The sequence below is a fragment of the Spea bombifrons genome, chromosome 13 (assembly GCF_027358695.1).
Source record: "Spea bombifrons isolate aSpeBom1 chromosome 13, aSpeBom1.2.pri, whole genome shotgun sequence".
NCBI lineage: Eukaryota > Metazoa > Chordata > Amphibia > Anura > Pelobatidae > Spea > Spea bombifrons.
The window spans coordinates 18,604,078-18,661,577 of record NC_071099.1 but is presented as its reverse complement, the minus strand read 5'-3'; the positions used below and the strand labels follow the sequence as shown (position 1 = coordinate 18,661,577).

Below are 57,500 nucleotides of genomic sequence, written 5' to 3'. Positions count from 1 at the left end.
TGTCTAACATCCAGAAACATAATATGCCAGCGGTGCGATTAATAACAGGATAGTACCCCTTGGTGGGGAAAAACCATTGATGGCTACGTCTGGCCCGTGGACCTCTAGATGCCCAACAATGGGCTCTGATAACGGTTTTCATTTACTTGGAAAGCATAGCTATATACAGGCTATATAAACTGCAAACAGACTATTGTGCAACATCAGCCTTGACTTTCTGCTGTATTCCTCCGGGGATGCTCTGTCTACTGAGCTGGACTATCATCTAAAAACACGTACAAAAGAGAAAGCGAACAAGCTGGTTCGGAGGATTCATTCCTCTACTGTGTGCAAGGACGGGACGGATTTCACATAAACTATGCTGATAGCTCTAAAATCACTCCTTATTAATAAAGGCAGCAGGAGCTGGCCTCTCGTTACCTTTTATTTCAGGTAACGTTGACTACAGGCCACCTTGTACAAACCTCGACAGTGCTTCGCTACCTTATTCTACTTCACAATAATACGTAGTGTTGTTACAATAAAAAGACTGGGCGTCTAATTGGGATCTGATCTAAGATAGAATAATAACCCCACTACCTGTGAATTATTAAACAGCTGGAAATACCTGGTGCAAACATATGCATATCCCGTAGAACAACGGTTCTTACATGTTCAATGTCTGGGCACCACGTCAGAAAGGTGTGGGACCCAAAAGGGCCACCTCGGTTCTTTATGCGCTCTGCAATAAGAACAAGTATTCTATTAGCGGCCCCTGAGTCAACGTGCCGAATATTGTACGTAAGAAACCATTGCACTCTGCGAACTCACACTGTCCACGGACCGCTGTCTGTCTGCAATATGAAATCATTATCTAAAGAAGTATTATCTAATATATCATTTTAAATCAGTGTCACTATGCACTTCTATAAGTCCAAGATAAAATCAAGTCTCTGCTTGAAGCCAATAACTGTTATTGGGTCAACACGTAAAGTTACATGAGCTTCTGAGACCTCAGGTGGATTCACACCTGAAGAAGCAATCTCTGGAAAGCCTATGTGACTTTACATACAGTATATTGGACCTTCCACTAAAGATGATATACTTGGTAACAGATTGCTTGTTAAATAAATGGATATTTATTTATTTTAATTGATATGTTTGTTATTTATACTTTTCAGAAGTAACAGTAACAAAATAGTTCAGCTTGGCTTCGGGGAAAACATTCACAGCCAACAGGTTTAAAATGCATACACATGGACTAACTCGTCTGCCCTAAGCCTGGCTGCGTGTAAGCGGGTGGGACGGGGCACCAGGGGGTAAACGCCGTGTCCTTAGAGAAGATAGGTGAAAATGAATATATTCATTAAAGGATAAAGAACACCATTACCCACTGTGGCAACGTTCCTTAATGTCAACGTTTTATTTTAAGTGCTGAATGGTTTTAAAGGGACGGAAGAACGTCCCCGACTTTAACGTTCAGAACAATAAACCACTTGCAATATCACATGCAAGATGTGTTCGGCCAGATACACCTACTGTATGGAAGAGGCAAATGGACCACACAAACACTTAAAGGGACCACACAGCTGTTATATACATTAAACGACATATGGTGGCTGGAATGTCCCTTTAAGGGGTTAACTCCGTTGTAAGAAAAGATCTAGACTTTAAAATATCCTTTGAACCAACAAAAATTAAATTCTCATATTTAACAAAACTATTCATAATTTCCTTATTTATCGGGGACAGATAAATATCTTGATAAAAATATCCAAGGAGAGGATACCCAGTTTAACCCTTTGAATGCTACGAGGAGCAATGAGAACGCAGTAAGAGAATTTAAACATGCATTGGATACGCTTATGGTTAAGCACTGGTTAAGGTTTAAGCCTTTAAAGCAGGTGAAAATGCGCAGAGTAGATGAGCCAACTCTTACGGTATGTCCTATGTACCGTATGTCCTATGTACCGTATGTCCTATCAAATGGTATGCTTCTAGCTTTCTATGCCTCTCTAATGCCAAGGCATGACCATCATGTCTATATGAAGTGATGCAATGGTGTTTTAACCCTATACACACCACCTGGCTACTCCCTCTGTATTATATTCTCTCGGAACTTAATGTGTCGGGTAAAGGCTGTGAAATACTCACCAGACACAATGGCGAGTGGATCAAGATGGGAGAACTGTTACCTGCAGGTATGAGATGTTTGTTCCCAAACCTTGTCACTATAGCGAGACAGGAAGAAAACAATAAAATAAGTGGTTGGGGTGGATAAGCAAACCTGAAACCCTAGAAGAAAAGGAGGGGGAGACCGGCTCACTTTCTGCGCACAGATAGAACCCAGGGTACGGATCAGGTAACCGACGAGAGAAGCGTATGCTGCATGCAAATGAGAATACAATTAATTTATTGCTTGCGTGTAAAGAGCCAAGGATGGGAAAAAAGGAGAACAATCAACCCTCACAATAAATTCTCTCGGAATATTAATTTTTAGTTCATTAATTGCGAATAACGCAGTTTGCCTCTTTCTCAGAGATACCAGAATAATCATTGTAACCGTAAGCCGTGATCCTGTTAATATGTAGCGGTTTTGGTTATATTTCTTTGAGTGTTTTTTTTCTGTTTTGTTACAATTGCTGGCATGTTTATGTATAACTTGCTGTGTAATGATAGAGTTAATATAATGTTACCCATACCCAGTGACCGATCCATTATTCCCATGAGCCCCTGGTGTCTACGTGACAAACTGCACATCAATGGACACCCAAACCATTTTCCAATGTTACCCCCATCCGGGTTAGAATCGATTGGTCAGCTTGTGGGGACAAACCGGTCACCATCATAGAAAGTGATAGCCAAACAAATTTGTCCAAGCCTGAAACTTGAAAACAAAAACTTTTTTCTAAGTTGTTCCACGTACGCAGCTCTAGTTTAGCTCAATGATGTTTGCAGATCAAAGATTTTTTCAGGTTATCATGGAAGTTCGGCTGGAGACCTGGCGTGAGACCTGGGTCATTTCATAACTCAAGCCACTACACATGATAGCGGAGATGTCCCTTTAAATTTCTGTGTTCTGCCCCTAACAAGCGTATTGGGGGGAATCTGCAGAATGCCCCTGCATGACTTTACCCACCCCAGCTATTTTCCATACAGGAGATCCGTTCTGCCGATATACTCACTGCCAGTCAGCACCAGTGTTGGCTTGGCGGACGCTGTGGGCAGGGGTCTGCTCCCAGTGCTTTAATGGTGAATCAGTGGCAAGAATCGTCGGACTATAGAGGAGGAGGACAGCGACCAGGAGATATTTTTTTCAGTTGTTTGAAGACTGAATATTAAAATACTCATAAAGTACTTGAATATGCATTCTTCGTTAATGGGGCTGCCAGGGACGTTAAACTGTCCCTTTAAACAGACAGAGAGATAGCCAAGAACCTAGCATGACACGGGTGTTTTTAAATTAAAAAAGGCCAATATTTATTTCAGGAAATACAAAATTCTTCAAGCATCAAAGCAAAAAAGCTTAAAAGGAAGAGTGGCCGTCCCTTCGGCAGAGACCTTTCAACCCCATTCCTCCCTACAGAAAGCATGGAGGGCTTTGAGGCTGATGGCAGGGAGCAGCTGGCGAGGCTCGATCCTTACCCCATCAGCAGAGGAAAATGCGGTTAGAGAGAGTGACCATCAACCCACGGTGCCGGCTCATGCATGCAAGCGTCGCCTGTGCATGCGCAGTACATCCAATGCACTTCAAATGAGCAATCTTGGCTGTGAATTTTTTTTTTGCACACAAAATCCTTCTCGAATATACGTTTGCAGCGATGTGGCTCCTTTTACTGATGCCCCAGAGAGCCCAGCGGTGTCTTAACGCTTTAGTGTGGAGTTCCACACACACAAGTCAAATGCATAGGTTGGTTGTCAGGACCTCATTCATTTGTTAAGGAAGCAATAAGTGAATGCCACAGACAGCGTAGAAGATACATAAAGAAATCCAATACACCAATTGGTGATAGTGTGTTTTAAATAACTCAAACTGATTATTCAGCCCCGCAAAATAAAAAAAAACACTCAATCATAATTAGAATTATCATACATGACATATTACCCTGTGGAAGAAATGTATGGACATTTCCTGGCTTTTGAAAGGCTTGGGCCAAGCCAGTGAGCATTAAAGAAGATCCACTTAAAACATATATCATAATTCGATACATTGTATGAAAATACGGTGATTGTCATCACTTGTCAATCTGAATTTGTTAAATCTTACATTGGAAGCACTATATATGCTATACGTACACACACATACATCCGCGTGTGTATGGTATTTGCATGTCGCATCAAGAAGTGCATTTTGTTTATGTATATGTACCGGGAAATATTTCCTTCTGAACGATGGAGCCAGATTTACAGCCACTTACAGCTCAGCAGAGAGCCAGGGAGAGGCTGCAGAATATTGATTTGCGTCCAGGCAGAGAAAGGCAGTGAAGTGTGCGGAATGGAGATGCTATTTACACTCCTCGGAGTTTCATTCTTCCAGCTGAAGCGCATGCATTATATCCTCAGGAGGGAGGGAGCTGTATGAGTTTGGGACTCTATTTACATGCTTCGAGCACAGAACTATTTCATCATGCAAGGAGATGGGAGCCATTTCTCACCATAGCATGCCAAAGTTATAGTTTTACATTATATGATAAAGATTGTGGGTTCCTTTGTTTACAAAAGTATAACACGCAATCCTTATCTAAAAGTGAATTCATTCAGAGGTAGAGCCAGAACTTAGCAGCAGGGGCTGTTTGTCTTCTGGGATTTGTCCATCCATGCGTATACCACTCAATAAACGCGTGAATCATTGAATTTGTCATGAAATGGCCAGACTGCTCCTTTTAGCCTTTTATCACACATGCTAATATATTATTTACCCTCCATTTTCTACCAGCAACATATTGTAGAAAACACAATTCGTCCGCCTGAGACATCACACATCATAACCAACAATGTCTGCCCAGTTCTCCAAGGGGGACCTCCAGGTAGCCAGAGCAATAAAGTTCCCAGGTATGCACTTTCCCTATCCCCTATCCAAAACCTATCCCCTATACACCGTCCATAATCTCTAAATAAACCACTGCACCAAGAGTTGGGGGCTTATGGGGTTACGACATATTGGTTGCCCAGGCGATCCAATTTTCTTCTGGCTGAAAGGTTAATTAGGGTAGGTACATAATGGTCTGTAGTGCTTATTAGCTCCTGTCCACCAGGGGGCAGTGCAACGTTCCTGGAACCCCAGTCCCACGGTAGCTCGTATGTCGTGTGATTGCTCAGTAACAGTCCTGTCGCCTGCTGTTTGTTTTCCACTGCAGATCCCCTGATCCTCAGACGCTATTCCAAAGCATGTCGTTGTACGGTTAACATTAATATATTATTTTTTTATCCATCTCATGGACCCTGCAGCAGCAATTTAGACATGGGCACTGCCAACGACAGTGAGAAATCTTATCTCTGCTCCAGCTATATCTGTGTGAGATGCCAGGAGGGGACCGGCCTTGCCAAGACTCAGCAGGTGGTGAAACGAACTGTGGCCGATACCAGCAGCTGAACAGCATTACACAGCCTTGTGACTGTCACACGCGCCGTGAGCCTGGACGCCGCTCTTTAAAGGGTCGCACACTTGTTTTGGGATCAGTCCCTCCGAGGAGCGATGCTTAATCTGTTATGTAAAACCGAGATTGTCTATGTGTCAGGAAACAGCTTACGACGACTCATGACTAATTCTCTTTCAACGTTTTTCATCTTCATTCTCCACGGCCCACACTGCTCATTCTCACAACGAAGTGGGCTAACCGAACGGTCTCTTTAACTGGACCCGCGTATAGTAAATGTATATCGCAGGGGTGCATTTAAATCCTATTGCCTCGCTTCAAGTAACCCTAGCTGAAGATGCTATCTGGTGCAAAGATGGATTCATGTTATTCATTCATAAAGATGGAAAATGGTGGGGGTGTCGCGTTAGGGAAATTCTGATTGGACCAAAATAAAAATGGTAAAAAGACGACAAAAAAATGAATGAAAAGGCACACAATGATATTATACCTAAAGAACAGTATCCACTGCCACATCGCATCTGATGGCATTGTATCCATAAATGATATATAAATATACAGGTTACAAAGGTTAGCGGTTCCATTATCATGGCACTCATAATACACCGTGCACTCGTAGTCTCTTTAGACTGCCACTGTTCCCTCTCATTGAGTCTGAGTAGCACTATGCACTGAGTAGTTTGTCTAACCACAGAAAATAAGATATTAAGGGACCCGGTCAGCATAAACTCCATATTTAAATACCCAACGAGGAGAAACAGCATTATGGGCTTCGAAACAAACTCACCCAGTGGAAATTGCATAAAACAGCTCCAGGCTAAACAAGCAGCTTACATTCAAACACAGCATTTTAGCTGAGAGGTTTCATTATTTACTTAAATAGCTCAGGTGTATTTATTTAATATCATCTAAAAACAAGCAGTCATGCAATACAATTACTGTTTTAACCCAAACCAGCTCTGCTGGGAGACCGTTCCTTGGATCCATGATCATATATATATATATATATATTATTATTTATTGATTAAGCTTCATCATATTCTGCAGCACCGCACAATGGATAAACAGGACATGAGGACATAATAGGTAGTGCATAAAAACAAATTAGAGAAACAAAAGTTAAGATCACAAGGCGGTGCATGGTTTAACAATCAACAAAATAATCACGGTTGGTTAATTAGTCATTTCATAATTTTTTAACTAATACAGTAATTGCTGATATGGAAAAGCTATGCAGAAACCTTCGCAAATAATACATTAGACTAAAATCCGGCGTTTCCTAATAGAATATCCAATGTTATTTAAATGAATCGGATTTCCCCAATTAACAGAACAATGCATTCATCATGACTGGAATTATTTGTCTGGCCCGACATGTCCGTGTGTTCTTCCATATTCAGTCTGTGGCATCTTGATCTGGTATTCATCTAGCTGTATAAAATTCTCCGCTCTTGGAACGCACTCCGTTATCTTAAAGCTGCCATCATATTCCAATTCTGCCTTCTCTCATCCAACCTATTTATATTACACTTCTGAGGGATCGCCGGTAAATCACGCTATTCACATAATTTCCCTTGTAGCTGTCCCTTCAGCTTCCAAGATAAATCTCACTGGTGCAACGACCACTATAGGCTTCCATAGCTAGTGCGGCGTATTGGATCATAAAACTACCCCTGCTGCCTCTGCTGCTCCTCAAATTCTCCCAGAATTCCACTTATACTTAAACTCTTCTTCTCCTAGACGAGGAGGCCGAGATATATGGCGGCGCTGGATCTCTGTGCTGTGCTTTGAGTCCATTCTCTGTCACCGCAGCACATGATATAGAATTCTTTCTTTGTCGCATATACATATATATGTAGAAATACGAGCCTAGTGGGTAATGTTAAACTGGGGCAGGTTGCCAGCCGATAACCTTGACGGATGACTTTTTTTTTTTGTTGAGAACCATTCAAAAACATTGGTTTCTGAAAATAATATGATCTAACTGTACAATAACGTCACTGAAGACCGCGGGAATTAGTCATTTCAAGATTTAATATTTAATATCCAAGTGACATTAAAAATGTAGCACAGAACGTGTCATTAAAAACAATAAAACGTGCCATTAACTTTCTAAAATAGACAAGGAAGCGGAATACCATTTATAATGACTAAATGAAGCAATTCGGAGCTTTCGGTGCCGGAGCGTTGAGTGACAAATTGTCTAACGCTGGCATTTAAAGACATTTACAAATATAAGTTATCGTTTGTAAAGTACTCCGCTGTTTTAAAATAGCCACTTCAAGCTAAAGAACGCCGCTGTGTAAATAGAGTTCAAATCTTTCCTGTAAGCCTAGGCGCCGTCTTTTGGAGACTTAGTAGACTATAAAAGGTTTATTATATCAGACTAAAACTTTCTTTGTCTATCAGACAGTAGATTTAATCAGTAAATGTATTCATGAAAGCCGCCATAACACCCAGTTATCACCTGGGCTCCTCTGACTCCCTGTAACTCACAGATTCTGGCCCCTATGTGCTGCCATGCAACCTCAAGGAGCAATAAAGAGAGCGCTCTGAGGGACTGCCCTTGGGATACTCCAAGTTATGTTTAATAGTAAATGTGGGGTTAATACTCTGGTACCTCCTGGGAGTCTCTCCCAACCAGGGCAGGAGTAACGTAGGGGCTGATGGAGGAGTAACGCAGGGGCTGATGGAGCTGCAGCGTCCCTACCTGAAAATAGGCCCAGTCAAGGCCGGCTTGGCCCTTTAGGAAATTTCCCGGTGGGCTGGCCGCGAACTGAAGTGGCCGATGCGGCCGCACAACCACCAGGCCGGTTCATGTCTGACCTGGCCCATTCCTCCACCCATAAGCCCTGCGTTGCATAGTTTATTGGGTGCATCCACATAAAATCCTAGACACCACGGACACAGAGCAAATAAGAGCATTTGCGCTGATGAAAATTAACCTAATTTGTGGAAGTGAGATGAGCAAACACAACCTATTAAAACTGAGCGTTCATTTCAACCCTTTCCGCCCCAAAACACAGCCTTTTCTTTTCATTTACGTTGTGGAAAGCCACAAATCTGGCACGTGGCACAATGCCAACCCTCAAAAAGCAGGTTTATGTTGCTTAGTACAGAAAATCCAAATGAATACAAGGCGGACAAAAAGCTGATTTAAATTTCCATTCAGTGCTATATTAAGGTATTACACTAGAGGATGCCCACACTAAACAACATAACACGCATAGGATTAATGAATTATACATAACGGGGGGATATAATTAACTGCAGCAGGAAAAAATGCAAAACTGCAATGTGAATACCTTACTAGATCCAATATAGGCATTCCCTTCACATTTTAAAGCATTTAGGGGACAAACATTTTTGTAAAATTCTGATTATAGACTACACAGTCAGATGTATCTGGGAATGATTGTGTCTTATAATCAGGCCGTTATAATTATCTATACAGGGTGTCATTTTATTTATTCACTGTACCAGAAGAAAGTTGCAGCTTCACATTCTCCAATAAGGTTCGTTATAACATTCGTTACGTGCAGTATACCCCTTTTGCTTGTCAGCATTTGGCTAAGATGACATATAGTACCTGCGAGAGAGGGAATACTTGGTCTGGCACACCCACCGATAGCCAAAGATGCCCCCATGTTCTTCACATCGGACATCTTGGGCTTTGACGGAAAAACCCACAACTTTTCACAGAGAAACCCTTTGTCTTCCAGCACAAATACACTTGAACAACGCCACCATGCAAAAGATACACAACGCGACATGAAAAGGACGGGCATTTTCTTGTGAAATTCATATTGCAGACCAGTGCCGTAGTTTCCTTCCTCGCCAGGCTTCCTTTAAAATAATAATACCCCAGCGCTGGGTTAGGTCTCGGGCAGTGCGGAATGTAAATACATCAGTTCTGCAGGATAGTGTCTGAAAATTGGGACTATCTTACCCAAAATAGGGTGGTTGGGGGGTATGCAGATAGATGGATTCACATTTCGCAGTTTCTAACTTATTTGCATGATGCAATTGGGACCATGGACAAAGCACCGCGGTTTAGGGTGAATTTCCCATTTTTATCCGATTGCTTTGGAATTACGGGGTCCGGCTTGAGCAATAATAACATCGCCTGCCCTTACCGAGCTGTGAGCAGAGCTGCGGGTTTAGATGAGATCAGCAGCAGTGCCATTTTTGAACAGGTTTCTCCGACTCGAGAAAATTACCCTCAATTTAATGGCAAGAAAGACTGCGGGAAGAAAAAAAGCATTAACTCCTTTACTGCTGGAGCAGACATGAACCGCACAGCCTTTTCCCCACTTACAATATGCGCTTGAATGAAAGGGATACGCTTTAACCATTAAATGCCTTCTGTGCAACAATATTACCAAAAAGGCAGTTATGTATAAAAAGTGATTATGGTGCAAACGTCTTACATTTTTAATTGCATTATTGTATGCAGTCAGATCATTTGTAACATGGTTTTGAATGCAGGGGTTTCTTGGGAACTTAGTACATGATCAGCTCAAAGCTCGATGTTAATCTCCATTAATGGCAACGGGAATTCACCTATAATTTATGAGACTATATTATAAAATTGATGGCTTGAATCTCATCTAACAGAAGCCCTTATTAATGGAGATAATGGAAAAAAAATGTACATTACAAAAGTATATTGGGAACCATGCATATGTGGAAATGCAAGAAAAAAAAATGCAAGAAAAAAACGCAAGAAAAAAGCTATAGTGTGGCTTTTTTAAAAATAGAACCGGAATGCCTTTTTAAATCTAGGTTAATAAAATCGCAGAGGCCAAGCTTCCAGCGTCCATCAGCCATGCTCACAAACACATTGGCACGCTGCGATGGACCTACCACATTGGTCTCTTGGGGAGATGGTACCACGAACAGAGAGAGAGAGCGTGGAACTATTTACAGAACAGCAGTGCATTGTGGGAGAAAAGAGAGAATAATGTAGTAGGTTGCTATAGATACATGGATGAGGAAGGTAGCAGAGAGACCTTGTGTGTATCTGTGTTTATGTGAGAACGCAAGCAGCTGCTTGATTCTGACAGGCGGCAACAAGGGATTTTCACACGCCACATCAACATTCAGAAAAGAAAGTCCGAACGCTGCGGTCAAGGCATCTCGTATAATTTATTGATGACTTTTTCCAGTCTGAGTATCTGGAATTGTAGATCACCGAGTGCGTGACCATGAATGTTGTGTCTTAAAGCCACAGTCATGCCCATTTTTTCATGGTTCATTCATTGACCTACTCTGTGTGTGATTAAGCTGCTTGCACGTTCAGATTTGTTATATAGCTTTTTGGCCAAGCTCCTGCACAAGGTGACATCGGTAACGTCAGAATTTTAACAGCGTTTGATAGGAAACATTTGTGTCCTTATTGCAAAAGGCAGAGCCAGACATAGCACCACACTTCCCAGGCAGGTGCCTGAAACAGGGGCACCAGGCAGTGGTATATTCTTCCTACGGAGGCAGGTCCAATGTGGTGGCAGCCCCTGGGCCATCTCACTAAATCAGGCTCTCAACAGGATGGCTAAGGACATCTGAGATCTCCCCTGTGACCAGCTATTTCCTCTTGCTGTATGACCTATGTTGGAAGACCAGGATGATGTCATATTCCAACATTCTGCATAGAAAAGATGAACGAGAAGCAAGCATGTGGCACATTTGATACTCTGATTCATTGGGGGAATGCCATAACCATAGTTTCCAAGTGTGCCTGTCTAGAAGGGGCAGTACGTCTCTGGGCCTCAAATGCCTGTGTCCCTGTTTCACCCGATGTCTCTCTTTTCTATGAGTTCATAATCTTTGCTGGATATGAGTGATCACAGAGTTCCACAGCACTAACGTCACAACAATGCGACTATAAAGTAGCAAGACCAAGCAGATAATGTGTTCATAAATTAAATACGCATTCATTCTGTAAAACCATATTACTATTTAAAATGTGTCATCCCTTAGAAAAGTACGTTTTAGATCTCAAAATTGGACAGTGCTCTGAGAAATGGACGAGCTGAATCATAATTCACTGAGATCAATGAGTCAGAACAAACAGTTTTTATTAGTTTGATTGGGTATGAGCAGTTAAGAGGCCAACATTTGTCTTGTAAAGGAATGCGTCTTTTTTTTTAACTGCGACAGTAATTGTAGACACTGATAACCTGCAATCCACAGTACAAAATGAAAACATACATTAAACTGATTTGCTGTATAAAATCCAAAATTAAAGCATAAACATTCATTTTAGTCGGCAGGCACATCCCTACCAGTAAAATATATAATGTCCCTAGTGGCCCTTTAAATAATGAAATATATACTTAAGCGAGAACATGACCAGCAAGGGAATAATTCAAGAATGTATCTGCCATCAGAGAGAAAAGATCACTGCTTTATGGCAGTGACTGACTCCAATGATACAAGACATTGTGGTGCTATTGGCAATACCGGTATATCTGCCAAGGAAACGGCCGTATGCTACAGTGAAGTGACAGCCCATGCGCCGATGCCTAGAGAACCACAACATAAAAGCTATACGCTCTTGCAGACATACGCTAGATATGATGTACCCCTTCAGTTCACTTCTCGAGCGAGCCCAGAATTCTGTCTACGAGTCACCTGCTTCTCATTTGGCTGCTTGAACCACGGCAAGTAATTGTGAGCCGGTTGCCTGGGAAACCAGCAATCCGTACAAAGCTTTAATCATCGCACATCTGAATGCTGCCTGGTATCCAGCACACTTTGTGTTCCTGCCGCAGATGCTTTAATGTCACAGTGCCCAAAAAACAATGGCTTGCTCTGATACCATTTAACTCACCACACTAAATTCTAAGGCATGAAAGGGTTAACGCAATCCACAGAAAGGTGATGTGGTGATATGGTACACTTATCAAGCAACCAAACGGACACTTTTTGCAGTATATGGAAATAAAATAATATTTTGTCAGCTGGTTATTAATGCAAAAGGGAAATCATATAAATGTGAGCACATGCATTAAACCGGGTGATTACAGGTATGTTAAACATATGAACTCATCAACTGTGTTATAAAGGCCAACCACGGTGAGCCACAGGTAGGGCCATGTTTCCCCTGCATAATGTATGTGGGGAGATTTATTAATATTCTTCTTGCTCATCCAATGATACATTTTGCTGGGCCAAACAGCCCTTCTTCCAAGAGGAGCTCACTGGAATTGGCGGTCTATAATGTATATTTAAACTGGTGGGATGAAATGTTCAGCTCACCTACAAACCCCTGGATTAGTGATTTCATCTCTCTGAACCCAACGCTGATTGGGATTCACCCGTTACCTCGCTACGTTGTGAATAAGATGTACGTTGTACTCCCTTGGTGCTGAATTCATGACCCAGTCAGTTTCTGCCATCTATTGGTAGTTACTGGAAAAGACCAGCATTACGGGTGAATGTCAAGGAAGCAATAGTTAACGGGGGGGAATGAACATATCCTCCAGGAATCACATTCAGGAAGGCTATGCAGGGTCCACAGAAAAAAATTGGAGGGCCATCTATAAAATTCTGAATGTTGTTTGTTCTCTATAACCTACGTCAAAGCTCCTGCTGCTCGTTGCTGCTCCATTCATAACCTTGACAACATTCATTTACTTTCTACACATAATTCCATTATGTAAATTAGATTCATACATATCGCATTTAAGCATGAAATTGCTCGACATAGGATTTTTATATTGTGGTGGCCAAAAGTGTGTCTATAGTTTCCTACTAAGACAAAAACATTACTCATCAGGACAGGAGAAGGAGAGATAATCAAATATAAATATTTTTCAGTCATCTGCACACATCTTCTAACACCTTTTCAGGTTTTCCACCACGTATAAAGTTCAATTTCTTCAACTCCTCCTCACCTACCCTTACAAAGAATGTCTAAATCAGACATGCTAAACAATAGAGGAGAGATAACTTAAAGGGGAGGAAAAATCATACCGTTCATAGGAAAAGGAAGGTGAGATGGTTGCGTCTGTGTAATTGTAAAATTTAGAAGCTGGGAAAAGCGACAGACCCATTTAGAGATATACCCAAGGTCTTGCCTAGACTATTTAAGTGACTTTATGACCCATTGATAGCTATTAGTTTAAATCAATAGGCAATTTAGACCAAGAATAAAGCATTTTAGTTGCTCAACACTTTTACTGCCGTTTAAACACACACTAGTTTGAGTTTTATTGCTTTAGAGCTCAAAACAAGGACACCAGGGTACGGAAGATAGGCAAGGATTAGAGATTCAAAGGCAGATTGTGCCTCCAAAAAATGTAATAGATTTAATATTTTACTGTATTGATGCCTTAATTTTAATATAACAAACAAAAGGCCATCTCAGACCACATAAATAAAAAGCAGCTATTTGATAAAGCACTTGAGGTGCGAAACGCGTCAAGCGCTCTCTCTTTTTCTGCGGCTGGTATGATATTCATTGTATATTTTTTTGTTTATTTCTTTTCTTGCATAATTTTGGACACATTATGTTTTTTATACATATGGGATCAAGCAGTCGAAATACAAGACATTGTTTAATACTTCTATCTTTATGGAGTGCCGGTGCTCCTTTAATTGATTTACCCCGGCTATAAAATGTCTTTTCCAGTCCATCCCCTCACATATACATACATACACACAACACTGTTCTACTCACCCTCTTAGTGAACGTGACCATTACTCACCTAGCAACTACCACGTTAGTGCATAAACTCTTTTTACGTTTTTAAATCTTTCTATTATATTCCCTCTCTTATGGCTTTCCTCTAAAATACACATTTTTTTATATGTTCCATGCATTATACATTGTCCGGTCATCTAGCCTTCCATCAACGGGGCCTTAACAGCCTTACATCATGTGTAAAGCATATGTGACTATGCATTGGGAAATTACTAAATAAAGGCATCTTTTAATAGTACAATTATGATAAAAACCCTATTATTTTATGTATACCCCACCCCATTCTAAGCTGTAAGGCTGAAGTGTATATCAGAAGGGAGAGCCAAAGAACACCAGTGTCTCTCTGAAAACCCACTCGAGATTCATGAGTTCCCAGCAGTTATGTGCATAAGGGAGCAAGAAGGGAACCTAATCCCAGTCAATGCTGAATAACAATATGCGCAGCTCCAAATTCTAAAGACTATTCATGCAGAAACAAGTTGTTCAAATGGCACTGTAGCTGATGCAAAGCTGATCACAACTCCATGCTTCACTGTAGCTGCAATATTCAAATAACCAATAGCAGTTTATCAGACTGCAGTGTTAGGATGCATCCAGCAGAGGGCGCTACACTACACTTTTATTGTGTAATTATTGTGCAGCCACCATATGACTGGCAGAGAGGAATGCAGTTCTCTGGCTTGGACTATGGGTTTGATTAATGTTAGTTTTTCTACACTCTAAAATTTGTCCTCAGAAGTGAGATCCAAGGGCCCCCCATCTGTGACTTATTAGCATTTTAATGATGGTGGGATAGGAGGAATTCCAGCAGTCTGGCATAGCACAGACGTGAAATGCTAAAGTCTGAGTGAAATTTATACTGCTTGTGCAGGGAGCAGAGGTCAATAATTACCAGAATCCTAATTATACCAAAAGGAAGAAGGAGGGTGGAGGGCAAAGAACAGCATTCTGGTGAACTTGCAGTTTTATGCGATAGGTAGGGGGTTAATCACTGTGCTTCTAATTTACAATAGAGAGTTTCATAAAATGATCAGTGTTATCAAATCCAAATAGAGGTGAGAAAAGCACGAGCCTAATCAGAATCTGTCCCGGCTTACTAAGCCTGCACACTAACATAGTAAACTCTCACTTACGCTACACAGGCCCTTGGGCATTCATGACAGCTCCTTCCTCGTGACGTCACAATCTGAGCCAGACTCAGTACTTAAGCCATCGCAGACTGGCACCTGGTTAGTTTGCTACTCTATACACACCTAATGAACCTCTGTCTGGAGAATAGGCAATGTTAATGGGTATTAAAGTACACAGCAGTTGGAACACCTATGGTTACCAGTCCATGGAAGATCATTCCTATTTATCAGTTCCTATTTCACTTATGTTCATGCAAGATTATGTGGCAATTTAGAAAAGACTGATGAGAATTATTATCGGGGTACCTATGAGTTCAAAATATTTGCATAGATAATCTCGCTCTTTCACTTTGATATTTTATTTCTGAAACTAAACATTTCACGAACAATTACACAGTTAATATCTCAGTATATCATCTGAATGGAACACTTTTTTCATAGATATGATGATCGGTAAGGTCAATACTGATATTGTATTTGCAATTTGAATAATAGTCTCCAGGTGAAACGCAGATGGTTCCCAGGTATGCTAATGTCTCGCTATACAACCCAGCACTCTGCTTGCTTCTTCCGACACTTTACTGCATTGTCGGCTTACCTTTAATTAAGGTAAAGAATGACTCCTAAATCCCTCTGTTCCCCAGTGCTGGATTCTGCCTTGAGATTAAATTGTCAGGGCCCATTTTCAGTCCATTCCTGACTTCAGGAGTCACGGTAAGTATTGGCGTATGGGTTCAATGGATGTTATGCAGGCCTCAGACAGGGTAAGCATCGTTCTAAAGGTCTGTGTTTAGAATGGATTAACTGCTGATCCACTGGCCTGTGTCAGGCAAGAGGTTAATCACTTTTCTGCAGGTGTCTGGCCTTGAAAGCATAGGGTTCACTGACAATTGATTAATATTTATTCTGCATGCTTCTTTGACCAAGCAGGGCTTAAGTCTCCACCTTGTGTCCCAGCAAACCTCTTAATTTACAATTTACAGTGAAGAAAAACAAAATGAAATGTAAATGTTGTGTGCTATGGTCTAAATGTCATAAAGCCGTATGGTGAGATGAAAAAAATATATCTGTTTGTCCACTTCAATGTTTTATTGATTTATATATTCCTGTTGGCCAGTGCTAGGCGACAACTGTTTTCTAGCTGTTTCCTCCCATAACGCTCAGCCAACCAGTTCCTCTCCAAACACCGTGTGAAAGCACAGAATCCACTATTCTATTTTCAAGCTATAAACCAGGGTTCATCAGCCACCCCATATCCAGCAAAACATCGGCTGAGAATGTTGGGAGCAGGATCAGATTAAGGCAACGTGTTCCAAGCTAACGCTTTTGTGATGGCTATGGTCTAAATATGTTTTTTTTTTTTTGCAAATATTTGAGGGGTTTAACAATAACGTGTTTGACTGCAGCCGTTGAATGTGGAAGAAAAGGGGTTAAGAACCCAAAAGGTTTCTTTTTAGCAGGCGACTGTTTCAATGTCCTGAAGTCTCCTTTCTGACAAGAAACAGAGTGATCTATTATTTGCATGTCTTCAGAGAGAGAAATAGGGTAAATTTAAGAATGATGTATCGTTACTTTTTGTGTGAATTAAATGGTTGAACACAAGAAAGAAGACAAAGATGTGAAAGAAGTCGACCAATCTCTGTAGCTGTTGAACTGAAGGCAATAATACAAAGGAGTCGCGGATCGCAACCAGGAGGTAAACTTTGTCTTAAGATGTATAAATGAGTTTATGCGTATTATGTAGATTACAATTCGGACTGAATACATTGAAATCATAATTTTTTTATTATACAAGCTTTCTGTCCTCTAAAATTGTATGAAATAAAAATATACTGTTTATGAGATACACACATTAAGTGGTTAATTGAAACGGGAATTATAAAAAAAGGTGCTTCTGGTACAGTTTGAAAAGCAACAGAAGGATCCAATAAGCAGAAACATATTAGTTGCTATGGCGATAAGACCACTTTTGAAACTTTGCATCACAATCACATTTTAAAAGTAGCTCCCAATAACAAGAGGGAATAAAAAGGGTGAAACATGGAGACGCCGAGTGATTGAACTGCGTGTCTAGAACTAGGAGAGATTGCTGCGGGGTAAAGGAGAGGATAGGGATACCGTTAATCTTTTTCTACCCCTTGGACTTGTGCTGCAAAATAGTTGGCGCTCTAGGCATCAGCTTAGTCTGGGGCAATAGGAAGCCACTGAGGGACTTCAAAGGGCAGCAGTAGATGGAAAATCAAACCCGGTATTTATGATATAGAGCAGGAGAATTACATGATAGAAATGCCAAGAGTCGGAGTACAGAGGGAAGGAGCAAAGATTATTTCTTCGTTTTTTTTTAAATGGAGCCATCAGTGAGGAGTGAACAGGCGTTACAAACGGGAGATCCAATGCTGCAACTGGATAAAGCAAAACGTATCTTAATATGTAAATTGCTTAATAAGGAAATTGCCAAAAATATAACTGATGGCTATACACAAGAGAGACTTAAAAGCAGAGCTGCCTGAGCCACAAAACATACAAACCATTTACACGGAATAGCTAAGCAGTGACCATCTGTACTCAACCCAGAACTGCGTTGCACCAGGTAATATGATCCAGGCCGAAGGAAACATCGTTTCACTGAGCCAGGCTTCTTGTTCCTTGTTTTGTCTGATAGGGGTGGGCAGCCTTACAACATTTCTTGGGTGCGGAGCTGACAACACATTCAGAGAAATGATATCACATCCTTATAGACTATACAAGGTCCTCCTCCTTTCTGAAGCAGCTGGCAACAGTTTTAAGTCATTACCATCTTTCTGTGCAAACGTGTACTAGATGCTTGGCAATGGTGGTGTCTGCCTGCCAGCATCTGTTTGTGCGTTTTCCTGTCCTGAACTAATGAGCTTTTGCCAAAGGTGAGTGCTGGCAACACTTAGCCCGTGGGCAAGTGTATTTGCCCCAGTAAGTAGTGGATGTATCTGGGTTTGTCCGAAATTGGGCAATGAAAGCTGCCCAGAGGGCTTACAAGACAATAAAGAAAAGATAAGATTTTATTGACTTTTTTTTGCTCTTGAACCGGTCTTTTACTGATGAACCAGTTTCTCTAAGGATAAAATCTACCTTTCTCCACATGGTCCTATATCCCTGCCAACAGAGGGATGATCCTGCCTGGGAAATGTGTTTTCCTTTGCAGTTCCAAAATCAAGCCAGATGTGCTTTTCATCCGATGTGTTGATAAACAAACCCAAGCAACTTCAGTTAATAAATCACGTGTTCTTGTGTCTGATGCAGGATCTCCACAGAAAGGTCAGCCTTCCAGTCTCCAGCTGGCTTCTTCTGATGATCCTGCATTGGTTTTAAGATTTAATCAATGTGTTCAGAGGAGATATGTGACCAAATAATTGAAGCTGGAACGCTTCTTATAACCCGTCTTATCTATCTAAAATCTATTATAGAAAAAAGAACCAAGATACGTCTCATAAAATATTACGTCTGCATTAATGCACAGATTTCAACTGTCACCTCCTATTTCATCCAATGTTACAGTATCGCCAGGGGAGAGATGCAACTTCTGCCCTGGGCCAAATGGCCCGATAATCCGGCAATAATACAGTGTCTCAAAGCCCATTTGGATCCAATCATTGCTCAGTACCTAGTCCTGTCCAACAGACATTTACCAAAAGCAACTGCATAAAAATCCCATAAAAAAACCATTCCGTTATGGTGTAAATGCTTCCTAAATCCATCATTACAGTAGGCTCGGGCTGTTAAACTCCAGTCCTCGAGGGCCGCAACAGGCCACAAATTTTGGGTATTCCAGACTGAGCACATGCCTCTCAATTAAAAATGTGTTGCTCCACTTTCCTTCCCTTATGCGCCTCATTTCAAGGAGCGTAGAATGCTTGTCAGATATGATTTTATCTTCTTGTCTATTGAGGTCATGGATTATGGTTATAAATGAAGTTGCATAAATTATTCTGCATCTAAATGCCTTATCTCTCATCAGAAAGAATCTGCATTGCATCAAGTCAATTGAATTGCACTATACACTAATTTATCAGTCCAAGTAAAGATAGCAAAAATCACAAATATAGCTTCAGATAAATGTTGGTGATCCTCAACTAAATTGGGTCACTTCTTACACATCTGGATAATTATGTAATGTATTGCCAAATATACTTGAAATGACACCACAAGTGCTTGTGTTTAATACAGACTTATCCAACTGTTATAAAAACAAAAAGCACTAATTTTACAAATAATAATAGCAGCAAAAATGAACATAGCAAGGACCTGGCAAAAGTCTGATCCAGAAAATTGTTTATGAATCTAAAATGGAAAAGGGGCTTTAGTTCTATGGAAATATCAATTAAATAAAGGCATATGGGCTCAGGAAAAAAATACATCAATCCAATTGTGACAATAAACATCCCTTATTGAATAGTAGCAAAAACATGTCCACCATCAATAATATTCCAAAATTTGAACCCAGTGAGAGTGCAGCATATGGCTTTCGAGATAGAATGGCATACAAAGTGTTAAGCGCCCACTGATAATGCTAATTCTGCCTTTGATAAGATAAAGCCATTGTATCCAAAATATAACCCTTTGTTACCTGCCCTTTCGTTAGTCCCTCACAAACATTTCTCTCTATCAGTTAATCAAAGGTGACTCTTTTCACACCAAATCATTGATCGTTCGAAAATGTTCATTACGGAATAGTAGAAAGTTAAAAAAAAATAATAATTCAAATCGTTTTTAGAAACAACTGATCTCCGAGCCAAAAAAAAAAGAATATGGAAACTCTCTGCTTTTGCTAATGTTTCAAGTCCCCAAACTCTTTAGCAGCCCGACGTGTTCTTTTGCAGTCTTTTGTTAGCACATAATTAAGAAGCTATAATTAGTCAGAGGCTCGTTATTAGCTGATCTGCCGAATTCATTCAGTAATCCCAGAGGGGACAGAAGATCCCAGCAGTATCATTTTGCTTTTATAACAGCATTTAGTGATAAATAAGCTAGTGCGCTGCTAATAGCTGTATTTTGTTGTAATTGGCTTGTGGTGGGATGCGCCTGTTCCCTGCTGTTGTGTACAGTATGGAGGTGACTGGATCATTTTTGGGACTATAAAAGCCATTTCAAATGGGAGAGCGTGTAGGAGGAGGGGGCAGAAGAGAGCCCCTGTTCTCACAATAAACCTTTGTCCTCTTTGCTCCTTTGGTCACATGTAAACAAAGCATCAGGACAATTCGGTGACACCGGACCCCCAAGCACACCTCTTACCGTGCATTTCTACTACCCCCTCTTACGCACAGCTTGATTCTCTCTCACCGCTCCCTAATAGCCAATTAACAGTCAAACACTAAATAATAAATCCATTAACTAGATCCAATTAAACTCACAACGTCCAGTGACTTCAGACACATAGCAGATCTTCCTTCTGATTATGGTTTTTTTTCGGCAAGGGGTTCAATATAAGATACTGAGAGTCTTGCAGTGAATGGAAATACTGTCATCATTGTGTTTAATGACCTAGTCCTACATCTGCTTAAACTAGCTGGGTGGGTCAGCCTCCAGAATTAGATTGTCAGCTCTTAGGTGTGCAACATATAATGCGATCTTAAATTAACATTTAACATGTGGTGCCACATTCTGCGTGACAAGTAAAGGGTTAAAAAATGCACAGTACGTTTTAGAAATTAAATGTAAATATCTTAGACGTATCTAATTTGTCCCAAAATTATAACAGGGACAGATAATATCAAAACTATATTTTGTAACGTCTTTCGATTGTATTTGTTAATTTTAGACTTGGCTATAATATATCTTTTCTCATTTTCTATTTAATAACAACTCCGTGAGGTTAAACTTATTGACTAACAATATATACCAGGCGCCTGGGAAGGAGCCAGGGAATGGGAGGAAGGCATGGTTTTAGAGGCAGAGGAAATTCACAGAAAAATAAAAACACGTGTAATTTGCAAAAAGAGGATTTGCCTGTGGGCAAGTAAATAAGAGAACACTTGCTATTGATCCATGATTAAAAGCGTGTGGGGGAGGGGATGTCTGGAAAAGAGAAAAGATTGGAAACACACTGATACGCATAGAAACATTTAAATACATAAAGGGATTTAACAAAGTAAAGGAGGGAGGTTTATTTCAAAGGAGTAGAAATGTTAGAACAAGAGGCCACAATCTAAGACTACAGGGTCAGAGGTTTGGGTGTAATGTAAGGAAGTTTTACTTTATTGAGAGGGTGGTGGATACCTGGAACAGCCTCCCATTGTGGCAGAGGCTAATGCAGTGAGGGAAGTTAAACATACATGGGATATGCATAAAAAAATGAATATGAGATAAAGGACTGATTAATGTCCGAGTCTTTTGCATGAGTCAAAAATGGGTATACTAGGCGGACCAAATGCTTCTGATTTAATGTGAAATTCTCTGAATGTATGCATATTTCTATGTGTAACTGACCCCCCTCTATGAGTTTATACTGTGGGGCTGCGTAAGGTGAAATGTGTGTGTTTGTTCTGGATAAAATGACCAATGTGGTCACCCTGATCCCTCTTCACCTATATTCACGAAGAATATATGTGCATTATTGCATCTGGCATTTTAAAGATGACTGTTTTTCTACCTTAAGGGTGAGGTCTAGTAAACTAAACATGTAACGTCATAGATTGCATTTATATTTGTATTATATTAAAACACGGCAATACAGTTTTATTATCCATGAGAGAGAGAGAGAGACTGCAGCAAAATTATCTTGAAACAATTTCAGGTTTTTCGTTCCCATGTATAAAACGCACCTTAATTTTGGGGGCCGAAATTTAAAAAAAATATATATTACATAAAGTTATTGTACTGGCTGCCTGGGCATGATATAAGTGTTAGCTGCTAGCAATTGTTAGCAATCGCACTCCTATTATGCTCAGGCAGCCAGTACATGCACATCACTTTCAGCCTCCCTGTGCCCCCTACACACACATCCATGCTACCACACAGACTCATTCATTCATTCATTCACTCCTTCACCCTTACCTGAACTGCAGATCTTCTGGTGCGGCTTACGCACTTCTGTGGGGACCGCTGTTTCCCTCTGCGTTGCTCGAACAGGAAGAGGAACTGAGCGTAGTCATGTGATGCCACTGGGTTCCTGTGTTGCCGTGAGACGCTGCTGAACAACACAGGTAAGCAGCAGGTCCCCTTTCCGGTAAAACATATTTTTTTTAATCTACCACCACTGTATAAAACGCACCCAATTTTTAGACCCCCCAATTTTTCTAAAATATACATGGGGAAATACAGTACTTTTGCAACAGGAAAATGTTTTGTACGACATAAGATTTCTGCGCGCACCAACTACTAGATATTAGAGGAATCATTGCCTAGGAGCTTTGTGAATGTGCTGACACCTTCAATTATCCTTTAATAGCACATCATGAAGATTCTATGTAGTTACTTGTCCGATTTGTTCCCCAAATGCCTCTAATACTGGTCCTCATGGAAACCTTGACTTGTCTTTATTTAAACTAATAAAAGTTCATTGCGTCACCTATATTTATATCAACCATGGCAAAAGCACCAATGGGGAATCTTAGATATGACCACAGCAGGGAAGAATAAGAAGCAGTCAGCTCCAGACCTGAACAACTGCCCCTCCACCCTGAGATCAGGGCAAAAATCCTGAGATCACAAGGATTGGAGATTGGCACACATGGGAACTCTCCAAGGGAAAAGGGCCGCTTCTCCGGGTGAAATCACCCAATCCTCCAGGTTGTTGGAGCGGGATCCTGACATGGCCACACTCCCCACTCATTTCCCCTTTACATGGGGTTTGTTCCACAACGTCAGCGGGAACGCTTGCAATGTCATCAGGAATGCCCACCGACCTCAGCGGGACCACTCACAGAGCTTAAAAGCTCCTAGGTATGGACATTAGGTTTATTGTGACTGTTTAGGCCTATAGTTCACAATTAACGCATTTAAAATGTATTATTTTTACTTGTCCTGAACTGATGAGATCTAAGAAGATGAACCTTTGAACGAATGCAATGCCAACCCAGTGTGATGCTCAAAGCCTGTGTCTAAAACAGCAGCCATACATGAACGACGGAGCTCATGCAACCATGAGTAAGGAATCGAAAATAGTCGTTCAGTGTGAGGGAATCTGCATGTCTCAACCTAGAATTCTTGCTTGAGAAACCTTGCACATGCGTTTGTATTTTATTTGGCTTGGGGAAAAAAACCATATTACCTCTCAGGAGCAGCAGGGGGTCTTTAAATGAATGAAGCCTTTTCTGACTGAAAGGTGCTGTGAGACTGTATCCTATCCCTGGGATCTCCGCATGCTCTTTCCACCAGTAGGGGATGTAGCTCAGTGGTAGAGCGCATGCTTTGCATGTATGAGGCCCCGGGTTCAATCCCCGGCATCTCCACTTGGTTTTTTTTTTATATACACTTTACTGAGTGGGAGGTAGATAAAAGGAATAATCAGTCAGTAGAAGTTAATACAGTAAAGGAGTTTAAACATGCATTGGATAGGCAGCTTGAAAGCAGAGCCCTATTTACTCAAATTAAAGGTTTTTCTTAGTCTGTCAGTTCTAGTTTTTTCATAGCCTTTGAATATATGTATTTTAGGAAGCCCTGCATAAATGATTGTTGTACATTAATGCAAATTAATACTAATAATAATGGACATATGGCTATCCTGAATCTAAGATGAGACAAATGACTGATTAAGATATGCATCTTAAAAGCAGGACCAAAACAGATCAAAGGGTTCTTATGTAACATGTTATTCTTTTGAATTAATATGTTCGGTTAGTATCGCTGTTGTATTAACACCTTCTTGTCTTGCAGGAGATGCGTTCAGCCTCCCGGGCATTTGCTGTACACTCACCGCTAGCTCCAGCACACACTAGCTTGAGATTTCCAGGGAGACCCCTACGCACAGGGCAGAAAGAATGCCCACCCATTCCAACGGCAATCCCAACATTGATCAACTGCCTCAAGCACCCGAAACCTTAACAGCTTTCAGCAAACTAAACTTTGTTATAGAATGCATAGAAAGCATATTAAAGTAGGGGGACTGGGAAACAGTAACTCCTGCGAGTCACACTGAGAGATCCGAATATTCGGATCATGAATCCGATCATTTCACCGAATGATTCGAAATGATCCGATTCACTTTACTGATCCAAACTTCCGAGCTGAAATACAACTCTCCTCTGAACTCCTCGTTAGTAAAAAGACCCCTTGAGTGAACTATAACGGGTTTTTAAGCCTTTCCCAACAAGCTAAACAAATGTTACAGTCTATCAAGCACGTACCCCCAGTTGTGACATTTTGCCCATAAGGTACCCCTATCATCAGCTGTTTGCTGTCAAATACCATTAACTTCTTAATTTGAATAAGTACCTGCTGACTCTTCCCCATTATACATTAATAAACTCTTCTAACTAGATTGAGACTGAAATAACCAGTTTTCATCTCCATTTTTGTGTAACTCTGTATTAGCAAAAATGTTAGATATTATTATTATTATAAATGTATGTAAATTGTATTTTTTTTTTATATTTTCACAAATAAATTCATGACCCTGGACGAACAGATAAAAAAAAAGCAAAGAGGCATGTCTCACGCCATTATAAAAACCTAATGAAAAAAAATGTATATAAAACCAAGTTAAATGCTGCAGAAACAATAACTTAAAAAAAATACAATATGAGAATACTAGACGTGGGGTGGTTGAGGTAGGAGGTTGTACAAATAAATCTTCTTCAGGGGGAGCTATGACCCCACACCCCCTGCCTCCATTCTGTTTAATAAGATCTCATTTAGATGTAAATAACCACTTACAGGAGGCTTCCAGATACTATTTAGTAACGGCCGGAGCAAGATATCAAGGGAAATGCCCATTTGATTCATCTCCGCAGGCCTCCTGTCTTGGAAAAAGGAGGTGTGGGCAAAGGGGGAGGTGGAAAGGGGCACAGAGGGAGGTGGGAGAGGGGTCTGTCTCCTGCATTGGTTTGGTTTTGTCCCTGACACCCACAGGTCAAGTCTGCATTAACCTCCATCCTGCTAATTTGCATGAAAATCAAACAGACGCTGCTGAATTTAGACATTTAAAAAACAGCCTAAATAAGTATATTTAACAAAAATAAATAATTTAAACCACCTATTCCCTGACATTTTCCAACAGCCTCCCACGAAACATGCATTAGAGTCTGTATCCCTTAATGGTGGCAGCTTTGTATATGTATCCTGGAGATTGAAAGATAATACCCCCCACACTCCTGCTTCACTCGATGTAAATAAATTGGCATTTCTCTTCATTTCACTTTGTCCCCTCTGAATTCTTGTTTTTCTCCTCCTTGGAATAATCAGATTACCAGAGTTGACCCCAAACACACTGAAAAGAAGTATACACTGTAATAAGAGCCACAATTATTAACCCCATGGGCTCCAAAGGGACTTCCAATTCACTGGTGTCCATGCGAGTCTAAAGGGTTTAATTCTATGTGGGGTCTGCTGCTAAAGTAATTACCTAATCCCTATTCTCCATGAATGTTTTCCACCATCTTTCAGAGGACAATAAGGAAAAAGTCCTTTGGTCAAACAAAAACCTTGTCTTCCCTCTTAGATTGCTTTTTAAAAATGTAAACATTCCATACCCACATACTATATATTCTCACACATATACATCCTTAATTCCCCGACATATAAAGAGCTTTTGACCAACTCACTGTAATATTCTCAGGCATAGTATGAACTACCTGCTGCTAACCAAGATATGCTGTATTACCTTCCAATGCAATATTATATTGAAAAATTGGAATAGAAAAAAAAAATCTGAAAATAAACCTAAAAACCACTTTTTTTACTTTTCCAATTCAATGAAACCCTAAAGCAACACCATTTCTTTTATTTCACATTCTGTCTTTTTTTATATTTTTGTGCTAAAGTTGTATTTTGTTATGCCATTTTTTGCCCAAGGTCATTTAGGAGTGAGAGACTAAATAGTATGTGTATATATAAAAAAAATACACACATAGGTATAGGATACATAATGCATGCGTGTGTGCACAACACATATAGACTATATATAACACATACACATATTGTGTGTATAATACACATGCATGCTTTTTTCTTTTTGTTTTTTTTTTTTTAATACCCCAAGGTCTTGAGGTTCCTCCCCCCATTCTCTCTTTCCTCACTCTGCTCCTACTTACTTTCTTCCCACACATCTTGCTGGTTCTCATTCAGTATCTCTCTCTATGTAGCAGGCTGTCCCTGTCCTCTCATAGACATCTCCCTGACTCTCAGCTACATCAACAAAGCATTGTTTGGGTTTCCAGGAGCATTTTACCTAATTGTTAGGAAATTGCAATAAACTCCCAAAGAACAACGAACCCTACACTGGTTTCTTGCCTAAAACCACAAAGCACCAGCAATATTAACCTTGTTAGTGACCCTACCTCAACATTATCCAATGTGTAAAAACAAATGATAAGAAAGATACAATGTTTTCCAAAATATTTGTAACTCACACACACAAAAAAAAGCACAAGCAGCTGGGATACAACAAATGCTTTTAATGTCATCCTCTCATTAAATCAAAGTTCTCATAAAAAAATAAATACATATTTCGACTCTGCCCACAAAATGAGGTTTAACAAATATAATAAATTCAGTGTCTGGGGCACGCCTGAAGTAGTCTATTGATATGCACCGTGCCTGACCTGTGACTGTGAGAACAAGCAGCGCAATTTATGAAGCACCTTGAGGACTGGGTGAGGTGCAAGTCATACTCAGTAGGGCAGCACGGTTGGGTGGAGGATCCATTGTCTTTACTCACAGTTTTCCAATGGGAAAGATCTGAATTTTAGGCTGGGGGGTAGAGGTATGGCACTTCCTCCAGCATGCCAGCCCCACACTGGGTGAGCTCTGGAGACACTTTTGGGGTCCTTGGCCCTCAGAGAATAGGCCGGACAAAGGTCTCCATCATCTCCAAGAACCAAGGATGGAGGAGCAGGGAAATTGGTTAAGAAGCTAAATGGGGGCCGAGCTGGATCATGTGAGGAGCCGTTGACTCGCCCGGGCTGAGAACCAGCTCGCCTCCGTCCCTGCATTTTCTTGCCCCGTGACCCTGGCCTCCTGCCAGGTCTGCCTACTTTTCTCCGCCCTCCCTTTGGTTTGCGGGTAACCTTTGGGTGCAAATCCCTGAGATCTGTCCTGAATCCCCTGGCGTAACACCAGAGCTTGGACTTCCTGACCAGTCTGTCAAACTGCTGAGTCCTGGTCTCTGTCTCGGGTGGAGTTAAAGTCCTCTCTTCATCTTCTGGAGGGGGGTCTTCTGCCAGATCCTCAGGTTCTTCCTCTCTTGTGGCTTCGCAGGTCCGGTCCTCCTCGGGGGAGCCCAGATCACCGCTTTGCTGGCTCGGGGGCCACTCTGGCTGACTTAGCGTAAAAGAGACATATTTCTCCTCCCGGTTCCGCGTCACCAAGTGCCGGCTCCGTGGGTTAATGGCCGCAGGCCGGTACTTTTCACTGCTCTCCGAAGCCACGCTGCTATCAGACTCCGCGTCCGAACAGCTAGTGTGCTCTAGATTTGAGTCAGAGGCACTAGAATAACCCACTGATGTAACCGGGCTGTGCGGGGCACCGGGGAAAAGGTTGGACAGGTCATGTGGGAAGGAAGCTCTCCTTCTAGGGGACATGCAGGTCTTTTCGGGGGTCTTCTCGGAGTGTCCTTCATGCAGAACGTTGTCTCCAGCAGTCAGGATCTGGGGTCCCCAGGATGAGCAGAGGACGTGAAGATCCTCCCGGGATATGAGGCAGCATTGCACGGCTCGGCTGGGTACCGATCTTATCGCTTTGAGAGCCCGGAGCTCCCGCAGGTCACAGCGTCGGCTCTGGATCTGCAGTCTCTCCATGCGCCGGCACACTCGCCCCCGCGGAACTCCTCGTAAGGGACCGCTAAGTACCTGGGCCAGAGCGAACAGCTGCCTGCCACCCACTCGCAGGTACCCCAGTCTCATTCCTGCTATCTCCTGGTATCCGACTGGGGGCTCCATAACGTCCCATGTGGAGTACGACTCTAGGGGGTTGTGATCGGTGACCAGGTGGCCATTTAATCCCAAAATCAAAACCAGGTGAGTTGTTGCGTTTAGTAACGGGTGTTATGCAGCCCACGTGTAGGGCTGCCTAGCGGCGAATAGCCTGCTTAAAGGTGCAGCATCTCTGCGGAAAGTCGTGCAGCCGGTCCCGGTTTGGGTCAAGGGCGAGTCAATCGAGGAGTTAGTAAAAGCAACCGATCTGGGGGCAAAAGATGAAAAACGTATGCTGTATAACAGTGGGGTTAGTAGATAAACACGGAGTCCACAGGTTGGGTGGGTTAACAGTTAGTCCTTTATATCCGTGGATGAGCAGCTTGTGCGTGGATCCTCAGGATAAGTAGCCAGTGCGTGGGTTCAGTGGATCAGCAGCTAGTCCATAGGCTAGTGGATGAGTTACTAGTCCTTGGGTTCAGTCGGAGAAGTTACTGCCTGTGCTCTGTGGATGAGCGGTTAGTCCACGGGCTCCCTGCATGAGCGGCTACTCCTTGTGTTCCATGGATCACTCAAGAATCAGCGGGTAAAGTTGGAAGCCCACGCCAGCTAAAGTCACCCCTTTACTCGCCGGCTACAAGTTGGCACAAGCCCGGGTCTGGGTACCGTGTGCGAACCGTAAATAGCGCAAACTCTACACCCGTTCCGGTCTGCCCACTTTACACTATAAGAAAACCCTGCCAATCACTTCCAAACGCTCTCTCCTTATTGGCTACCTTTGTTAATGACATCACAACCCCCTCCCCAACAATGAAAAAAAATAAAATCCCCCCTCCCCCTGCACGAAAATTGTCACAAAGAAACTAAGCGCAGGGGGTGCGCTGGATAAATACATTCGTTAATAGGGGGTATTAGGTGATATGTCATTAAATATTAGGTGCTGGGGTCATGTATTACATATATTAGTTTTTAAAGACCCCCCCTCCCCAAATTGTCCCCTCCGCTTTCTGCGCTCAGATTTGTGCATTTGTCGGCTGGGCTGCTGCTGGTGTCCCCATTGTGTTCTCAAATGTCAGGATTTTATGAAGATTCGTTCATTTACTTTACATTTCTTTTGATTAAACAACAATTTACGTGTTAGTGTTCAATAAGTTTAGAGTGATGTTTTTAGCATTGCTTTTTCCATGATTTTGTTTATTTTGACAATTTATATAACGTCAATCGAAGCGTGTTTGTTGAAACTATGTTGCTATGTGTATATATATACATATATATATGTATACACACACATATCGATATAAATATATATAAATAGGAGTATGTGCCTATATGTACTAACAATCTTTGCAATAAATACACAAAATGTCTGATTAGGCTTTTAACACCAACTTGTGTAATTAAGAAGTTATATTTGATCTCTGACAGCTATCTTAATTTAAAGATTATTATTAACTCAACCTATATGTCTGTGAAAAAAAATAAACTCACACAAAAATAAACACAATATTGTGCAAAAAAACTGTAATTTAACATATCACTTGGCAATGTGTTGCACATCACAGAGGTGCTGATAGGGTTAATGCCTTCACTATGGGTAGGTCTGATGTTTGCATAAGCAGCAGTTGGGGTAGCAGGGCTAATCGTTATTTAAAGGCTCGCCTTCCTGTTTTGGTCACCAAGAATAAGGGAATTTAATTCTATCTATCTATCTATCGTATGTTATTATTATTATTATTATTATTATTATATCATACTAATAATATTTACCATTTTACTATTTATCCCATGCATTGTATTCAAATAATAATATCTTTGTTACAAAATTCCATGGATTTATACAAAGTTGAATATTTTCCATGTCTACTGGTCAGTATTGTGCAGTTAAATAATAAATCCTGGATTAAGTGGTTTAGCCCATATTTACTAACTTTCCAGGATATGATTGCCCAGGATGCAAACACAGCCTTTATTTGTCTGCAGATGAGTATAACTATATAAAAATCATAAAAAACAACAAAAACCTTTTCTCTAGCATAGTTACTAAAGATGCCCGTCCTGCTCTCCCATGCCATTCTATTTAAACCGATTTAAATAAGTGGAAGAGGGAAGTTTATTTAAAAGGAGGAGAAATATTAGAACAAGACATCATCATTTAAAGCTAGAGGGTCAGAGAGCATTAGGAGTACTGCAAGGAAGTTTTACTTTATAGAGAAGATAGTAGTAGCCTCCCATCAGAAGTGGTAGAAGCTAATACAGCAAGGGGCTTTATCCATGCATGGGATAGGCATAAAGCTATGATTAAGGTCTGATTAAAATCCACATTGCGGTGAAATGTTTTCACGGTTGCTGTAGTATTTTGGGTTATTAACTATGTTTCTATGACTGTCCCCTAAAGAATCAGCGTAAACTCACATTTAGACAGCTGGAATTGATGTTTTTTCCAAGATTTGAAGGACCCTGACATCTCACCTGTAGTTGGGTAAAATGATAGCACCTTTAGCTATGTGGGGGGGGCACTTATTAAATATAACACAGGGACACTGTAAGTTGTATGCAGTCCATCCCCATTTTCCATATTTCCACCGATTAAAGGGGGCTTAATTACTTACTTCCCCCAAGTAGTAACATCTGCCCCTGTACTGGCGTAACAGGTTAGCTGTGCTACTCTTGGTTAAAGGACTCCTACAGGATGCAGAAATATACAAACAGCTACTACCAGCAAAAATAGCATGCAGCCACATCCCTTAATAATATTCAAATATTTGTTTTATTTCACTTGGAAAATATGTCCCAAAATATATGCCGGCCGGTGCATGAACACAAGGAGGCAGCAGTATCCTACCGCCAATAAGCAGAACAACGCTAGAATAGTTTATACTTCATGCCAAATGAATGCTAAACATAACATTGTGTTTTAGGTTACATGCAATATGTAACCTAAAAATATAACCGCAAATATGTGCCTCCTCCAGATCCACCCAACAACCCATCTAAGGGTTTCCACTTTCATTTGGTTGATGTGCTATTTTTTTTCTTCTGTTTGTGGTTAAAATGAACACATACAAACACACATACACACACACATTATATATATATATACCATTCAGAAGTTTGAGGTCAGTTTTCATGCAATACGAGGACATTTCTATCTGTAACATAAAACATTGCAAAAGGGTTTTCTAACAATCAATTAGCCCCTTATAAACTTGGAATAACACAACGTACCATCGAAACACAATAATGATGGTTGCTGATAAAATACCTCTGTACTGTAGTCATTTACAACTTTAACAACGTCTGCGCTGTCTCTGATCCATTTAATGTTATTTTAATAGACACAATTTGCGTTTCCTTCAAAAACAAGTGACCCCAAGCTTTTGAATGGTAGTGTGTATTTATTTATTTTATATATATATATATATATATATATATATATATATATATTCCAATTATTCAGTACATTCTGTTTTGAAATCCATAGGAAAGATTTGTAAAGAACACAGAAAGAAAAGCCAGATTAACCCCTTGAGGGCGATATGCATTTTCCCACTCTAGCTTTGTGAATGTAATGTGTATGCTTATTCTTTTTTTGTGTTTTATTTCATTTCTCCTGCGGGAATGTGGTCACCTGAATAGGTACACAGCATTTGCATAGGTGAGGGCACTTGAGAACCACTCACATTTGGTGCCACAGTGGTTAAAAGAGTTGCCTGTCCTCCCACCAAATGCCATAATCTGCATATCATGTCGGTAATAGTGCTACTGGTTCTTCCTTTGGTGTAATTTATGCAGAATTACCCCCCCCCATACATTCTGGACCAAACACCTATGCTAATTGTTTGTGGTGTTAAAACTACCAACCTATAGAAGGGTTTGGCCTACCAGCCAGGTTGACACCTCTTAAATAATGAAGGGGTTAATAATCTCTTTTCAGAGCAGCAGTCACAAAGATCTGTCCCCGCTATAGGCTCACAAAGGATACCCAGCCTGCAGCTGCACGACTCTCTATACAATGTGTCTCTGGATCACTACCTCTCAGTCACCAGCTGTTTGCTAAAATCTGTAAGCAGGTTGTGCCTCCTCTGCGCTCTCTCATCTCTGCGCTCACAATGGAATGTCTCTGAATAAGCCTTAACCTATTGCCCCTCATGCACTTCTGGTTTTCTTCCACGTGACTCTTTAAATCTCTACCATCTTCAAGAGGTTATTCTTCCATTGCTTCTTTGCACAGCCTGTGCCCACTATTTTCCATAAGACCCTGAGGGGGGGGGGGGGATAATGTGAATGTCAGAGCTGCCTAGCAACCACGTTGCACACAATGCCCTTCGGTAGGGTTGGTTCCATGAAGTCAAAAATATAAATTGCACTCTTTAGTATGTTGAGCAAATAAACTCCTAGTAGATCTGTTATTCTATTCTATCATCAGAAGGTTTAATCATATAGAAAAAGTGCATAATCATGTAAGAAGCCTTTTTGGTTTCTATTGCAAAAAAACAATCACATGACAAATTAGTGTTCCCGTTAAAAGTTACCAAGGAGGCAAAGTTTTACTTGATTAAAGAATTAGTCTTGTGAACGGTTTGTATAGTCTAGGAATTATGTATCTGATACAGCCTTTAGTTACAAAATGAATAAGTTAGTCGAACGGAACCATTTATTATTGTTACTCCTGATTTGCCTCTAAAGTAACTACAAACAGTGCGTTAAAGATTGAAAGAAGCAATTTCTGCATCTTAAGAATCAGACGTTTTGTTACATTTGCTTAAATGTGTATAAATGTATTATTTTGTCCATTTGGAGTTGATACAATAACTTAAAATGTAGGGTACACTATGGATACTGCACCATAGTGTTAAGAAGCCAATTGGGGAGATCAGTAATCTGCCTTGTAAATGGCCCATTAGCAGCGTCACCTGCTGTTATGCGGCAGACCTGGACCTGGCACCCTAAGCCTAGTCAGTTTAGGTCGGAATACACCACTGCCTTAAGCCTGTTGTGACTAAACATCCAGAACTTTGTTCTAGACTGTTCTAGACTGTTGAATGCCCAAACCCTTCCCAGAAAGAATTCCTTAATCAAGTAAATTGTTGTCAATCTCTGTTCTTTGTGTGGTCAGAGGGAAGAATAACGATGGATTTACTAAGGTTTATTTGTGTAACATGCTAGAGAGTGCAATTCATATTTCAGCTAAACCTTTAACACTGCAAATACAAAAACACGCTCCTGCCATTAACCCTCATACACTCCTGCTTTCATTTAATCCACCAAACTGCCCGCATGCCCCATCAACCTACCCAGCACTCCCAAAGGTGCTTTTAAAAAATACTTTTTGGTCTTAGCCGATGAAATTTCAAACTGTACTGCATCTAAATCTGATGAGGACTTAAAAGCTCAGGTTATGCTTTCACAAGGATATCGATATTACCAGCAAGGCCAAGTAAACCTAAGCGTTTATGTCTTAGGGGGGATTACATTAACGTTATGCATGGGGATAAAACTGTGTTTAACTTTATAGTTCATCAAATAAAAATAATAGGTTGTTACAAGTGGATTTTAAACATGAATTTGAGACATTATAAAAGTTTGTGGCTTAGAGAAGTGTCCAATTTCTAGGAAATATGATCATTTTGGGTCAGTATTATAATGTTGGGGTTTTTCCCCTAAAGGTCATGTTTTTTTTATGATGGAGAGATTTGGGTCAAGAAAATACAAGAGACTAGGAAATCCAAATAATCAACTTTCTAAATTAAACGTAACAGCTTAATATAAACTATGAGTTAGATCTTTGGTAATCAATTATGACTATTATTTATTATGTCTTGTTCTTTAGTACTGGAGCTTATCCCATAATGATACATTTTAAATATTGGCTGACAAGGTACTGTTATTACAGCCTCCACTAGACTTTATAGAATATAACAGCTCGACCTGAGGTTAATAAAATATTTTTAGAACTTGGACACAGAATACAATTTTGCATATTATAAAATGTATATTTTTTCCCCTTTGCAGCATTAGAGCGATTAGATGTTTGAACACTTTACTATCATTACATGCAAGCTCTGTAGTTACAAAGCTATCAAAAAAAGATAAATAAAACTTTAAGCTATGAAAATATTTTTAAATACTTATTGTTTTTACTGTTTTAAAGGTAAACTCCAGCCAGTATATGATTGTACAACACTTACAGAAGGACAATGACCCAAAACATTCTGTGAAAGCAACCCTAGAGTGTTTTTTTTTTTAAATTGTAGCATAATCTGCATTGGCCGAGTCAATCACCTGATCTCAACCCGATGCAGCATGCATTTCACTTGCTGACAAAGGCAAAACTTAAGGCAGAAAGACCGATAAACAAACAACTAAAGACAGCTGCAGTAAAGGCCTGGCAGAGCATCACAAAGGAGGGGAACGCAGTGTTTGGTGATGTCCATGTGTTTCAGACTTCAAGCAGTCATTGCCTGCAAAGGATCCTCGTCAAATAATTAAAAATGAACATTTTATTTATGATCGTGTTCATTTCTCCAATTACATTTGAGCCCCTGAAATAAGGGAACTGTGTGTGAAAATGGTTACGATTCCTAAACGTTTCATACAATATTTCACGGCATTGTGGAAACCATTGTTCCAAAAACAGCAGGAGCATTGCCTGTTGATTGCTGTAGGTTCACCTTGTGAGCCTTATCGATATACTTAGTTTCTGTTAGGGCATAAGATGTCCGGATGCTGAAGTCCTTCCAGACATGCAGGAACACCAGAAAATGTAAGGGGGGGGGCATTTAGCCAGCTTGGTTCCGATTTAGACTACCTTAACTTGGTGGGCGAAGTCAAATACAAGACTCAAACTGCTACGCCTCCCCATAGGCTACAAAATACAAGTTGTGTTCTCAATATAACAATGTGACAAAAAATAACTTTCAATATTTGTTTACTTTTGTAAGTAACATTCCAGTTAACATCTACTGCAAACTGGAAATTCCTTTTGGTCATTATGATGTCACCTCAGCCTGGAGACGGCAGACGGCAGCCTGGTCTCTGAGCTGGACATCCCTGCGCTCCTGCCATGGAGAATCATCCAGCACCAAAACAGCAAAAATAAAACTTTCAAATTATTTTTGCAACTTTCTAGCACTTAAAGTTTCAATACGTTTATTAAGTTATTTCTCAATATGTCTCTCTATACTTCAGAGCATCTAAAAACCATAATGTTAGTTTTCCTTTTTGCAACTGCAATATCTGCTGAGATATTCACCAGCCAACAAGTGGCTTTAGGACCAGAGAACGTGTTTCTGTCTTTCTCTGGATAGCCCCAGGTTTGGAAAATGCTAATTCAGTTTATTTGACATTGATGGGGCCAGTTGAGGATGGAAAAAAATAGGTACTGGGATGTCCCTTTAATACCTAAAAGCCCACAGAGTCTTAATCCTTGTAAGCACACAGTATTTTCTCATTTTATCTGAATTGGATTAACTAAAACATATAGATACGCTATTGAAAGCGGACTTAAAGTGTTGTCACCAACAACATCAGACCGTGGAGATTTAAAAGGAGAACCTACCAAGAACTATGGAGGAGTGTTTTCTCCTCCCTGGATAAAGGTGGATTGTAAGGAGATGCTGCCCCAGAAAACCGTGTAAGTTTTTCAAAAGAGTTAAAAACTGCTTTCACTAACACCGCAAAAAGTAGTAAGGATCAGAACAATGAGCACTTGGCCAGTAGATTCCCGTTCCTAAAAAGGAAGATCCTCAGTATCGTTTCTGGATCACAGGCTATATTAGGCGACGTCCATTCTTTCTGAACATCAAGTGGGAGGATATAGAGAGTGACCGTTCATCTCCTTCATACATACCGGCCGACATATATAATATAACATATATACATATTGTGACAGTCATGTAGGATTGGTGGTGGAAGGGAGGTATGTTTCTCCTAGATTCCTTTCCTATGTGGAGTAACACCCGAGACTTCCACCTGCTAGGTGATTAATTACGTGAATTAGAGGGTGGATATAAAAGGGAAGCCAGGAGGGCGGGTAGCTCTCTGACTGAGGACACAGAAAGCCTGTCTGTGGAAGAGACCTGTGAGTAAAGGTTGCTGGACATATTATATTATATTATATTATGTTATGTTAAGTTGGCAGAGAGAAGCTCTCCAGCTGGTAGTGAGGGACATCCTATGTATAGTAAGTGCCGGACAGACAAGATGTTTCTTTTGTTACCGTTATATTTCTTTTGTCCCTGCAACCTTTCTAATAAACCTGACCCTGTGTCAGATTGCACGGATTTACTGCTGTGTGCCTGGTTTGAATGAAGACAGCGCTTGTCCCTTGACCTCAGCGAGGGGCGATCTCAGACCTACCTCACAATATATATAATCAATGGAATTTTAGGTAACTAAACAATAATATGTCCTACCTCCATTTCTTCATGCAAGGCCAATGGTGAATTATGCTTTCTAGAATAAACGGCTTCTGTAAAGTCAAGAAGTTCTCTAAAGATAGGCAGTGGAGCTTTGGGATCGCATGTTCTAAATCCACGGCAGGAATCATTGAATGATCCATATTCTGTCAGGAGAGAGAACATCCGTTAAATCGAATTACCGATATGCAGAAAAAGATGAAGCCAAAGCAAGTTTGTATCTTTCTTCTGTATGAAGGATGATGTCTGGTCCCTGATACTGGCTCAAACTTAATCTGTTACATGGTTGATCCTGGCTCAGGTTTCATCTGGTGCATGACAATGATCCCGCCTCATGCCCCTCTATGGCTGATGCCAGCCCCTGTCCTGACACATACTGTGAGCAGTGTCCATGCTGCTGGATGTGGATAACCCTCCCCAGCACATTATCCATGATCTGGACACCCAGGAGCAGCCTCATGTCACACGCCCACATGGCCTCCTACTTGCAACCCTTAACTGAGCTCCAGCACAGCGTGAGGGCCTTAAACTGACACCCATATGAGTACACGGCCCACCACCCTGGGACACTTCCCCCAAGCTCAGCGCATTCAGCTTCTCCTAGCCATAATCCACAGACCTCACACTCCCTGATTTTGGGCTAGTTAGAGGGAGATTGCGATCTCCCCAACGTGCCCTGCTGAGCGGCCACCACCATGGGCGTCTCCTACCCATACCACCGCAGTCAGCCACCACAAGCGCTGGTCTGGGTAGCAGGAACCCACGGGGGACCCGCTCAGGGGAGGTGGCCTCACCACTCACCCCCCCTTATACGCTACTGTTCTAGGGGCTCTGTGGTAAATCACATTGCTGGCAGCAATGTGATTCAACCACACAATACTGGTAGGAAGAGGAGCAGAATCCCGTTACGAGATAAATAGCTGACCGCTTGAGCCCATTTTGCTCTTACATAGTTGGCACTGCAAATCACGCAGAGCATGTGAGTGTTTGTTCCGCGTGAAGGTAATTGGTGAGGCTGTTTGGGGCAATTGACTGTCTCTTTTAATGTTACCTAGTAAACAGAACTCACTGTATATCTAAGAACACAAAGTCTGTAGTAAAACAGTTTTGTACAGCTGTCCAATTCATGGGGTATATGGATTAATGTTGGGTTTTAATGTCCAGATTACCTCAGAGTAACAGCTCCCTCTGCTGGAAGAGCAGGGAACATATACAATCTGCCATTTGGCCCAATACAAATCATGCTTTACCTAAAACTCAATGTATACCCCATTTTATGTTCTTTTATCCCACAGTAAAGCACTTGGATGAAGGGGTCTTTTAAGAATGTTTATATCACAAGACAAATGGACTTTGGATTGCATTTCCTTTAAAGATACATTTACCTTTCATTCTAGAAAATATACCTCCTGCTATTTGACTGCAACTTGTTGGACTCAAATAAATGAAGTGTTGCTAAACATTTCAGATGGCTGGGATGGAGCATTTTAAGGACTTTTTAGGTGTTTTTGTGACCTCAGGAAAAATAGGCAAACTGGGTCAAAGCAGTTCTTATCTGCCGCCAAATTCCATGTTTCTATGTTACATAAGTAGTTATGTAACCAAGTAACACATTGAGAACAAGAATGATATATTTTACTTACACGACGTAATTTATAAACCAATTTTCTGCGGTCTTTACACACATTCTTGTAACTTTAGGGCTGAAGAGCTGTGGAATACATTTATATGCGCCACACATTTTGAGGTAATAGAAAAGAGTGACATAGGGGAGGAAAGAGGGATGAGTAAGGATGGGGCCAAATGAGGGACTGTCCCTCCAAAGAGAGAAACCTGGGAGGTATCTTAGAACTATAGGCTGGCATGTGCGGTACCGACAACTTTTTCCTGTAGCTAACCGCACACACACGGTACTTCAGTCGCTAGTTATCCGCCTGATGTAGGAGAATAAGCGCACATGCGCACAATAAAGCCCGCTACAAGCGGCTTCACTGAATCTCTATCTAAACGCAAGCGCAGAGTTCAATTGGCCACTCGGTTTGCGCATGTACCTAGCTTTTGCGACCTGGTCAATGTACGCATGCGCAATCACCTCTTCGCTCGGGTTGTGCGAAGCAGGCCGCGCATGCGCATTGTCCCCGGTTGGTCGGCCGCCCGGCCCCGGGGAGAGTGTCGTCTCCATGGGAGGATGAAGGAGATGGTCGGAGGCTGCTGCGTGTGCTCGGATGAGAGGGGCTGGGCCGAGAACCCTCTGGTTTATTGTGACGGACACGGGTGCAATGTGGCCGTTCATCAAGGTAGGGTAACTGTTTTAGGAGGAGGGGCGAGTTCTGACAGGAGGGTGGGGGCTAACACTTAGCGGTGGGGTAATTAGCAGCGCAAAAGGTGCACTAAGGGAGTGCGGATGGTTCAGCTGTGTAACCGAGGGAGGTTCGACACGAGTTACAGCAGCAAGGGGTATAGTTGAAGGGTACGGGGCAAAGACAGAAGAGCTGGTGGTAGTATAACAGCTGGTGGGGTGGTCCTTATGGGAGGGGGTAATAAAACGGGGGACATAGAAGCGATTGTGCGGCTGTATTATGGGGTAAATGCAGGGTCTCCAGTGTAGGCACAGGAGGGAGGTGTGTTGCAGGGTATTATGGGGTAGATCCATTGTTAGTGGAGTGACAGGTGAGAGACAGATGAGAGAGTGACAGGTGAGTGACAGGTGCTGTTAGGTATTAGATGGTGGCTGAGAGGTGGATGTGTGTTGGCCGGTCGGTATGGGATGCTGCTTTGTCCGGTTGTACCTGTTTTGGGAATATTTGCCCCGAGGGGTCAGTTCTCCTGTAACAGGATGCGTTCATTGATGTTAATTGCAGGGCATGTCAGCCTTCAAGGAACACATGTGGATGTTTGTGTAAAGACATAAAGCATGTTCTTTTAAACTTTAAAGTATGTGTGCACCCATGTGTCTTTATCTGTGATGGTGTTTTTTTTTACATGTGTGCACACTACACGCAAAGGGTTAATATTCTGCAAGTAAATATTGGTAGAAATTTATGTAAATATTGTTGCGACAAACATCAGTCACGGTGAAATTTGATCTGAATTATCATCTGTACCCTCTGCAAGCATGATTATTGCAAAAAAATTTTAATAAGAAGAGAAGTTTCAGAAAAAGGGGGGAATGTGAGAAAATGTGCTTTACCAGAAAAGTAGTATGCACATGGTATAGACTGCCGGTGAAAGCTTTACAGCCAATCGCAGTAAAGGAATTGAAGGCCATTTGAGATGTTCGCAAAGCTTCTAAATAAGAGTAAAAGGGGATTCAGATTAGACGGGGCAATTGGTTCTGATCTGGGGTCACCACCTGTGTACGTAAATAAAGCTCATGTGACATTTGGACCAAAATAGAAAAGTTCTCTGATTCTTACGATTATTTCTGCTGCAGACGGCGTATAAAGACTTACGAAAATTAAACTCTCAAGCGTTTATAAAAAGTGCCGGATAAGACCCCAGAAACAAATAGCCAGAATTGTTGAATTTATTTATTTAGAAACAAAGAAACCTAGAATTTGATGGTAAATAAGAGCCCCTCGGCCCATTTTTCCCGCTGTAAATACTCGCAGTCCATGGTTTCATTTAGGTTAAGGATTTTCTTAATGCCTTTCCAATGCATGTTTAAATTTGTCTACCACCTCTGGTGAGAGGCTGTTTCACTTATCTACCACCCCTCGGTAAAGTAAAAGTTCCTTATATTGAACCTCTGACCCTCTATTTGTAGATGTCTCCTCGTGTTCTAATACAGAGCCCAGACTAAATATAAAGGACAGGACTGCATGGGGTTAAATAAAGGTAAGGCAGGTTAGGGTCAAAAGTTGACATAAACCCCCCAAAATAGGATGGAAGCTTCCGGTCGAGCTGCCCTCGTTTAGCGCTCGCGGGGGTCTCGGGTCTTGGGGGAGCCGAAGACAGAAGCATGGAGGAGCTTCTATTCAGGCGATAAGAGAATATTCATTTTAAATTCTAGTAGTTTGTCGTGGCTTTTATTGGGGTGAAAGTTGCCCTCTTGTAAGGGTGGAGTAGTTGGTTTAGTTGGCGGAGAGCTTGGGCTTCGTTCGTTTCACTCTGGGTTTGGGCTGCGTTACTATGGATACAATATGTTTGTTTATGTTCATAAGAAATAAGTTTATTTGTAAATATTATGTAAAGATAAATAAAAGTCCGCGGCCTGTTTACCCAAAGTTTGACTTGTTTGTGTTTTTCTTCCTCATTCTAATTCTATATTTCTGTTTGTCCTGCAAATCATTCACCGCTTCGCCTTCGTGAATTCATACAGAGCGGTGGCAGCCTTTTGTGGTCACGGGGGGTCGATCGTGTGTGTATCTGTGTGTGTATCTGTGTGTGTATCTGTGTGTGTATCTGTGTGTGTATCTGTGTGTGTATCTTTGTGTGTATCTGTGCCGTGTTCGTGTCAGGCACGGATGTGGTCTCTATGATTCAAATTGATAGAAGTGCAGATCGCAGGAAGCCAATGGGGGCGGAAATGTTTGTATAAATAAATATACAGCGTTGGGGGAGGGGAGACAGGTATATAGTTACCTATTTTTTGGGGGGGGGTTGTTTGTTAAAGGGACAGCCTGTCTCATACAGCTTCACCGACAAATATTTCATAATAAATGAATAATAGTAATAATAAAGGGAAAAAGGAGCGAGAGAAACCCAGCTTGTTAGAAAGAAGTTGGAGGGTGGGGAAGAGCCCCCGACGTACCCGAATCCCTCTATTATATGTGGATAAAAGTGACGTCAGGTTCATTAGACTGCATATGATGAGTGGAGTGTCCATTTAACTACCTTAACTAGCCATTATTAAGAGATAGCACACTAGGGTATCCCGAGCCGACTGGATGGAACATCCAACACAAGTGAATCCGTTTAGTTTTGCGGATCTGCAGGAGCTTTCTTGTTTGTGGCAATGTAGGGATGGAGACAGGCAGGCATTTTATTGAGGAGTAAGAACACTGTTGTCGCTTTTATTTGAACCGACTGGGCGTTTTGTTTGGGTAGGTCTCTGAAAGGCTGTTATCAGATAAATAAAACGTGTTGGGTAAGCCGTTGGACTTTTTACACGGCTTGGTGGTCAGAAAACCGTGGTTTCTGTCCGCGTGGCAACAAAGAATTAGAATGTTAAACGATCAGCGTCCTCCCCTTGGTTCCCAATGATTGCGCTGGATCTGAACATTGTCGCTGATTGATATATTTCATTAGACAGGGGCAGCCGGGCTATTCTTAGAGCAGAAGCTGCTGAGGGTGGACTCTTCAAAATGTAACGTTGCATCAAGGAAACTCTGAGGAACTATGAACGGGATACAATGTGTCATCGTTTAAAAAAAATGTTTTTGGGGAGGGGTGGTTTTCATTTTTTATCTTGTACTTGCATTGTGTGTGTGTGTGTGTGTATATATATATATATTTTTCTTTTTCTTTCTTACAATATGCTAATTAAAACCCATTGGCCTTATAACTTTTTCTATATAAACTATAGTTTGCAGACAAAATATGGTTTTAACTTCTTAACTTATGAGGCCAATCCCCAGTGAGTATCTCCTGCAGGTACAGCATACATTTCTTCTGTATAATGTATAGTTAAATGAAATCTTCAGTCTCCTTTAAATAAAAAGGATTAGGCGTTATTCAGAGCCAGCCCTTCTTGCTGGAGGAAAAAAATCATTAATATTATGGAAGTTATAAAGTCTCTTGCTAACGCGCCCTTTCGTGAATAGACCCTTATGGGCTTTCATGGAGAAGAGTCCTAACTATCTAGATATGTTAACGGGGGCCGATTGAATATGACTGATTCTCGTTTCACAGCTTTTGTTTTGAGTCGTATGCATTGTGCTAATGTTAGTCTCTCATTCCGAAAGGAGAAGTGTAGTTCATTGTGTGTAATGCTAGGATAGGGAAATGAACAACATAACAATAATCCACAATATTTAGAAAAGAATAAATAATGGGAAAATAATTTGTCTTTTGAAGACGAAATTTGTAAAAATGTAACAGGCGCGGTAAAGAAAAAGTGTGCGTTTTTACTGTATGGGTGTGGGGGTGCTGTTCAGGAGCTCTGTCCGTGGTACATCTAATCCACTGGGTCATTAAATCCCCACCAGCTCACTGATTATCAGCACCATTAACCCATACTGTCCAGAGTAAAGATACTGGAGCTTATTTAGTGACACCGCAACAATTATTGACTACATTGAATAATTACTAGAAAGATAGTTGTTATAATACATTTAAATATTATTTAACACAAATTCTGTACATCAAACACATTGGGAGAGACCTAAACACCGACGTATTGTTTTGTTTTCTGCTCCCGGTGAGATTATTACACTGGGAAGGTTTTGGTAACCTACCTATCTCATGTAATATCACTTTTAACCCTTGAACCCCTCTGCTTTCTTCCCCAAGAGTGCAACAGTGAATAGCGCTCCCACGATTCAAGTAACTATAATTCTTCCCTTTTCAACAGCCTGCTATGGGATTGTCCAGGTGCCCACAGGACCCTGGTTCTGCCGAAAATGCGAGTCCCAAGAGAGAGCCGCCAGGGTGGTGAGTATATGTCAGCATTCATGTAGGTGTGAGTCGTTTAAAAGTTTTATACATCGGTTTGAGATGAAAACATCCATTGCTGGGGAAAACCTGTGTCATTTTCTGATATCGGTGGTTCCAATAAGTGGTTTTATACAAAGTGTGTCTAGGAACGTTGAGGATTGGGCCATCAAATAACTGGCGACTTTCAGTTCTTCATGTAGATGTAATAGAAACTTTGATAGGTGCTAGAAGCGTGAACAAGGTTTGTATTAAAAACGCATGCGTGTGCCAGCTGTCACTGTTCATCTGTCAAGAGTATCATGCGTGATGTCATACAGAGCCGATACAAGTATTATAATATGCCATCGAAACTTAGTTAGAAATGCTTTGTGCTCTGCCTGGAGTTGTTTGAAATTTGACCTAAGCAGCCACCCAAATAATACCCGGCGGATTCTGTGCAAGCCTTGGAAGACGTAAAGAGCGGACTAAGAGAAGGAGGACGGGAAGATAAATGAAGTAAAAGTGGGTATTATAAAGAAAGAGAGGTTGGTGTTCAAGGGAGAGTGGCAGTTTCATCACTCGAAGGTCCAACCAAAGTGAGTTTCTTCTGCGGGAAGATCTTGGTCGGCCCTCTGTAATACATTGGTAAATCAGAGAGCCAGCTCTTACGGAGTTTATGCTGCTACTCTCCTGGCGAGTCTCCCTTTAGTGTGCCGGAGCAGTATCGTTTTTTTTGGTTGCCATTTTAATTGCTCTACATTTAAAACTGATGGAAATATATGTATCTTATATATCACCGCATATGTATCTGTGTAAAACAGGTATCCTTACTGCTTCAAATTGCTATTCTAGAACATTAAACCCGTAGACAAGCACCGGTACCTTGGCAAACTGTCAACCCGTCTCTGAGACGTCTTACTCCTTATTTCTGAATTAAATACTGTCTTAGCCTCTACTTTTTCTGCTGGAAGGTAAATCTACTTTTCCACATCCTCTTAGAGGAGAAGTTGGGGAATGATTAATGTGGTCTTTGGAGATAACATAATAAAAAATCCTTAAGCCCACCTATGTCAATATGGGCATCTCAGAAAAATTCAATACCTGCAGAGTTCTGTATTGTATTCTCTGTAGTCTATACTTCCCATGTGTATCGACAAACTCTGGGATATGTTTGTCAAAGCAAAACTTTACACACTTTAAAACAAATAATTTTGTATCAAAACTGAACTGCGTATTGAGAAATCAGTCACAATGTACCCTCTTCTGAGAATTCTCTGTACACTTCTGCAATCTGCACTTATAATCTGCTGATTAAATCTGCTCATATATTACTATAAGTATGTTATGTCTAATCTTTACGTTCTCCTGCTTACAGAGGTGTGACCTGTGTCCACATAAAGAGGGAGCACTGAAGAGAACAGACAACGGAGGTGAGCCGTGAGTCCATTCCAGGGAAAATTAAAATGAATGGAATGAAGGCTTGGAGTGTACTCGATAACACTTATTGTTCTATGAGTAATTTGCCATAATGTCGGTGTTACCTCCTGCTCTAGTCTACGTGTCCTCCTGCATTTTAGGTTGGGCCCATGTGGTGTGTGCTCTATATATTCCGGAAGTCCAGTTTGCCAATGTCTTAACCATGGAGCCCATTGTCCTGCAATATGTGCCCCATGATCGATACAACAAGGTACAAGCTATTGGAGTTCGCAGTCGATATCCTGCAGTATCTTGGCACACCGTTAACCCGTTTCTGCTGTTATAACGCCTGATGCTCTTGTCCCATCAGACATGCTATATATGCGAAGAACAGGGACGAGAAAGCAGAGCTGCATCTGGGGCCTGTATGACTTGTAATAGACACGGCTGCCGGCAAGCATTTCACGTGACATGGTGAGTGACAAGACAGAGGCATGTTGAAATCCCGCTATACAAAACTGGCAATTGGGGTATAAAGGGCCTGGGACAAGGAGGGCATGCAGATCCTCTGTGTTCTTAGGTAAGGGGCAAGCATGATCCTTCTCTCTCTCATGCCTCTGTATCACTGAGAGAAGAGGAGCACTAGGTTATGATGTCACATCTCAGTGCTCAGCCGCACTCAACAATCAAATAGAGGAAGTTGTAAGCTGCAGGGCAAGGTCTGTTTCATGACCTGAGACTATTTATCTCACTGACCTAACTATACATCATGGAAGGCAAACCTTGGCCATGCAGGACCTACATATTGCACAATTAGAGCTGTTAGGCTATAATGCAGAGCCTTTCATAATGTATGGTTAAATTGGTATGCTGACATGTTTTATCTCACTTTAACTCATGGGTTAGTAAATAAACGTATTTGTGGTTTTTGCACTTAATGGAGAGCTTTTATGCACAGAGGAGCATATGATTCTCTTGTAATGTTGCCCCTTTACTGTCACCGCAGTGCTCAGATGGCTGGACTTCTGTGTGAGGAAGAAGCTCAGGAGGTGGATAACGTCAAATACATAGGATATTGCAAGTACCATTTCAGCAAGATGGTGAGAGACCCACAGGTACCCTGCTTAATACCTCCAGGTATACTTTGCTTAATGCCAGTAGATCCCTTCTTCATACCTTAAGTGCTCCTTGCGTCATAGGCACAGGTACCCCAAACGTAATAACCCAATGTCCTTGGCCCTGCGTTATAACATCTTAAAATACTACTTCGGCCATGATAAATAGTGAAATAGCGAGGGCTATATATATATATATATATATATATATATATATGTATGTATGTATGTATGTATAATGACAGACACATTAAAGACATCCAGTTTAATACATATGATCTACGAAGATCGCGATGGGGGATCTGAGGAGACTCTTCCATGCGCGTACATGAAAAGTGCTCGCATTGATTTCAATGGAAGCTCGTTCCTGCCACCGATTCGCTGTTTAGAGCAGCCGATGAGACTTAATAAGGGTCACGAAAAAAAGTTTTATCTATGAAACTGTTGCGGAAATGTCAGGCAAGGTAACCACGCAGGAAACAATCCAGCTGTTTATTTAAGGAGGAAAAACAAATACATTATTTTTGCTTTTTTCTACTATTACTACAAGTTAGACATTAACCTGTGTTCTGATAACGTTGCTTGGAATGGGGATTGAATCGATATCTCCCAGTTTCAACATCAAAAGCAGCATTTATAAAACTTTGATCTGATATTTTTTTCATCTTTATCAATAAGAATATTTAGAGTACAACAAAAATAATGGTGTCAAGAGTGTTATTCATTAATGTGGTCAGATACAATGTAGGGGGTTTGATTCTTTTTTTAATCACCAAATTTGATTACTTTAAATTATCTTGTTTAGTTCCTAGAATGTTGGACCCCACTTTTCTTAGCTTCCATTATTCTCCTAGCTTTCATACTTCTGTGCGTCTTTTATCGCCCGGCTCACTGTCCCTTTACACTATTGTTGTTCTTTTTCCATAGAAGGTTACCCGTCTACCTTGTCCGTTCATCCCAGGCCGATGTAGCCGCTCTGAGTCCCCCTCTTTGGAGAAACCCACCCTGTACAGAGAGCGTCAGAAAAAGGTACGCGCTATGTTTGTGTTAGAATGCGGAGGAGGGCAGGGTTTTTTCTTTTTTTTTTTTTCATACTTCAGTATGCATTTCCTAGGACATTAGTCTGTAGCTTTAAAAGTATCCTATCCTAAATATAAATACCTAAGGCTGACTGCTGTCTTGCACCTTCATATATGTGTGTGTGTGTGTGTGTGTGTATATATATTATCAATATCATCTTGCACACACACACACACACACATATGTATATGTATATAGCATGTGTTGTAACAGCTGACTGTAGTAGGACATCATGTATTGCAGGTTATGCTTAAATGTATTATAAAAAAATATATAAAAATTTAATATATATTAAATGAAATATATTGGAAATATTATGCAAAATCAAGACACTTGGGATCATGTAGGACCAGTAACTGAAAATTCAACTTGTTAAAAGTTGATAGTGAACGGAGTGTAATAAACTAATAATAATTGGTGTTGCCTTTCCATGTCTTTAAGAGTCACAAGGACAGAGAACGAGTCAGGCACAGGAAGCACCGGGATTCACCTGGTCACCTGACAGGACATGCCCTTCTACCCGTCACAGCGGAGAAGGTATCTAAACCTCTGTCTTGCACTTTAACGCGTTGTTTTTTGCGTCTCTGGCGTTCGTTATTATTAGACTGATGCTTCCGCGCATGTATTCAGCGTTCTTTTCCTGGGCTTTTCACCCATTTCACACATTGCTGTTCCCATGCAGCAAGAGAGCAGAACAGAAAGCCCAGAGGTGCAGCGGTCAGAGCTGAAAGGAAAGAAACCATCGAGTCACAGGAGTCGCAAAACTGATAGTCGGAAAGGAGATGCTGGAGGAGCCCCACCTATAGGTACAGGTAGCAGACCGGCTTTATTACACACCTTTTCCTCTTGTATTCTCACACAATGCACAAATATCACATGATGAAACGTCCTGACGCTAACCCAGAGAGAAAGTCACCGTATTCTATCCACATTCGCAATTTTCTAACATCATTTTCTTCATAGAACATCAACTTTTTGTCATTTTTTTTACTTCTTTCATCATTTCTTCCTCCCAAGATTGCACCTTTCTCTCCACTCTCTTACCAGATGTCTCACTACAGGTAGCTCCTCTTCTCCTCCGGACCTGGTCAGCTTCCCCAAACTAGAGGAGCAGGAGGAAGAAGAGGGGGATGATGAAGAGGATGATGAAGATGAAGGTGGTGGACCTTCCAGAGCAACACCCCACTCGCCACCAGAGCTCACTTTCTCTAGCTTTGGTTCAATCATGCGTTTCTCTAGTGAGTCGGCACACAGCAAGCCGTGGGACCCTTCACCGGGGGATCGCCGACCTCAAAAGTGGTCAAGGGATGGAACGGAGGCCTCTCGGGAGAAGAAACACAAGGGTAGTAGGAAAAGCAGGCATGGCCCAGGGCGGCCAAAAGGCAGTAAGAATAATCCACCTCACAGCACTGCATCCACCACCCTGCCTCTGCCAACCCGGCATTATACACATTCTTCCACCATGCTTTGTACCAGTCTGGAGTCCCCCTTGCTTTCTTCAGGTAAAAATGACTGGGTTTTATAAAATCTCTATGCAAGTTTCCTGAGGTCTACACATTTAAATTGCCATCCTTCAAGTGTAGAGTCGCATAAGCTTACAGGCCTCAATGGACTCTTCCTCACATGGAATTGACCTCTGTGGTCTCAAAAATACTCCCTTTTCCCTCTTGGCCCGATAACCCTTTATTAAAGACTGCATACTCTGTTTGCCAGTACTTGCTATGTCCGTTTGGTTTGGTGGTGTACACCTACTGTGCACTGCAGGTATACTTTTGGCTTTGACCTTGTAATTGTATAGATCTTTACAGGTAATTTTGTTTCTTCCTGCAGTACTGTTGTATTGTGTTTTTCTTCCTCAGGTATATACACCAGTAATAAAGACCCCATCTCTTTGAGAACAGCTTGCAGTACCCCACTTCCCTCCAGCCTTCTGTCTCACCAGAGCTCCATCCCGCCATACAGTAGGACCGGCACTATCCCCCCCTCCTCCAGCGCTTCCACCACGCAGGTCAGAGCTGGGGGCAGAAAAGTGCTGTTTTCATCACGGGTTAAGTGTTATTGGCGTAGTAGCCTGTGTGTGATTGAGGGGTCTCATCACTAAAGGTTAATGTTGCTGTGAGCTTACAGATAAGTAGAGCTAAAATACTAAACGTTTGCGAGTTTGAGTAAACTAATTAACTTGAATTTTAATGAACTTCTAATTGAATGCAACAGCGGCTAAGCTGCGGGGCGGTAGTGGGCAGTTTAATGCTGCTGTACTAAATGGGACGAGTGTCTAGGTTTATATTTAAGTACAGAGTAGCCGGCATGTAGTCTTTGCAGATAATTTTGTTTGCTTTCTCTTTATTTCCCCTGCCTCGATATACTCCTCTTTTCTGCCCCTCTCTGTCTCCCCCTTGCAGGTATTCTCACTGACCGGCTCAACATTCAGTATCCCCTCATCTCATATTTTTGGAAGCTCCTTGTCGATGCCTCCTCTTCTCAGCCAGGCTGAGAATAGTCGTACAGGTAACCTGAGACTTATATATATATATTATATTTATGACAAAGGTTACGCACATGCTTATATGCTTTGTAGTGAGCAGGATACATAAGATTGAATATAGCAAGGTTGGCGGACCAGCACATGACCACCGAGAGACTTATACGTTGTACATGAAAATAATGGTGCCTTACACCTATCATGCTATGTGTTCCAGTAATGTGTGCCCCCTATAGTACAGAAGGTGGTCTATAGCACTTATTTTACTCTTACATAGATGGGGCTTTATTGCTCTGCCAGCAGGGAACGATTTGCTTTTTCAAGGACTATTGGGATGAGTTTTAAGCTTCAGGCCACTCAAGTCTCTTCCTCTAGAGCGTCTCTGAGTTTTGTTAGGTATGTTTGCATTAAACAGAAGAGGGAGTGGTGCATTCGTACATTTGCAGATTTTAACTATATGCTGCAGTGCAAGTTCAGTTGAACCCAATTAAATATCTATCACAAGTGCTCTAGGACACCAGCTTTATATCAGTTTACCTGTCCTAGGTAAATGATTAATCCATAAAACACCGGGTAGGATTTCACCCTAGTGTACCTGGTTTCACATATATCCTCGCATGGATCCGAGGGCTTGGTTTAATAGAAGTGATTATTTATTATACGTGGACAGAGACATCCTGGTATAATTCAAGGAGCCTTGCTGACGGCACCACCCTTAAACTTGTTTGAGTCACAGTGGTAAACTGTATACGAAGATAAAACGGATTGAGATCTCACATATATTCACCCCCTCGACGAAGAGAAACAATATAATAACGCTGGCTTCCTCCCCTTATCCAGAGCCCGAGCTGGAAGATTGCAGTTTTGTATGCAGAGGCAGCTCCCCCCGAGAAAGCCTTTCCTCAATGTAAGTCTTCAGGACGGAGAGATAAGACCAGTGGATTTATGTTAAGACTGGAATAACTATTTGTGAGAGATGGCAGAGGAAGGCATAAGGGAAGCGTTTGCAGAAGGACGTATCAGTCATGACTGTGAGACATGGTAAATAGTGTGTGTAGATTGAGGAGGTTATGGAAATGGGTGGTGGACAAACTGCCGATGTTTTGTAGGTAGCTGTGTGTATGTTTAAGTGAGGGAATGGATGGTAGAGGCTCTATGTGATGCACAGGGGCTGTGTGGAGACAAGGGTTGAGCAGGAGAATGACGGGAATTGTTAATAATCTGCGTTTGATCTCACACTCTTGCTCTTTGGTCTCAGGTCACCAATCAGCAGTCTGCCCCCGTTATTTGATCCGAGTGGTTCCTGCAGTCAGAATGAGAGTGTTCCTCATGTCACAGCCAACCTTGAACAACTGCTGGACAAGCATGGAGAAGCAGGGGTTAACAGTAAGACACGGGTTTGGGCCAAGGGACCAAGTGATTAGCAGTGAGGCCTGGACAAGAACCAAGGCCAAGGTAGCAGGAGATGCAGTGGAAAGAGAAAGCTAATTAAGAAACTGCTCAGCGTGTATTCTTTCTGTATGTTTCTGGGTTATATTGTGACTTGGCACGCTGGTGTTCATGCATTTTGACGCCATTGTGGTGAGTTCCCTAAGATCTGAGTTTTAGGATCAGAGTTAAAGTGAGTTGCCATGCTGCTGAGATTTAAGTGAATGCCCAAGGTGACATTTATCATGTTTAGGGCCAAATCTGTGGATATTAGTGATGTGTAGCTTCGTAGGACATGATGATCTGTAACACCGTGTGCCTCTCGTATTACGGTGGTCAACGTGTTCTGTTTATGTGCCTCTGCCATTGTGAACCTGCCGCTCTGCGTGAGTGCAGCTTTCTGGTGTTCATTGGCAGATAAGACTTTGTGTTATTATATACTTTGGTATGCCATGTTTTATTTCTCCGTTGTGCCTCTTATGATGACTCTATGATTGTTTCACAGTTGTAGACATGCTTCAGGCCCTGCACTCCCTACAGAAGGAAAACCGCTCCCTGCAGGACCAGATAATGACCCTTACGGCTCGCAAGGAGAAGCTGCAGCTGCTGAACGTTCAGTTGTCTTGTCCATTTCCCCCAACCCATTCACAGCCCAGTGCTGCCCAAGGTGAGAACCTCGGCAAGATCCTTTCTTTCCCTCCCTTCAGCCTCATCTGCTTATCCCTTCGTTTTGTTTTTTTAATCTGGGTGTGTAAATTGCTGTTCTTCTCTGTAGTCTTTAGCTTTCTTTTCTTGGCGTTCCTCACTCTTCTTTCTCCCTCTCTGTGCAGTGGGCTCCCAGGAATCTTTCAGCAGCAAGAGTCCTAATTCCAAGAGCAGCTTCCGTATTGAGAACTCTTTGTCTTCAGAGGTGAGGCAGGTCTGGGGCAATCAATCTGCACTATTAGTAAGAGGACTTGTCCAGTCTTAACCTTGCATGTTTCCCTCCCCATGTATACTTTACCTACCTCCTCTTTATAATTCTGCTATTACCTTATTTTCCCTTTTACCCCCGTTGTTCCGCTGATATACAGAGTTCATTATGTTCTTTGTTTGGCACAGGACACACACTCTGGCTTTCCCAGCAGAAGTAGTTCTTGTCTGTCATTACATAGCACTCCCCCACCAGGCCCTGCGTCGCAGACAGGACCGTCCCTTCCGTCAATGGCAGCAGAGCAGCTAATTAATGGATTGGCACGAGCCACTGCTCCTGGTGGCCCTCCCGCACTAGCTACTATGCCTTTGCTGGGGGCTTTGTCAGGGAGCCCTAGACCGCTGTCATTGAATGGTATTCTGGGAAGCCTCAATGGAGGCCTACAGGGGACGACAGGACAGTCCCAGAATCCTCTGCACAGTGGTACCGGAAGCACACAGTTGCCAGCCAGGTGAGAAATATGGAATATTGAATCGTTTAACACATTTTAACAACTATTTTCCTCTGTCTCGTTTAACTACCTCAACTTTTTGCCCATGCAGTGTCTCGCCCATGAACACCCTGTCAGAACAGCAGCGCCATCTTGTTCAGCAGCTGCAGCAGATCGCCTCCACGCATCTCTCTGCGGTAAGAGATACCCATTATCTAGATGTTATGCTTATTCTGTCACCAACATCTGGTGGTTTAGCACTGTGTATTATATGTCAACTTTCCATGTTTTTTTTAATTTTCTGTCCCTTCAACCGAGGACACTTTAGGGTGATTATTACCTTGAGCATTTGAAGAACACTTTAGGCTTCTGATGCTTCAATGTCTTAAAAAAGACTGATAGACCCAATAAACCAAGCCGTGTAATTAAATGCAAGGATTTATTAGAAAGTTTGCTTTAAAAAATATTAATTGAACAACGATAAAGTTAAGAAATGTTACAGTCTAATCAAGCCTGGTCAACGTGTCCTTTGTCTCCTTAGGATCAGCAGAATATACTGTACCAGCTAGTTCAGCAAATCCAACAGCGCCGGGATTTGCAGCAACTAATAACATCACCGCCTGCTCCCCCCCTGCTTCCAGTGACATCAGCGTGCAGCTCCATGGCATCATCACCTGCCCCTCCCATCCTTACAGCACAGACCCCCACTTTTATGGCGACACAAGGGGAGGGGACATTACAGAAAACCACAGTGAGTGTTTGGAGAGGCTAGGAGGCCATATTGATGTGGGAATCGATTTCTTCCTCTGTTTCCTTATTCCAATCTTATCGGCTTCCCCATTGCTTTTTCTTTCTATCACAACCCGATATCATATATATATATATATATATATATATATATATATATAGAGATATAATATATAGATATAATATATAGATATAATATATATATATATTAATATATAATATATATATATATATTAATATATATATATATATATATTAATATATAATATATATATATATATATTAATATATATATATATATATATATTAATATATAATATATATATATATATATTAATATATAATATATATATATATATATTAATATATAATATATATATATATATATATATTAATATATAATATATATATATTAATATATATATATTAATATATAATATATATATATATATATATATATATTATGGTGGACAAACTGCCCATGTTTTGTAGGTAGCTGAGTGTATGTTTAAGTGAGGGATATATATAGTGACACAGCGCGCGTCCTGATTGGTCTCTTTTGCGCAAACTAACCAATCAGAGAAAACTGATAGATTAGTTAGTACAAAGAGAGACCAATCAGGACGGACCACCCTTTGCCTTCAAAACAGCCTCAGTGCGTCATTTGCACAGCACTGTATCTCCGATATGGCCAGTTACAGATTTCTCTTGTTTTGTAGAGGGGGAGCGAGAAGACCCCCACAAGCCATGACAAGGGATAAGCTAAACACCTGGTGGACTTTCGCTACTGAAGTGAGAAGATAAAACATTCGGGGGGTTGGACCAGAAAAGGAGAAAAACCCAGGAAAGAACATGACACTGCGTGTTCATCCCAGTCAAGGCCTAGCACACGCTTCATAGATACTGTAGACTGTGTATGGTTTTTCCCACCAGTAGCCAACATGTCAGCATGTATGGATATTATCATGTGTATGTTAACTCCATGTCATTATCCCATATAGTTGTATATAGCGTACTCTGGGTTGTTGTACTAGGTTTGCCTTGCATGAGACAAGTGTTTTTCTATAGTGGAGAACACTTGGTGTCCACTTTAAAAATACCATCTGTATATATTTTATGTGTGTAATATTTGTGTATACATATGTTACATCTGATTTAGATGTTCATTTAATGGCCAAGAAGGGCTGCTAACATTAGTCAGATGGCTTCTGTTTAGAATGATGCCTCTTCACTATGAGTGTTGGCAAGTTCACGTTTGTTTTTGTGGAACGTGGTTACAAGCATGGATTGTGATGGCACAACATTTTTTGCTTTTTTTTTCCCTTTCCACCTACAGATTTGTGCCAGTTTTCCACTAGGTTTTTGGTATTTGCACTGTGATGCCGTAGCACCACCACCATTGTCCTACCTTCCATACCTTGTTATGTAGCAGCCTCTGAATTAGTGTTGGCTTGGCTAATAGGCGCACGAAAGCCCCGTTATAACTCAGATGCCAGGAGCTCTGACCATGTTGGTAACGCCAGGTGATTTTTAAACATGCACACGTTGTGTGTCTGGCCTCTCGCCTGTTATCCCTTTGGGATCTGAGCCAACCCCTTCAACTAAATGAATATCTTCGCACTTTGGAAGTAGAACTTTGTGCCCCTGCGCCCTGGATTCCATAACTTCTACCCCCAGCCGATTTCCGTTCTCTGGAGCCAGGGGCGAAGCCTGAAGCACCTTTTGATACGTAGTATCAGTCTGCGTGAAGGATAAGCACCTCCACGTTATGCTCTCTGTTGCACTGTCCTTGAGGTTCAACATGTACATGAGACCCATATTAGATATATATTTTTCTCTTACGTTTCCATGTTTGAATTGTTGGTTTCTATACAGAGAGCGATAAATGTAGCTGTTTATATTGTGAATCCATTAGCACATGACGTAGACTTGTGTTCCTTTTGTATCTGTGGGCTAAATAGGTAGGATTGCTTTGAATCGAATTTAGGAAGACTTGGTTTTTCTTATTTGATTCTACAATATAGGCCCCAGTATTTTGCACCTTCCAGAAGTCGCTTCTTGCGTCTGAATGACTGTTTTGTACAGAAAAGTCTGTTTTAGCTTCATTAATGCCTGAGGAAGGGACCCAACAACTTGGTCTGGAAAGCTCGCAATTAAACTCTCAGTTAGCCAATAAATGGTATCCTTTTAACTATACTTTTCTCCTGTTTTGTATAGAGGAAGTATCGTATTCTAGTTTAGCTTTTAAGTGCTGCAAATTCTACAGTCCTTTCTATTTGTAACATAAACGCCCAAACCCAAAATCCCTCTTAAACTATCCATTCTAGAGGGACGCGTAGCGCACAAAAACAGATTCATCGCCTGCTGTTTCTCAGTTGACTACAGAAAACCTCTAATTTGGAAACTAAAATCTATGGAGCGACGTAACTTCCAAGCATTATTTATAACTGGTGAACATTATGCATTTTAATTAAGCATTTGAGAGGTACCCATACAGATTTGATGGCCGGAAATCACCCACCATGGTGGTACATCCATCAGATTTTTGTGATGAATTTGTGGAGTAATTGGGGCATAGAGTGAGTCGGTGATACGCGGTTCTGATGAGTGTGAGGGAGGAGGAGGAAACTTTGTTCTTAGCCTTCCACACACTGATCACAATCTGATCTCTGGCTGATAGCAGACATGATAATTAATACAAACCCATTAATGTACAAAACCCCGTTTCTCCAATCTCCGCAACTCGTTTTACCAAACCTCTTTAGTTATATTTTTAGCACAGCATTCGAAGTAGCTTTGCAAAAGATACTAACATTCCCTGGTAATTGGGATTAGGTACCAATGTTGGAGTACTATAGACTGTATATAGAGTTTCCCTCATTTGTTGGATTTGGGAACGGTGTAGCTATTATTTTAGTCCGTCCCTACATAAAAGGTTACGGGGATGTCCACGCCAGACAGCCGGTTGGATATATAACTGCTTCGTTAGTCCCTGCCCCAGATAAGGAAAACTGTTGGGTCTGACCTTTTATTTTTTAATTCGTAAACAAAGCTCTGTGGCTTCAATGTCTAAGTGATAGAAGATGTCTTCAAAGGGATTATTATTTGCTTTAGCTCTCAGGTCACCACAATAGCGTCACCACTTTTTAACGCAATATCTGCTTGTATACCTGCTATATATCTTTAAACTGCTTTTCCGTCCGATGAAGTCGGTGCAGACTTGCCCCTTCTTATTGCCCTGCTTGGTATCCTGTTTTAAGAATTCAGTGTTGGGTTTTGGAGTAGATAGTTCTCGTTAACTCTATTTGTTCTTTTCTCCATCATACATGTAGGTTTAATGTCCAGGTAGGTAGACATTCACGGGATTGATTAGCAACAAACCCGTCCTGAGAGTTGGATGATGTCCTAAACTAGAATTCTGTTGGGGTTGCTTTACTCACCCTGTGATGCTCTTATAACAGCACCCGGTGTAAATCACAGTGTAATATACATGATAGCAGCGTTATTTGCAGCCACTGTGCACGTGGGTTAGTTTCTCGGGCTCGTGGAAACATTCGCCCTGCAGCCTTTAATGGCAGACGAGATGGGGCCGAATGGTTCTTATCTGCTATGTTATGTAGGAGCCGAGCAAATAATAGATGCCGATTAAGATACCTTCTTTAGTCTCATTTTTAGGAAATATTAACTGGGCGCCAGTGACTTAGTCACTTAGAGAGAGGGAGAGTGTAGGCTTCCATGTTACCTACGATTTTTCTTTTAAAAGGTAAGTGGAATCGTCCATAGCAGGGCTAACAGACTATTGCCTTGATGTAAGAAAGGGGTCGCAATGCACTGAATGGTGTTTTATTGGAAGCTGGACTCTCGCTCTGCCGATGTACTAGTAATGGAAAATGCCAGCATTGTATTACTTGCATCAGTTAAAGTCTCTGCCACTCTTCTAGTATGTATGTATGCGCGTGTGTGTGTGTGTGTGTGTGTGTGTGTGTGTAATTACCTTTCAAAAGTTTGGGGTCACTTAGATGTTTTCATAGAAAACAAGGACATTTAGCCATCCTAACATAATTGCAAAAGGGCTTTCTAACGATCATTTAGTCTTTTAAACTTGGATTAGCAACACACAAAGTGCATTCGGAACACAGCAGTGATAAAGGCCTCTGTGCTCCTATGAAGATATTCCAGCTTCACTAATCATTTACAATGTCTGCGCTGTATTTCTGATACATTTTCTGCTACCTATCAGAAAACAAGGAAATTTCTACGTGACCTCAAATTTTATATATATATATATATATATGTGTGTGTGTGTGTGTGTGTGTGTGTACATATATATATATATATATATATATATATATATATATATATATATATATATATATATATATA

The 57,500-nt window shown here is 41.3% G+C and overlaps 2 protein-coding genes and 1 non-coding gene across 4 annotated transcripts; 2 read left to right on the top strand and 1 right to left on the bottom strand.

Annotated features, from left to right (window-relative positions):
* The first annotated feature begins 23,764 nt into the window (after positions 1-23,764).
* TRNAA-UGC (transfer RNA alanine (anticodon UGC)) lies at positions 23,765-23,836 on the top strand. Its single transcript has one exon. It is a non-coding gene; the product is annotated as a tRNA-Ala (tRNA).
* A 3,148-nt stretch (positions 23,837-26,984) lies between these two features.
* Positions 26,985-28,515, bottom strand: EPOP (elongin BC and polycomb repressive complex 2 associated protein). The gene has a single exon (XM_053453652.1). The coding sequence runs from the start codon at positions 28,478-28,480 to the stop codon at positions 27,254-27,256; it is 1,227 nt and encodes a 408-aa protein (XP_053309627.1). The 5' UTR covers positions 28,481-28,515; the 3' UTR covers positions 26,985-27,253.
* Positions 28,516-38,986: 10,471 nt separating this feature from the next.
* On the top strand, positions 38,987-55,506 carry MLLT6 (MLLT6, PHD finger containing). 2 transcript variants are annotated; one of them, XM_053453838.1, is made up of 20 exons: positions 38,987-39,167; positions 43,385-43,464; positions 44,822-44,876; positions 45,024-45,133; positions 45,233-45,336; positions 45,869-45,977; positions 46,905-47,006; positions 47,499-47,594; positions 47,740-47,863; positions 48,119-48,559; positions 48,917-49,065; positions 49,460-49,565; positions 50,380-50,446; positions 50,798-50,925; positions 51,473-51,634; positions 51,798-51,877; positions 52,069-52,391; positions 52,483-52,567; positions 52,912-53,121; positions 53,837-55,506. In XM_053453838.1, the coding sequence occupies exons 1-20, from the start codon at positions 38,996-38,998 to the stop codon at positions 53,876-53,878; spliced, it is 2,745 nt and encodes a 914-aa protein (XP_053309813.1). In that variant the 5' UTR covers positions 38,987-38,995; the 3' UTR covers positions 53,879-55,506. The 2 variants fall into 2 exon arrangements, with proteins under 2 accessions (XP_053309813.1, XP_053309812.1); XM_053453837.1 differs by having other exon boundaries at positions 47,740-47,869.
* The last annotated feature ends 1,994 nt before the right edge of the window (positions 55,507-57,500 follow it).

What these genes read in the sequence shown, in the direction of transcription:
- MLLT6 (XM_053453837.1), top strand. Translation starts at nt 38,996, where the DNA reads ATGCGCATTGTCCCCGGTTGGTCGGCCGCCCGGCCCCGGGGAGAGTGT. An exon ending in GAAGAGAACAGACAACGGAG is followed by an intron (nt 44,877 to 45,023) that starts GTGAGCCGTGAG and finishes CCTGCATTTTAG; the next exon opens with GTTGGGCCCATGTGGTGTGT. An exon ending in AGCCCCACCTATAGGTACAG is followed by an intron (nt 47,870 to 48,118) that starts GTAGCAGACCGG and finishes GTCTCACTACAG; the next exon opens with GTAGCTCCTCTTCTCCTCCG.
- EPOP (XM_053453652.1), bottom strand. Translation starts at nt 28,480, where the DNA reads ATGGAGCCCCCAGTCGGATACCAGGAGATAGCAGGAATGAGACTGGGG.